This window comes from Rhincodon typus, chromosome 21 (genome assembly GCF_021869965.1).
Source record: "Rhincodon typus isolate 14 chromosome 21, sRhiTyp1.1, whole genome shotgun sequence".
NCBI lineage: Eukaryota > Metazoa > Chordata > Chondrichthyes > Orectolobiformes > Rhincodontidae > Rhincodon > Rhincodon typus.
In genome coordinates this window covers 11,269,082-11,328,070 of record NC_063352.1, presented here as the reverse complement: position 1 = coordinate 11,328,070, position 58,989 = coordinate 11,269,082, and the positions used below count along the sequence as shown (strand labels likewise).

Sequence of the window (58,989 nt, the reverse complement as noted above, 5' to 3'; positions counted from 1 at the left end):
TCACCTTTACTGGCTCCATCCCCGCCTCTTTGACCTGTCTGTTTCCTTTCCACCTATCTTCTCCTCTATCCATATTCTATCCACCTCCCCCTCTCTCCCTATTTATTTCAGAATCCCCTTCCCCTCCCCCATTTCTGATGAAGGGTCTAGGCCCGAAACGTCAGCCTTCCTGCTCCTCTGATGCTGCTTGGCCTGCTGTGTTCATCCAGCTCTGCACCTTGTTATCTCAGATTTTCCAGCATCTGCAGTTCCTACAATCTCTGAGATTTGATTACTGAGATTTGGTTGCTTTCCCAAGGCAGCAGGAAGTGTAGATATCTTTGTCCTAACAAGTTGACTCCTCATTTTAAAAGAGTGCTGACCGTAGTTCTGCATTGATCCACAAGAGGAAACATCCTTTCCACATCTGCCTCGACAAAACTGCTCAGGATTTCTTCATGAAAGACGTGTTGCGTCCATATCAAAGGAGACAGTTTGAAGCCACTGTGCATTCTAGACGATTGGATGTGAGGTTTACACAAGTCTCTTTTGTTTTTATTCAGAATGAGTTGGAAACCATTGCATGTTGCAATTGGCTTTTTAACCCCTGTTTGGTATCTTCCTGGACTGGTAACGCACAAATATGTCTTTTGACACATATGTGCAATATGGAAGATAACCCACAGGCCAATTTCTCCGGGTTAATTTCTTTTCTCACACCAGCTTTCAATTGTCATCTTCCATGCAGCATATTCTGAAGTGGAATATTTTAATGACTTGAAAAATCTCAAACATTGAAAAATCTCATGGCAACCTTTACTTTGGTGCAGACTCTTTCTTCAGTACTTAAATGGTTGAAGAATTAACTGCTGAAACTGTGTTTTAGATGCTTTATCCACATGAGAGCAAATTTATGATTCAAGGCAAGAAAGGAAATCGAGACAGGTTTTATAATTACTGTCTCCAGGTGTCCAGAAGATCCTTGAGAATTTCCATTCGAAGCATTAAGTAGACCTCTTCTTGTGATTTTAATAAATGATATGTTAGATCGAAATGAAATATAATTTGCATTCTCAAAGAATTAGATTATGAAGCAAGTAAAGCACTGAGGGAGCAGACCGTGAAAGTACATTTGATTTTTTTTCGCTATATAGAGAACAGAGCTCAGCTCAGGTTTTCCAATGCCCTTTCGTCAATTGTCAATCTCTTTCTCAGGCTCTGGCAAAGAAAATCATAATTTTATCATCGCTTTGCCTATTAAACTGGACAGGGCAGATTGTCCTGCTCCTGGACATGTTGGAACTTCTCGAGTGTTATACATGGAGGAAAATTGGAAGGAGTGAATTAATTATCCTTAGGGAAGTCAACCAATTGTTCATCCATTTAAAATGAACTGATTAAGCATTCTTCCTTAAGGGCTCCATCATTCTCTTCCCACTTACCCTCTGTGGATTACAGTAGATGGGAAAAAAGGAAAGTTGACCCTCCACTACATGCCACCTTGGAGATGTTTATTTGCAATGTCCCTCCATATCAATTGTCCCCTTTCCATCTTCTGAAGGTCATGGATTTGCATGGCTACAAAGCTTCACAGGTGACAATCTCCTGGTGTCTCTGTGCAAATTGTTTTTCTGCTGTAGGTCAAATATTACAAGAATTTGAACAGAATCACCAAGACTGTTAAGCATGAATGGTCACAGCAACATCTGGTCAGAGCCATATTTGAGACCCTTAAGGAAGGATCCTTAATCAGTCCATTTTAAGTGGATGGAAAATTGTTGAGTTCCGAAAGGGTAATTAATTCATCCCTTCCAATTTTCCTCCATGTATAGCACTCGATAGGTTCCAACATGTCCAGGAGCAGGACAATGAGATCCATACATCCAGCATAGCTTAGTGATCAATATACTCCTGATATCTCTCCTTCCCTAGCCTGGAGAAACACAGGACAACTTTTCAAGCTGAGGTGGCCTGAAGCAGCACAGCTCTATCCAGGAATTGAACTTTTAATCCTCTTGTTTTGGGAAGATACGCTGCACGGTGTGTTCAACCATTGAGCCGCAGAGGTGAGGGATTCCACACTCTAATGAAAACTCATTGTTTCTTGGAAAAAGAAAATGGTACTGAGAGAATTGATTTGTGTTTGCCTGTGCATTTTAACATCACCTTATAGTGGTGATGTTTCATTGTATTAAAACAGATGGCTGCTAGCATTCACAGCTCAGGGACTATACAACTATTCAGGAGATGGAACTCTTAAAATTCGACTGAGGATATCTGAGGTAACTTGCTCTGTATTTTCTGATAGCCCTTAAAGCACTTGAAGAGAAGGTTGTTTATTCAGTAAGCTGAAGATTAAAAGTAATTTACAAAGGAGAGGGCATGAGAGAGTCACCTGGTTGATGATATGCGGCTGAGAGTTCTCTCATTGTTGCTGACTCAGTATCAATTGAAGTATTGGTTTCTATAAAGTGTTCTGTAAGTGCAGTTGCAATCAGGATGAACACTAGAATGAATTTCAATCACCAAGTGACGTAACTTACATTACTTCAGGTTAATTAGTTGAGATTAAACAGTAAATCGGAGTTAGCCAATCCACGACAACTTTAAGCCAAATGCAATTTATATTCTACATTTTCCAGTCTTGCATAGAGTTTTCAATATAAATGCTAAAAAGCAGTACGATAAATCAATAAGGCAGCTTATTTCTTTGATGTTTTTCAGTTCATAAATTTTGCTACAATTTTCTTGGAAAACTTTCAACAACAGAGACATGCAAATCAGATTAGTAAAGGTTGACAAAATTCTCAAGTTTACTGTGAAAGTATCCCTTATAGCTTTCAAGATAATTATACCATTGCAAGTAAATACAATCCAACATGTATATCTTATATTAAAACAAGTTCTTGACAAAGAATGCAAGTCAATTGTTCTCAAGGTTGAATGCGTGAGGCTAATAATTTATTGAGGGCTAAATTCCTCCATGTGTAAATGTTCAGTAACTTTGAGTTTAGTCTAGATTTTGTGTTGTGGTAAAACGAGCTGCCAACTTTCTATCACTTTTTGTACACTTTTGCACAGATTCAAGATCTAATTCTCTGTGTGTTAGCATTAGGAGAGGTCACTAATATTTACTAGCATTCCTAAAGGGCTCTGTGGAGTAAGACAGATTCAACATACTATTGCAAAGTGCTGCTGTTAAGATTATTTTCTATGTGGTGCTTACTATGCAGTTGTTGACCAGCAGTTAATGGAAAATCTGTTTAGGAATTACTTAATTCCTATGACGGATTAACTTTCCACAACAAATGCTGACACCAAATCACGAGAAAGAAACGCCAGTGTTTGACCAGTAAGCAGAGCAGAAAGCACTTGGGCATTTTTCAGTCAACTCAGCAGCTTGGTTGCTAGGCTGACTGGAGCAGGACCTGCAGTGACAGGATATGAGCCACAAGGACTAATGCTTACTTAACAAAGCATAAACACCCCCGTGTGCCAGCTACTCAGACTATGAGTGACTATGAGTGTTTACAGAGGCTGTGCCATGGCAGTAACACACTCCACTGCAGTACTGTGGGACTACTACACTGTCAGAGGTGCCATATTTTAGATCAGACATTAACCTGAGACCCCCAACTGTCTCATTGGGTTTATATAAAAGATCCCTTTGCCACTATTTCTAAATAGAGCTGGGGAGTTAACCCTGGTGACCTGGCTGTTATTTACCATTCAATCAACATCGCAGATTACTTGTTCATCAATACATTGAGCTCGCTGTGCACAAATTAGCTATCACACATCCTACATTAGATGATGCTTCAAAACATACAGATGTTAAAACAGGAAGCTCAACCACTTTCACTTCCACTGTTTGCAGATCATGCTGACACAAATTAGAGTGTGACGGCATTCTCCCCACTTGCTGGGAAGGGTGCAGCTCCAATAACATTCAAGAACCTTGACATCATTCAGGAAAAAACAGCTCACTTGATTGGCACCACATTCAGAAACATTTACTCCCACCACCACCAACACACAGAAGCAGCAGTGCATACTATCTACAAGATACACTGCAGAAATTCTCCAAAGACACTTAAACAGCATTTTCCACACTCAGGACTATTACCATCTAGAAGGACAAGGGCAGCAGATACATGGAACACCACCACCTTCAAGTTCACCTCCAAGCCACTCACCATCCTGACTTGGAAATATATCACCATTCCTTCTCTGTCATTGGGTCAAAATCCTGGAATTCCCTCCCTAATGGCATTGTGGGGTCTACCTGCAGCACATGGACTGCAGTGGTTCAAGAAGGCATCTCACTACCACCTTCTCACCAACCAGCCAGTGATGCCCATGTCCCATGAGGGAAGTAAGAAAAGTAAATAATTGTGAGTATCCCATAATCAGGCAAGATCACTATTGCAGCAAACCTTTCAAAGGCAAGTCTCCAAAGTAGGATGGCACTCATCAAACACAGGCGACTACATTGGCTCGAGCACATTCACAGGCTGGTATGGTATAGACCCAAGAATGTCCTGCATGGTGAGCAGGCCAGAGCCAGAAGACCAGTTGGGTGCCCAAAGGCCCACTGCAAGGATGTGTTCATGAGGAGGCTATGGCCTAGTAGTATTATTGCTGTTAATCCAGAGACCAAGGTAATGTTCTGGGGACCCAAGTTTGAATCTCACCATGGCAGATGGTGGAATTTGAATTCAATAATTATCTGGAATTATGAGTCTAATGACGACCATGAATCCATTGTCAATTGCCAGGAAAAACCCATCTGTTTCTAAGGAAACTGCTGTCCTTACCTGGTCTGGTCTCCATGTGACTCCATGAGGAGATATTTGGTCATATGATCAAAAACATGGTCAAAGAAGTATATTTGAAGTATTTTGAAGGAGGGCAGTAAAGCAGAGAGGTAGAGATGGACTGGGATGGAATTCTGGACCTTGACGTTCTAGGCAACTCAAGGCACGACCACTAATGGTGAAGTGAATCTGATTAGGAATTCACAGAGGCAAGAACTAAAGGAGCACAGAGATCTCAGAAGGTTGTGGGGTTGGAAGAGATTGCAGAGATAGGGAAGACCAAGGATGAGAAGGAATTTGAACATTAAATGAGAATTTTAAAACCAAAAGCAAAAAAAATTGCTGGAGAGAGTCAGCAGGTCTGGCAGCATCTGTGGGAAGAAAGCAGAGTTGACGTTTCAAGTCCAGTGACTCAAAAATAAAATGACTTTTTTTCTCTCTCACTCTGAATGCTAGAATTCAGTCATGGTCGAAAGGAATTAAAACAACAGAATCTCAACCAACACTCAAAACTTAGAATATGGAAATCGACTGTTCAACTGTCAATGTCAACATCACTGGTAAACTCCACTGCAACAGCCATAATGTTCAACTTTTTGCTCTTCATGAAACTGAACCATTTATCTGTGTTTTTAACCTTTTTTAAATTCACCTCTTCTTTCTAATTTGTGTACACATGTGCTGTGTTACTAGTTCTTTTTGAGTTTAGAAATTAATGAACTCATGCTTTGTTAGCTCAAGAAAGCCAGCTTACATTGGGTCATTTTGAAATATAAATTTATTTGGTTCTGGGTGAAAGGTTTGTAAATTAAGCTTGTATCTGCCAACTGAGGGGGCAGGTGAATAAAGAAGGGCGGTCTTTGTTAGTCTTTATTGTTCCTCACTTGGGAGCTTAGCAGTTTGGGGTATCCCACTTTTAACCATAACGGATTGGGGATCTTGGTGTGACATTGTTAATCTATCTCTGATGTGTGACTGTGTTTGTTGCCTCTGATAAAAAAAAAAGTTCTCAAATTCCATTTGGATGTACTCTTAATTTCCTGATGATTGACTCAGGGCATCTTTGTCCTTTTATTGTTTTATACAATAATATTTGCACAACACACATGACAGGCAAGGATAATCTCCAACAAGGGAAAATCTTGCCACAGAACCTTGCTATTCAATGGCTTTACCACCGCTGAATTCCTGAGGATTACTATTGAGAAACTGAACTGCACCAGCTATATCAACATTGTGACTAGAACAGCAGATCAGAGGTTAGGAATCCTGCAGTGGGTCACATACTTCTTGACTTCCCAAAGTCTGTCCACTTCACTGTCTACAAGGCTCTAGAGTGTGATGGAATACTGTCTTCTTGCTCAGATATGTGCAGCTCCAATAACACTCAAGAAGCTTGACACCATTCAGGAAGAAAGCAGCTCACTAGCTTTGCACCCCATCCACTACCTTCAACATTCATTCCATCCATCATTGAAGCTCAGATGCGGCAGTGTGGCACCATCTACAAGATGCATTACAACAATTCACCAACGCTTCTTCCACAACACCTTCCAAACTTGTGACCTCAGTACCTAGAAGGACAAAGGGCAGCAGACACATGGCAATGTCACCACCTGCAAGTTCCCCTCCAGGTTTCTCACAATCTTACTTGGAACTGAAACACCATCCATTCACATTCACTGGATTAAAATCCTGGAACTCCCTCCCTAACAGCACTGTGGGTGTCCTGCAGCCAATGAAGAAGGCTTCACATCAGTTAGGGATGGGCAACAAATACTGGCATAGGAAGCGATGCCCACATCCAATGAACAAGTTAATAAAAAAGAGATAAGCTTGCCGTTATATCATGTAGGCATTCACCATTCATTTCTTCGTCCTTTGTTTCATGGTTGATAGATTCTTGAAAACGTTGGGATTTCTTTCCATAACTTGTGCTGAAAGCCATATTTTTCATGGTTTAGCTATGTGTACTGAACCTTGCAATTATTTTGTTATGCATTTACAGTTATCCTCTGTCAGGTTGAATGGTGTAAGCATATTATCTGCTTTATCATGCATGCAGTGAACCGGTGGTGTCAACTTTCACTGTCTTTGTCTGGTATTAATCAGGCTGCAATGGCCTCAGAAAAGGGGGTCAGAAGGTTTTATTTAACATTCAGAACACTGACTGGATCAGGTACAAATGCTGCTGTCACACCCTGCACAATCTTATTCTCACTGAAATCAGCAAAGACTAGAATAAAAGCATAGTACTGAGGAAATCTGAAATGAAAACACAAATTGCTGGAAATGCTCAGCAGGTCCAGAGCATCTATAGAAAGGAAAACAGTTAACATTTTGAGTCAATGTATATGACTCTTCATCAGAATGGTTCAAGAGTTGGAGCTGACTCAAAACATGAATTCTAGTTTCCCTTTCCACTGATGCTGACAGTCCTGGAGGATGATATGGAGGAGACATTATATTACAGGCATACAGTTCCCATTCCCCGCCATCAGGTATTGTTAAAAGATCTATATGTACCAGTACTTCTGCTGGCAGAAAGGGGCAAGCTATACCACAGCAAATCTAGCAGATCACAAACAGGTAAAGCTCATCAATTATGAGACTAGAATAACAAAGTGCGTAGAGGACAGGGGAGAATGGAGAGCAAGTGATAAGCAAAAGCTGGTGGAGAGCACGTGACAGAAGAACAGCAGAATCTGGCAGCAATACCACACCATGTTCCTCATTCAATAGCTGTGATCACGTGATCAAAAAAATTACATAAGCGACTCCCAGCTCCTTTTCTTCCCTTTAATCTTTGTCACTATGCCGAGTAGCTCCTTGTGCATTGTGCTTTTATTTAGGGCTAGGGGGTCGAGCGGCTCAGTTGGCTGGACATCTGGTCTATAATGCAAATTGAGGTGTTCAATTCCCACACCAACTAAGGTTACCATGAAGAAGCCTCCTCAATCCCTCCCCACTCAGAAGTATGGTGACCCTCAGGTTAAACCACCACAGGTTGTCTCTCTTATGACTATGGTGACTTTACTTGGCATTGTTTGTCTGTTTAAGACAGAGGGATTGTTCTTCACAGAGATGAGGAGGCCAGACTGAAGTCTTCAAAAATGATGAGGAGTTTGTTAGAGCAGATGGGGAGAAATTGTTTCCTCTGACAGGAGGGTCAGTAACAAAGTCCACACATCCAAGATAATTGACAAAAACCCAGAGGTGACAAGAGGAAAATTTTGTTTTACACCAGAAAGTTGTTGTGATTTGGGATGCACTAGCTGGTGGGGTTAGATGTGTTTTGATAAGTAAGGGTGTGAAATGCAGAAGTTCTAGTCAGAGGGGCAGAAACCAATGGTCATAAATTTGAAAATAATTGGCAAAAATATTGGAGAAGGAATCTGTAGAATGTTCTTCACAGATAGGCGCTTGACAATTGTGTAATTATAATGTAGCATATTTCACAGAAAAGCAAAATTTTTCTTTAAAAGGGCACAAGGAATCTAAAAATATGGTTCCCAAGACTCACATGACTGTTTGTTGTTAATTAATATCATTCAAAAAAGCGAACAGGCAATATCTCAGCATTACCCACAAAGGGAGACATTTAGAATTCTTCTAACCTACGCACAACATGATGTGTCTTCCTAAAGGTGTGACAATTCAAAGCTTCTGATACAAACTCACACAGAAGTCCAGAATTTAAAGATTTATCAAAATTTAAACAGCAGCCATAGTAAGTTTTGATACAAACATTCAATATACACATACAAACATTGATTTATACAAGGCATGATGAGATAACATTTTAAATAGAACTCCAAGATGTCCACAGTTAAGAGATTAGGAAGGGTCACTCAACGTGAAATGTTAACTCTGATTTCTCTCCACAGATGTTGCCAGACCTGCTGAGCTTTTCCAGCAATTTCTGTTTTTGTTCCACATCTAAGAGGTTGGGTTCAAGACAGACTGGGTGAGAAGAGAAGGTCAAGAACTATTTCAGCCTTAAGCTTCTTCATAATCTACATTTATTGCATGTTTATACTAAGTACATTGATACGGGGTAATCTGAGATATACCCGGATCTAATCATATTGTTTTAAAAATTGAAAGGCTTTTCTCTTTGAATCTAATCCAATCTCATTTATCAATTGATCTTCCATCTCATTAACTCCACCCATACTGTGCTATTTATGCCCAGTGGGGAGCAGCTCCATGACATCATCATATGCTCCAAGGTCTGAAAATCTTTCCACAACAAATTCTCTACACAGAGAGGGGAGTAAAGGCAAACCAGCTAAAGACTGCTGTACTAAAACAGGCTGCCAAGGTCCACAACTTGCAGTGCCATAACAGCAAAATAAAGGCGCCTTCACTTCTCCCTATGACTTCTTCTGCTGAGTGCAGCTGTTGGAGAAAACTCTGTTACTCGACCACAGAAGCCATTGCAGCTGTTGAATGCAGACTTCAAGTTTTAAACACCCCTTAGTCTGGAAAGAGAAACTTTGAACAATGAATAGGCATGCAACAAAGGCACGGTGGCTCAGTGATTAACACTGCTGCCTCACAGCACCAGGGACCTGGGTTTGATTCCACCCTTGACTGTCTATGTGGAATTTGCACATTCTCCCCATGTCTGCATCGGATTCCTCCAGGTGCTCTGGGTTCCTCCCACAGTCCAAAGATGTGGAGGTTAGGTGGACTGGATGATCTAAATTGCCCACAGTGTCCAAGAATGTGTGGGCTAGGTGGATTAGCCATGGGAAATACAGGGTTTGCATGGGTCTAGGTTAGATGCTCTTCGGAGTGCGAACTTGATGGGCTGAATGGTCTGCTTCCACATTGTAGCGATTCTTTATAAATATATTTTATCCATATCTACTTTTAATCTTTGTGGCTGTATTATATCTAATAACTGTATCACATTTTTAATGAGGGACTTTCAGCAAGAGTTGCATAATAAACTGAACTTCGATTTTATTTAAAATGAAAGCTTTGCTGGTTTTGTTTAAAATTAGAACACTCAAAAAACTATAAGAGGGTGAAATGAGGTATGTAAATTCACAGTTTATTTACACTCTGATAACATGCCTATGCTTATGGCAGGGATGTTAAGATCTGGAGTGTGTCACATATCTTATGTACCTCAGGTAAAGGTAGAGGTGACTCTAGTTTCTAAATGTGCCACAGGTTTATTTTCAAGAATTTTAAAATATCCCTGCAGTCACAAAATGTCTACACTCCTGCTCACAGACCAGCTTCTAACAGCTTCAGTTTATTTTGCTCTGAGTCCACCTCTAGGCTTAACCAATCAAGCACAGTGAGCATAGATTAATTACCAGAAACACATAAAAAGGGGAAATGAAATGTAGGGGTTAGATGTTTTTGCTACAGTGGTACAGGAAGAGACCACATCCTGAGTACTGTGCAATTTTGGTCTCCTTACTTAAGAAAGGATATGAATACATTGGAAATGGTTCGGGGAAGTTACAATTGACTGGTTCCTGAGATAAAGGACTTTTCTAATGAGAAAAGATTGGAGAGGTTTGGCCTAAACACATGGGAGTTTAAAAGAATGACCTCAGTGAAACATATAAGATCCTGAGGGAAGTTGACAGGCTGGATGCTGAAAGGATGGTTCTCCTTATACGAATGTCTAAAACAAGGGAACACAGTTTAAAAATAAGAGGTCTCCTATTAAAGAGGAGGATGAGGAGAATACGTTTATTTCTCTCAAAAAGTATTTAAGTCTGTGGAATTATTTATCCCCCAGATAGCAGTGTGGAGGCTGGGTCGTTGATAGCTATTAAGGCTGACTTATTAAGACACTGATTTACAAAAGGATCAAAGGGTATGGGGGACAGTCAGAAAAGTGGTTTTGAGACCACAATCAGATGAGTCACAATCTTAGCAAATGGTGGAGCAGACTGGAGGAGCTGAGTGGCCGACTATTGCTCATAAGTTGAATATATTCATATGAGTATCAAGCACAGAACCGTCGTATGTTAGAGAATGCACTACATGAAAGGCTGGAATCAGATCTCATTGGAACATTTTCAAAAAAAGTAATTGGGCGTGTATTTTACAAGGATTATTTTGCACGGTTATGAAGAAAAGTCTGTGGATTTCAACTAAATGGGACAACGTATATATATTGGCCCATGTGGTCTTGTTGTGTACTGTAGAGATATGTAGATATTTTATTATCAACCTGTTCAGTGATACTATTACACATTTCTGGAGCAGGTAGAAGTTGAACCTAACTCTCCCAGCCCAAAGGTAGGAACACTACCACTGCACGACACCAGTCTGAATAAAAACCATTCAAACATCCTTCAGGAGATATTGTGCTCTATTACCCAATAGGCCAGACAAGGATATCTTTGTAAGGCTTATTAGCACCACCAACAGGAAGGTGATGATAGTACAACCCTCATTATATTTTTCTGGGATTATGTCTGCAAATTCACTTCTATTCTCAATCGGAAAAACGTTAGCTCAAATATGGAAAAAGGAACTTTCTTGCAAGAATACTTACTAGAGGAAGGAGAAAAGGAGTCAGGAGCTAAGGTCAAAGCTATTTACAATTTCTTTATCTCATATTTCATTTGTATCCTTTTTCTTTCCCTAATAGCAATTGTTTTATTCATACAGCTAGTGTAACTGAATGCCAAGAACTGTAACACAATGATTGCAGATTAGTAAAGGAATCATTAAAAGAGATTACTTGCAAAACCATTACAGATTAGTTACAAATATGTCCAGTATGTTATTTCACAGAGACTCGCAGATGTCTTAGGTGGATTACAAAACATTAAGCGGATCAAAGCGGTTCAAATATCATCAGCCACGACCACAATATTCAGAAGATTATATACTAGGTATCTGAAATCGTCTTGAAATACTCAAAGGATGAATGTTTGTGAGTGGTATCCAAGTGTGATCTCATTTGCTTATTAAGTTTATTTTTGCCAGAATCTAATGTTATGATGGGTGTCAAAGTACTTGATATTCTTAATGTCTCATATTCTCCACACTCAAGGATTATCATTATTAGATAACCACTTCAAATCTACCAAGGGATATTAAACAAATGATGGTCGGAAAATAACTGAGCTGCTATTTGTTAGAACTGGCACAAAAATAACAAGTGTTTATTTGTGCTGAATGATGGAGAAACCATTTTAAAAGTTAGCATTTAACAAATTCAAACAAAGTCCGGTTGTGAGATTTTGCTCACTTTGAAATATTATTCATCCGTAACCCTTAGCAATGAGTTTGTTATTTTTGGACTTGACTATTCTAATGCAATTCTGGCAGGTCTCTGACACTCTATACTCCATTAACTTAAGGTAACCTACAATACTGTCAGCTATGTGCTTACTTGCACAAAGTCCCGTTCACGCACCATCCCTGTCCTTGCTGACCGCCATTGGCTCCCAGTTAAGCAACGCCTCAATTCTAAATATTCTGATCCTTGTTTTCAAATTCCTCCAACTGTCCCTCCCGAACTTGTAAGCTCTTCCAGCTCTACAAATCTCCAAGATACAAAACAAAATCAGACCACAAGAGAAAGGAACTGGAGAAGGCCATTCAGCCCCTCAAGCTTTCTCTGCCATTCAATAGGATCATGGCTGATCTGACATTCCTAACATTCACTCTCCTGCCTTTTCCCTGTAACCCTTGATTCCCCTACTCATCAAATATACTTTAAATATATGCAAGGACTCTGCCCCCACAGCTCTCTGTGGCAAGGAGTTCCAAAGACTCACAACCCTCTGCGGGAAGAAATTCCTCCTCATCTCATTATTAAATTGGCACCTCTTTATCCTGAGACTATGCACTCTGGCCCTCGATTCTTCTATGAGGGGACACATCGTCTCAGCATTTCCCCGTGAAGTCCCTTGAGAATCCGATATGTTTCAATGAGATCATGTCTCGTTCTTTTAAAGTCCGATAAATAAAGTCCCAACCCGTTTAACCTTTGCTCATAAGACAATCCTTCTATGCTCATTCTGGCCTTTTGAGCAACCTGAATTTTAATTGCTGCACCATTGAAGATTATGACTTCAGCTCCTTGGGCACTCTAAGTTCCCTCCTAACGCCCACCACTTCTCTCCCCTTTTTTAAGAGATCTGAACTGATTCATTTTGGTAGAAATAATGCAGAGATACAAGATAACGCAACAAATGAAGTTCTAAAGAGGGAGTGGGAGCAGAGGAATCTGTAAAATAAATGAGCATAAATTATTAGTCAGAGAGTCATACAACATGGAAACAGACCCTTCAGCCCAACTTGTCCATGCCGACCAGGTTTCCTAAACTGAATTAATCCCACTTGCCTGCACTTGGCCCATTTCCCTCTAAACCTTTCCTATCCATGTACCTGTCCAAAGGTCTGTTAAATGTTGTTATTGTATTTGCCTCTACGACTTCCTCTGACAGCTCGTTCCATGTATGCACAACATATATGTGTGAAAAAGTTTCCCCTCAGATCCCTTTTAAATCTTTTCCCTCTCACCTTAAACCTATACCCTCTAGATTTGGACACCCTTACCCCAGGAAAAAGACCTTGGCTATTATCGATGCCCCTCATGGTTTTATAGACCTCCATAAGGTCACCCCACAGCCAGGGAAAAAAGTCCCAGACTATCAAGCCTCTCCTTATAAATCAAACACCCCAGTTTTGGTAACATCTTTGTAAATCTTTTTTGCACCCTTTCCACTTTAATAACATCCTTCCTGTAGCAGATGATGAGAATTGTACACAGTATTCCAAATGTGGCCTTACCAATGTCTTGTACAGCCATAACATCACATCCCAACTCCTGTACTCAATGTTGTGACAGATGAAGGCAAGAACGTCAAATGCCTCCTTCACCATCCTGTCTACCTGTGACCCCACTTTCAAGGAACGATACACCTGCACCTCTAGGTCTGTCTGTTCGACAACACTCCGCAGGGCCCTGCCATTAACTATGTAAGTCCTACCCTGGTTCACCTTACCAAAATGGAATACCTCACATTTATCTAAATTAATCTCCAACTGCCATTCCTCAGCCCACTGACCCAGATGGTCAAGATCCCGTTGTACTCTTAGATAACCTTCTTCACTCTACCACCAATTTTGGTGTCATCTGCAAACTTACTATCCATGTCTTTTATATTCTCATCCAAATCGTTTATATAAATGACCAAAATAACAGTGGAGCCAGCATCACTCCTTGCAGCACACTGCTGGTCACAGGCCTCCCATCTGAACAACAACCCTCTACCACCATCCTCTGTCTCCTACCATCAAGCCAACTTTGTATCCAATTGGCTAGGTCTCCCTGAATCCCATGTGATCTAATCTTACTAACTGCTCTACCATGTGGAACTTTGTCGAAGGCCTTGCTAAAGCCCATGTAGACAACATCTACTACTCTACCTTCATCTGCCTTCTTTAACACCTCTTCAAAAAACTCAATCAAATTTGTGAGACATGATATTCCCCGCATAAAGCCATGCTGACTCTCCCTAATGAGTCCTTTCCAAATGCATGTAAATCCTGTCTCTCATATTTCCCCTCCATCATCTTACCCATCACTGATGTCAGGCTCACTGGTCTGTAGTTGCCTGGATTTTCCTTGCAGCATTTCCGAAATAATGGCACAACATTAGCCACCCACCAGTCTTCCAAGACCTCAGCTGTGACTATCGATGATACAAATATCTCCTCAAGAGGCCTTGCAATTTCTTCCCCTTACTTCCCACAATGTCCTGGGATACACCTGATCAGGTCCCAGGGATTTATCTATCTTTATGCATTTTAAGACCTCTTCTGTAATGTGGACTCTTTTCAAGACATCACTATTTATTTCCTTGAGTTCCCTAGATTCTATGTCTTCCTTCACACTAAATACTGATGCAAAATATTTATTTAGGATCTCACCCATATCCAGTGCCTCCACACATAGATGGCCTCATTGATCTTTTAGGGGCCCTATTCTCTCCCTAATTACTCTTCTGTCCTTAATATACGTGTACAATCTCTTTAGATTCTCCTTACCCTTATCTACCAAGCTATCTCATATCCCCTTTTTGCCCTCCTGATTTCCCTCTTAAGTACTTCTATACTCCCCAAGGGATTCTCTCGATCCCAGCTGTCTATACCTGTCATATGCCTCCTTCTTTTTCTTGACCAGAACCTCAATATCTCTAGTCATTCAGTGTTCCCTGCTCTCGCCAGCATTACTCTTCACACTATCCTTAGAATCCCTTACAGTGTGGAAACAGGCCATTCAGCCCAACAAGTCCACACCAACGTTCTGAAGAGCATCACAACCACGCCATCCCCTTATCCTATTCCTGCTTTCCCCATGGCTAATGCACCTAACATACATATCCCTGCACACTTTGGGCAATTTAAGGATAGCGAATCCAGCTAATTTGCACACCTTTGGACTGTGGGAGGAAACCGGAGCATCCAGCAGAAACCCACGCAGACACAGGGAGAATGTGCAAACTCCACACAGACAGTCACCTGGGGTTGGAATCAAACCTGGGTCCCTGGTGCTGTGAGTCAGCAGTGCTAACCATTGAGCCACCAGACCGCTTCTAGTAAGAACATGCTGTCCGTGAACTCTTGTTATCTCACTTTTGAAAGCCTCCCACATGCCTGACGTCACTTTACCTGTGAACAGCCTCCCCTAATCAACTTCCTACTCACCTATCCGCTCCATCCTTCCCACTGGCCAGCTGCAAATAACCTCCTACCTGCGTCCACCTACCTCTATCCCACCTTCTCTCCCCACACCCCTCCCTCTATTTATTTCTGCTCTCCCCTCCCCGTCCCCAGTCCTGATGAAGGGTTTTGGCCTGAAACATTGACTTCCCTGCTCCTTGGATGCTGCCTGACCTGTTGTGCTTTTCCAGCTCCACATCTATTGGCTCTAGCTTCCAGCATCTGCAGTTCTTACTGCCTCCAGGATGGTATGTTGCCTCCCTGCTGCGAGGGTCAAGGATGTTTCTAGCTCTACATTTATTGACACCATCCTGGAGTCTCACTGGTGGCCGCGGAAATGTCTGTCTGTGCCCCTGACTCGAGAATTCCCCATCACAATCAGTTGTTTGGACTTTGCTGAATCGTGCTTTACATCAGAGCCAATCATAGTGCCAAAGACCTGGCTGCTGCTGCTAGTTTCCGCTGACAGTCTATTCCCCACCAATATCCAAAACAGTGTACTTGATTGAGAGGGGGGAGACTCCTGCACTACCTGCCTACCTCTCCTGGTGGTCACACATCTACCTGACTGTACCTGCAATGTGACCACCTCTCTGAAGCTACTACCTATCACACTCTGTGCCCCTTGTATGCTCCTCAGTGCATCCAACTTCCGCTCCAACCAATTGATATGGTCTGAGAGGAGCTGCACCCAGACACATTTCCTGCTAACACAGTCACCAGGGACACTCACCTCCTCCCTGATCTCCAACATCTGACAGGAGGAGCACACCACTCCAGTGACTGCCATCTCTGCCCCTTTAACAACTGTTGGACTTAGGAAAAGAAAAGATCTTATCCCTACCTTGTTGCTGCTCGGCCTCCTCAACAAAGCCTAGTACTCCCCTGGGCCTGCTCTTAGATCCAACCAGCAGCACTTCGACCACAAAGCAGCCTCTTGCAAAAATGCCCAAAACAAGCCACAGCAACGCCTCCCTCCCCCACTTGCCTAATCTCCCAAACTTGGCTCAACTCCCCACGAATGGACACTCTTGCTGGTTGCACTCTTCGCCAGATAAAGACCTGAGTCTCCTAATGCGGAGCCTGGAGGGTCTTATTCAGAGTTTACAGCCTAGACAAGGTGTGTACAAAATCTCTCTGCTTCTCTCTGTCCCAACCACACTCTGATAAACCGGCTCCACTCCCTGCCTTTGTCCTGTTGATTGTAGCTGCTGGAGAAAGCGGCTCCAAGTTTCTCACAGCCCTGATCAAAATCAACATGGCAGCGTCAAGCAAGGTGTAGGGCACACAGCGAGTTGAAAGTCAGCAGAAGATCTGGTCTGGGTCCCTGTCCAAGTACCGGTGTGGTCCGGGTGTAATGACGGTGTCTGTTACGGTCCTGTCTCTCGTAGTAAGTTTTCCTCCTGTGCACCAGTTACCACAATGTTCAGACCAGACAGCACAAAATGATCAATTGTAAGGGGAATAGATAGACATTTCTATGGCCACAATAAGACTCCAGGATAATATGTTGCTAAGGTCAAGGTTGCACTACAGGTTGAGACAGTCTGGACTTCTTAAAAAGGGATACAGGATACAAGAGCAAGAAAATGATGTTAAATCCATATGAAACACTGGTTCAGTTTCAAATGGGGTACTGCGGTCAGTTCCAGGTATTCATTAGGAAAGATATAAAGGCAATAATATTAATCCAGAAATGATTCAGGACAATGGTTGCAAGGATGAGGAACTTCATGGAAAGGAGAGAAATTGGGACTGTTTTCCTTGAGAAGAGAATGTTGAGAGGAGATTTAATAGAGTTAATCAAAATTATGAGGTGTCTGGACAGAGTAGATAGAGAGAAACCGTTTCCATTCGTGGAAGGATTGAGAACGAGAAGAGATAACACAATGTGGAGCTGGAGGAACACAGCAGGCCAGGCAGCATCAGAGGAGCAGGAAAGTTGACATTTTGGGTCGGAACCCTTCTTCAGAAATGGGGGAGGGGGAAGGGACCTCAGAATTAAATAGAGAGGAGGGGTGGGCCTGGCGAAGGTAGGTGGGATGGTGACAGGTGAGTGCAGGTAGGGGGTAGTGGGGACTGGTCAGTGAGGTGGGAGGAGCAGATAGGTAGGAGAGAAGATGGAGAGGTTGTGTCAGGTCAAGGAGGCGGGGATGAGAGGGAGGGTTGATCATGGGATGAGGCTGGGGTTGGGAAGATTTTGAAACTGGTAAATTCCACATTTAGGCCATTGGGTTGTAGGCTCCCAAGGCAGAATATTAGGTGCTGCTCCTCCAGTTTCCGGGTGGCATCATTGTGACACTGGAGGAGGCCCAGGATGGACATGTCGTCCAGGGAGTGGGAGGGAACAGAGTGCAGGTGCTCTACAAAGCAGTCTCCAAGCCTCTGCCTGGTCTCACTGATGTGGAGGAGGTCACATCGGGAGCAGCGGATGCAATAGACCACATTGACGGATGTGCAGGTGAACATCTGTCTGATTTGAAAAGTTTGTTTGGTGCCTGGGATGGAGGTGAGGGGGGAGGTGTAAGGGCAGGTGTAGTACTTCCTGCAGTTGCATGTGCAAGAAGATACAGATTTAATGTAAGTGGCAAAAGAAGCGGTGGTGACATGAGGAAAAACGTTTTCATCTTGTGAGTGATTAGAATCTGGAATTCACTGTGTGCGTCGGTGGCAAAGGTAGAGTTCATTGACACTCTTAAGAAACTCTTCTATTTCATTTTGGTTCTCTACACTAGTATCTCCTTATGAGGTTCAGTGTCAAATTTTGGTTTAGAGCACTCTGGTGAAACAAGTATTCGCAGGCAGGCTGCAACAGTTCAAAAAGGCAGCTCACCACCATCTTCTCTAGGGCAACTAGGGATGGGCAACAAATGCTGGGCCCAGCCAGTGATGCCCACTTCCTACGAATGAATAAAAGACAAGGCAAGTGGTTAATATGGTCAGTATTAGCTGGTCAGTAAAGCTTAGTGTTATAACGAAAAATGCCATTAGACATTAGGCCATCACTGAAGTTATTACCATTTCATAAAATAACAAGAATCACTCGACCCGAAATATTAACTCTGATTTCTCTCCACAGATGATGTCAGACCTACTGAGTTTTTCCAGCAATTTCTGTTTTTGTTTCTGATTTACAGCATTCACAGTTCCTTCGCTTTTTATTTAATAACTATAGCATATTTCTGTAATATCCATTAGCTCACACAATAAAAAGCTGAGCTACATGTTAAATTTTTATATTACATATCATAGATATATTTGATATGGTTACATATAGGAATGAGACAAAGAACTTCTAACACTACAATACTGACGCAGTCACCTGCTGTGTTGTCTCAATGTACAACATAAGAAAAGATATAAGCCAAATTTGTACACAGCAAGCTCTCACAAACATTGATGACATGTCGACCAGGTTTTTGTGCCGTTGGTTAAGGGTTAAGAATTGACATTGTAAAGAACTCCCCTACTCATCTTCATAATCAGGTTGTGGGATTCCACCCACAAAGGCAAATGTACATCAACGTGACATCTCACCCAAAAGGTGGCACCTGTGACATTGCAACCTTTCCCTCAGTACAACACTGAAGCACTTAAGGCAAAGAGATGAGGTATAATCCAAGTCTTGAAGGCACTGAAAGCTTTGGAAAATATTGATATAACCTGTTTAATTTAAACTAATAATGGCAGAGAACAAATTGTGAAATTCCTTCCAGTTCTATAATACCTTAAAATTCCCCTCTAATCGCAGAAACGAATACAGGGAGGAACAATTTTACTTGTGATTTTTTTTTGTTTTCTTCTCCTTCTTGAATTGAGTTTTGTTCTTCCACACAATGTTAGAATTATTAATATGAAGGCAATGCTTCCTTCCTTGTAGGGAAGTCACCAAACCCATCTCACTCTTGAATCCATGAACAGAAAATGCTGGAGAAATTTAGTAGGTCTGGCAGCATCTGTATAGAGAAAAACAGAGGTAACATGTCAAGTCTGGTATGACACTTCTTCAGAACTCCAGTATTTCTCCAGAGTTCTCTCCAGCACTTTCTTTTTTTAGTTCAGATTTCCAGCATCCATAATATTTTGCTTTATTTGGGTGCCATCTTTGATTGTTTCACACTTCAGGCTGTTATAAGCTGACAACCACAACATGAAATGAAGGCAAAATTATGTGGCTTCCAGAAATTTAGCATGGTTGCTCAGTGGTTAGCACTGGTGCCAGGGACCCAGGTTCAATTTTACCCTCAGCTGACTGTACGGAGTTTACATGATCTCCCTGTGTCTGCATGGGTTTCCTACCACAGTCCAAACCTGTGTAGATTGAGAACTGCAGATGCTGTAAATCAGGAACAAAAACAGAATTTGCTGGAAAAGCTCAGCAGGTCTGGCAGCATCTGTGAAGGGAAAAAATCAGAGTTAACGTTTCGGGTCTGGTGACCCTTCCTCAGAACTGAAACATTAATTCTGATTTTTTTTCTTTACAGATGCTGTCAGACCTGCTTTGCTTTTCCAGCAAATTCTGTTTTTGTTCCTGATTTACAGCATCTGCAGTTCTCAATCTACACAGGTTTGGACTGTGGTAGGAAACCCATGCAGACACAGGGAGATCATGTAAAATCAGAGTTGATGTTTCAGTTCTGAGGAAGGGTCACCGGACCCGAAATGTTAACTCTGATTTTTTCCCTTCACAGATGCTGCCAGGCCTGCTGAGCTTTTCCAGCAACTTCTGTTTTAGTTCCAAACCTGTGTAGGTTAGGTGGATTGGCTGTGGCAAATGTAGGGTTACTGGAGTGGGGTGGGTTTGGGTGGTATGCCCTTCAGAGTGTTGATGCTGACTCAATGGGCTGAATGGCCTGATACCACACCCAAGGGGTTCTATGAAAACACAGAGGAAAACTGGATGGTCCAACTCAGCATGCCTGGCAGCATCAGTGGAGAGAGAAACAGAGTTAACATTTTGGGTCTGGAATGAATCCTCTTCACGTCTGAAGAAGAGCCAGACTGGATTTGAAATGTTAACTTTGTTTTACTCTTCACAGATGCTGTGGATCTGCTGAGTTTCTCCAGCGTTCTCTGTTTGAACTACTAACTGTAGCTTCTCTCTCTGCAGTTTTTCTCCTTTCTGAATTCTGCCAGATGTCTGACCTGTACTGAATGGTTGTCACACAAGAACACAGCTGAGGGAGGGGACCCAGCAAACAAGGGAAATAGGCATGAACCATTGCTGATTATTCCTCAGCAATACGTGCTCATTTCCCTAGGGCGACTCTCATTCCAAGGACTAACTGTAGGACTGCAAAGGGACAATGAAAAGGATGATATAGAGAAGGTTAAAAAAAAAATCAATTCTGTTAAGTCCAACCTATTTTATTTAAACTCATAAATGTTTGGCCTTTATAGCAGGTCTGTTCCAGATATAGCATTCAAATATGACGCAATTCACGCTCCCTTGACATCAGGCCTGAATGAAATATGAAAAAAAATCACCATCTTGCTCTCCCAAACAGCAATGCTTTGTATCATGAGCAATAAGAGAAATATGAGCCACCATTTAATTTTATTTCAAGTCAGCACTGAAGATGTTTAGACCTTGCGCTCAGCATTTACAATTTTATGGTTGTGATGCAGCAATATTTCTGATTTTATTCTCCTGCTTCTGCTGCCAATGCAGAGATTCAGACTGTGGTATGGCCCTATAAAAATCAGGCACCCTCTGTAAGTTGCCCGAATGTCTATTGTCCTGGTGTGAATCAAAGCAGTGAGTTTGGGTGGGCTATTTGACTGTGAGAAGCATTGCCATAATCGGATGTGTTATCTTTGCTCCACCTACACATGGGAATATTCAAGCAAAAATGGTCGAAAGCAAGGACAAGAGCCTTATCTTACTTTTTCCTGCTCACTACACAAACTGAAAGCAATTACCAAAAATGCTTCCTTTCCTTGTTGAACTGACAGGTCTGTTTTTCCCTAAATTTGTATACTGAATGCCAGTACAGTTTTACTGCCTTACTGCATAGTTTCTATTTCCCATCCATAACTGCCCTCAGAAAGATGGTGGTGAGTTGCTTTCCAGAACAGCTATTGTCCATGTTGTGTAGGTATCCCCACAGTGCTGTCAGGGAGTGAGACACATAACAGTATAGTGGTATATTTCCAAGTGATGATGTCAAATTCAAATCAAACAAACAAACATGAAATGAGCATTCAGTGAAGGTCAGGAAGGAAATGTGTATGTCCAATCTGCCTTTCCTCCCAGATACAAATGTAATGAATAAACCTAATGAATCTTTACATTGATGAGGGTGGAATTCATAAGTGAGCCAGTGATGTGTCAGTTGTATGAAGTTTTGCTCAAATTCCATTGTGAGCCTCCAAATGTTATGATCCCAGCTAACGTTATTCCTTTAAGTTAAATCCCAGATTGATATCTGGCTTGATTGATAATATTTTGATTTTATTTGGATTTAACAAGGTAATCTCTCACAGAAACATGAGAACGCAATATTGCAGATTTGGTTTTAATAATAAAACTGAAGTTTATTTCACAAAAGAAATGAAAATAGAATAAACCAAACTTTTTACACACAGCACACATGTAAAGATTTTGAAACATGCAGCAAAAACATACTCCCATTAATCCCAAAAACACTCCTCTACAAGTACCAAAAACAGCTTTGCAGTACTCACACCAGAGAGAATCTTCTTTTCTATCACCTCTATAGGCTTAATTTAACTCTGACCTACCACTCCCAGTCTGAAGAATCTGATAGATTGCTCCTTCTGGAATATTCATACAGCTGGGTTTAAACTTTCTTAGCATCAAATAACCCTCAGTGTTTACCTAAGCAGTCCTGGTCTGGTACTAAACTCTTGCTCTGAGTTTTTTTTTAACAAATCTAAACAATTTTCTTCCTTTATCAGGAGAAACTGCTTCACACATTCGTCTTCAGACAAAACAGAATTCCCAAAGCGAAACCAAAACCTTTCTTCCAAGCCTGAGTACTCCCTCCAAACTTAAAAACATACATAATAGAACCTGCTAACTGAAACCTGTTTTATTTGTCCAGTCGTAAAAACTCTCCAAGATAAAATGAAAACCCGTTAGTTCTTGAGGCTATATCTCTCAAACTGTTTTAAAAGGAATCACCATGGTTACAGAAATACTTAGAAGTTAATCATTATTAACACCCCTCCATACACAGAAACCCCAAATGCCAGTAAGTTCAATATTCAATAATAATGAAATATCTATAAATCACACACACTACAAGACAGGTACTGCACTCTGTTTAGGGCACCGAGAAAGGATCTGTTGGCCAAAGAAAGGTTACATGATGACTCATCAGGATGAGATTGGGACTTAAAGGCATAAGTAATAATGAGATTACACAAACTTAGTTTGTATTCTCTTGAGAGCAGAAGGTCTCACATCTAATAGAAACATAGAAAGTAGCTGCAGAAGTAGGCCATTCGGCTCTTTGAGCCTGCAACACCATTCAATATGATCATGGCCGATCATACAATTTCAGTATCCCACTCCCGCTTTCTCTCTATACTCCTTGATCCCTTTAGCCACAAGGGCCACGTCCAGCTTCCTCTTCAATAAATCTAAAAAACTGGCCCCAACAGCTTCCTGTGGGAGAGAATTCCACAGGTTCACAACTCTCTGAGCAAAGAAATTCTTCCTCATCTCAGTCCTGAATGATCTACCGCTTATTCTTAGACTGTGATGGAGATGTATCAAATGATTGAGAGACTCGAGAAATTATTTCCTCTGATACAAGTATCCAAATCAACAGGACATAATCCTAAAATTAAAACAACACGAAATTAAGAAATATTTTTCACACGAAAAGGGAGCAAAGATCTGAAACTAAAATAAACTTTGATCGCTTAATGTTATTTAATCTGGAACCAAAGAATGTCAACAGTGCAACCAATAAAACTTTCAATATTGAGATCAATCAACTTTGTTAAGTATTTATATCAAAGGTGGATCAAAGGTGGGATAAGTAGATTTGAAGTACAGATCAACCTCGATCTGATTGAATGGCAGAACAAGGTCATAGAGTCAGAGTCCTACGGCATGGAAACAGACCCTTCAGTCCTTGACGAATATAATCCCAAGCTAAACCACTCCCACCTGCCTTCTCCTGGCATATATCCTTCCAAACCTTTCCTATTCATCTACTTATCTAAGTGTTTTTTAAATGTTGTAACTATGCCCACATCTAGCACTTCCTCAGGAAGTCCAAGGGCTGAATTGCCTACTCGTTTTCCAATGATCCTATAGTTGTTCAGCTGTCTCCCCCATTGTGTTTACGAACTTCAGGTTTAATTTCTTCTTACATGAATAAGGCAAAACATAATTATTAAAATTACCAGAATGTATTGTACCTTTACAATCTGTATCATAAACAAAATCCTGTCATGGTTTATGTAATTATGTTGTAAATTGCTTTCCAACATTTTGCTTACATGGTTTGTTTTCAATCTCACTGGAAATCAGCATTTCTCTATTTCATTTTTATTGACAATGAAATATAAATTTTACATAAAAAAATGACTTGCATTCTTGGAGCATTTTGCAAGACCATCGGATATTTTAAAGCAATTTAGAGCCAGTGAAATACATTTTTTAAGTACATTTCCCCATCCATCACCAACACACAGTGAAAGCAGTATGTACCAGCGACAAGATGCCCTGCAGTGATGCACTAAGGCTCCTACAAAAGCACTTTCCAAAACAAGAACCCCACCACCTGCAAATTTCCCTCCAAGCCACACACCATCCTGACTTGGAACTTCTGTATCACCACTCCCTCACTGTCAATGGGTCAAAATCCTGTTTGTTTCCTAACTATATCTACATCACATGAACTGCAGCAGCTCATCAGAAAAGGGTGAAGGGGGCAGAGCTGAAATATCACTGGACTAGTCATCCAGAAGTCAGGATAGTGCACTGGAGACACGGGTTCAAAACTCACCACGGTACTCACTTATATCTTGCAAATCTTGCTTAGAAAGGCAGTCACTGGAAAACATCATTGATTTTGTTGCTTTAAAAATTCATGTGGTTCACTAAACCCTACAGGGAGGGAAAACTGCCATCCTTACCTGGTCTGGCCTACGTGTAACTCCTGAATGACAGCAATGTGGCTGACTCTTAACTACTGGGAAATGGCCTAGAAAGTCACTCAATTCAACAGCGAATAGGGATGGGAGATAAACGTTGGCCTTGCCATTGACGCCACCCACTCCCTGTGAAAAATAAAGGAAACAAGTCCCAGTGACATGCACAGCCTGTGAAAGATTGAAAAAAGTCACTGTTTGTAATGTAGAAAACACAGCAGTAAATCTTCACTCAGCAAAACAGCAATGTGATAACGACCACGTAACCTGTGTTTTTGCAATGCTGATTGAGATTAAACAGAACACCAGAAATAATTCTCACGGAAGTGGTGCCATGGATCTTTAATATCCATACACGGGTACATGGGCCTCAGGACCACCTCATATGAGAGACAAAACATTCTAACGGTGCATTAGTCGCTTCCTCAGCTCTTATTGTCAGCCTTGATTTCTAAACTCAAGTGCTGTGGTGATACTTCAATCCAGAATCTTAAACAACTCATACAGTCGACACTGCAAATGTCGTGAAAATGAAACAGTGACACAAGTGTCTCGTTAGCGTGAGGTTATAGAATAACTGGTTAAAAAAACCCCACAATATAACACAGGGTTTCGCAAAGTAGGGGTAGGATGTGCAAGTAGGGTCAGGAGTTGACATTTTGGTGTTGTGATGTCTAAGGCAGTAACTGCTATCATTAAGCTCCGACTGGGTTATATCAGCTGATTTTCCTCTTCAACAGGCCCACTTGGTCACAGCAGTCTCCACCTCACTCTCACAGAGGGGTCAGAACAATTTTCAAGCTTCGAAATGGTATCACAGCCAGAGAATGTTTGGGAAGTAATGACCTAACTAAAATGAAATATAAAGTTTTCAAGAAGATTTGAAGCTCGGATTGTGGATGAGGTTGTAGACATGCTCACCGAGCTGGTGAGTTTGGATGCAAATGTTTCGTCACCCTGCTAGGTAACATCATCAGTGCACCTCCGGTAAAGCGTCGGCGTTCTGTCCTGCTTGTTATTTATATGCTTCGGTTTGCTATGCAGGATCTAATTCAATGTGTTTGTTGTTGGAGTTCCGGTTGGAATACCAGGCCTCCAGGAATGCCCTGGTGTGTCTCTGTTTGGTTCGTGCAATTATCGATGTGTTCTCCCAGTTGAATTCCTGTCCCTTGTTGTCTGTGTGTAGTGAGACAAGTGAGAATTGGTCGTGTCTCTTGGTGGCTATTTGGCGTTCATGCATCCATATTGTTAACTCCATCAAAAAACATATTGAATTAGACCCTGTGTACAAACCACTGAGAAACAGAACCGGAAGTAATGCCAACAACCCCAGCAAACCGAGGGATATAAATAACAAGCGGGACAGAACACCAACGCTTCACAGGAGGTGCACTGACGATGTTACCTAGCAGGGTGACGAAATGTTTGCAACCAAACCCAGTGGCTCGGCGAGCATGTCTACAACCTAAAATGAAATATGATTTATCGTTCAGGAGATAAGTTGTATATTGTAAGTATCTTAGGGGAACCGTTACCAAAACAAAAGTGCTGATACATGGGGCTGAACCCTGCAACACTGTAGGTGTTTAGCTGCAGACTGTTACAGTACAGCAATAAAGCTGTGCTTTAAGTCCCGCACTATAGGCATGAGCACATGCAATACTCAGGGAGTGCTACAGTGTCAGAAATCTGCCCTGGTTTCAGGTCTCTGTAAACAACTCCATGGCACACCATGTATAAGAGCAGCAGGGTTCGTCCTGGTGTGCAGGCCAATATCTATCCAATGCAATATATATTGGCATTCTGAAGAAGGATCACTGGAGCCGAAACGTTAACTCTGCTTTCTCTCCACAGATGCTGCCTGACCTGCAGAGTTTCTCCAGTAATTTCTGGCTTTGTTCCTGACTCCTAACATCCACAGTTCATTTGTTTTTTGGCATTACGTTCAACTAAACACCACACGTTACCTGGTCAATCTGTTTGCCTGACTGGGACCTTGTTGTGAATAAATGGGCTGTTGGTTACAAGGAGCTAGAGTCACTTCAGGAGCAGTAGAGGCTGAGGTTATTGAAGGTGCTATATAAATGCAGAATCTTTCCTGTGGGATTATAAAGGCAGATACACCTCTGTGTGGCTCAGTGAGATACTCCAGTTGAAGGGGGGGGGGGGGTCACCGTTTTACAACAAACTGTCCCCATGGTTTTTCTGTCCAATTCTACAAACTCCAGACCTGATCCATCCACCAACAACAACAACAACAATCCGACAGGGAGGGCGACTGACCGCCACTTTCATTCGTTATTCTTGTTTCAATTCCAAGTGAGGACGGGGAGGGGTGAACGATCACACTGGGGCCTCGGGCGGACTGATCGATCAGTAACACCGGGGGGAAGCCGCGCCCCTCACCGGCCCCGTGCCCCGAACCTTCTGGAAAAGGGTGGAACTACACAAGCGAGGCTCGGGGCGGAGGGGCCGGGGGGGACCGGTTTGGCTGCGACACTTCTTTTTCCGTTCCGGTACTGGGTGGAGGGAAGGGAGAGAGTAGCACAAGATGGAGGAAGAAACGGCCTGAGTTTGGAGATGGGCCTGGAGAAGGTTCTGGAAATGAGACGTCGGGATCGGTGAAAGTGAGCGGGAAGGTGCTCATCGAAAGCCTGGAGCTCCCACGGGCTCTCCGCGGCCAACTTTCTTTTTAATTTCTAACGAGTCTGTTTTGGCCCTACAGCTGCAGTCAGTATATGGTCTACCCCCCCACATTGAGAAACAGAGAGCCCTTACCCAGGGGGTAAATGAGGGGCAGGTTCACCTGGCCCAGGTGGGACTTGTACCTGGATCTCCTTTACCTGGGTTGCAAAACCGTGGATCTGAGCTAAGATAACAAGGTGTAGAGCTGGATGAACACAGCAGACCAAGCAGCATCAGAGGAGCAGGAAGGCTGACCTTTCCTGAAGAAGGGTCCAGACCCGAAACGTCAGCTTTCCTGCTCCTCGGCCTGCTGTGTTCATCCAGCTCTACATCTTGTTATCTCAGTTTCTCCAGCATCTGCAGTTCCTACTATCTCATGGCTCTGAACTTCTTATTTCTCCAACGCTGGACATTTTATATCACCATTTTCTAAGATTTTGTAGCTAAAGAAGCTGTACCTAGGTACCTTGCACCTAAGATGGTGCTGTAAGTGGTGACATATAAACTTTTTGCTGTACTCCATGAGTATATGTGACAATAAAGGCTAATTCTAATTCTCAGGGGTAACATGGCCAAACAGGTTGACTTTAAACAGGGATAACACAGTGTGGAGCTGGAGGAACACAGGCCAGGCAGCATCAGAGGAGCCGGAAAGTTGATGTTTCAGGTCAGGAACCTTCTCCAGAATTTCTGACCCGAAACGTCAGCTTTCCTGCTCCTCTGATGCCGCCTGGCCTGCTGTGTTCCTCCAGCTCCACACTGTTATCTCTGACTTCAGCATCTGCAGTTCTTACTATCTCTCATTTTAAACAGGGTTTGTTATAGTGTGGAGGTGCTAATGCCATTGGACAATTCACCCACAGTGTAGGCTCACAGTCTGGCGACCTGGTGTTGCACCCCACTATGGAAGATGGTCACTTTTGGAAAATAAAGAAGGGTTTTGTGCTACAGGGATAGTGTCACTGCTTCTGGACCCTAAGGTCTGAGTTCATGTCCCACCTGCCCCATGTCTGAACAGGTTGATTTAAACAGGATTTAATGTGGTGGAAATATAACTAGAGGTGTTTGTGGTGTGGTGGTAGTGTCCCTACCTCTAGGCCAGAAGATCTGGTTCAAGTCCCACCTGTCCCAGAGCTGTGTCATTGGCAGATTGGAACAGATTGTTTAAAATTCTAGTGTCCCTACTGTTGAACCAGAGGCACCTAGTTCAAGCACCTTGCTCCAGAACACGTCTGAATATGCTGATTAAAGTATCCAGCACGGAGGTGGTGGTATAATGATAATGTCACTGCCCTGGTTATCCACAACCCTAGACTCATATTCTGGGAATAATAGATGGTGAAGTTTGAAAAATAGAGGGTTTTGTGTTACAAGGATAGTGTCCCTGCCTCTGGGTCAAAAGGTCTGGGTTCAAGTCCCATCTTCCATAAGGTGTGTCTTAACTGGTTGTTCTAATTTTTTTTCCTCTGTCACCTGTTAAGGGTGCAGATTTTATTCTCCTGCAGTGAGTGTCAGACTTAATTGACTTTCGTATACTTTAAGCGATGCTCCCTTATTTTGACAGCGTCCCTTAATAGCTGCCTTCAGTCGCTTGTCTCCAGAATTGAACCTGCAAGTCTTAATCGAGTGTTTTGTGTCGGTCTGCGAGTCACCCAGCAGTGAGATGATAAAGTTAGCCCATAAGTTGTGAAATTTGCACCCATACCCTGCCATTGCTCTCACCAACAACCCTCCTCCCCTTTCTCCTCTTCTCCAGTAGAAATATGCCTTCCTATCATAAGAATTGGTCACCCTGCAGGGAGTTTTGTCTGATTCAAAACATTTTCATGGTTAACTTCAGTTTGGAATGTTCGCTTTTATGTCTTCTATCCCCATTTGTGCAAGTTCCTGATTTTGCTATTGTGTACTAACTGGAATGTTTACAACCAGTAACTTTGATGCTTTGAGAGTAAATTTGACATATAGAGACTTAAAGTATGTATTCTCCTTCCAATGTTGACGTAAGATTTTTAAAAGAGAAAAAAAGACACCTGCATTTGTATGGCATAATTTACAACTTCAGGATATCCCATTGCACTTCGCAGCAAATAAAGTACCTTTGAAATATACTCACTGTGATAGTCAATATATAAATCATTACAGACATTTGCACACTGCATACTCTGTCAAACAAAAATGTGGTAATGGCCAAACAACTGCTTTTTATGATGTTTGTTGAGAGTATTGGCTGATATTTGATCCTTAGATTTCCTGTTTGAAGAGTATTTCAGCATGTACATGCAAATATATTCTTAGTTATTTTGTGTTTTTTAGGAATGGACCAGGATGACAGTGAAGGCGAAGCTGAGCTCAGGAAGCAGTCAGTTGGTGGTTGGGGTTTACTGCAGATTGCCGGCTGCACAGGATTAACTGCATATGTAGTATGGGCAGGAATACTGATGCCTGGTTTCAGGAGGGTCCCTCTAAGATTACAGGTATGGAAATAACAACTTTCTACAAAGTGCTTTAGATGTACACTGCAGATCAGACAGCCTGACTTAAGGTAAGCATATAAAAATGAACGTGTAGTGAATTTCTCTGGTTAACCAGCAGCTAGTACTGTCAGCTTGATGATAATGTTCATATCAAGTGCCACATCATCTGTACTCCTCACACCTGTACTTCTAAGTTCCATTCATTATTTTGAATGCAAGATCAGTGTCGTCAGGAAAAAGGATCTAAACATAGCAGCACCACTTTTTCAATAGGTCCACAGCAAATCATAAAACTATTATTAGATTTTTTTTCAGATAAAGGACTTTAGGTCAGATCTCAGCTCCAATTACAGGATCAGAAGCAACGGGGTTTCAGGAAGATTAGGGTCAGAGATGGCAATGAGAGATCATGGAACTCACTAAAGAAGCCCTGCAATGTGGAAACAGGCTATTCGGCCCATTGAGTCCACACTGTATCCCACCCAGACCCAACCCCTAACCTATCCCTGTAACCCTGCATTTCCCATGGCTGATCCACCTAGCCTGCACATCCCTGGACAATATGGGCAATTTAGCATGGCTAATCTGCCTAACCCAGCACATCTTTAGACTGTAGGAGGAAACCAGAGCACCTGAAGGAAACACATGGAGACACAGGGACAACATGTAAACTCCACACAGACAGTCGCCCGGGATCGAACCTAGGCTGTGAGGCAGCAGTGCTAACCACAGAGTCACAAATAGGTTAATTTATCTCTTCTACATAATAAGTCACTAGGGTTTGGAATACCCTGCTGGGTGTGGTAGTGGGAACAAGAACATGAGTGTAGTTCCAACTTGATTGTTCTTTGAAAGAGAGAGCACAGGCTTGGTGGGACAAATGGCCTGCATCTGTGATGTATTATTCAATTACTCTCTCAGTTTCTCTCAAAAATCATGAACTGAGAATGTTGTCTATGATAACACAGTGTGGAGCTGGAGGAGCACAGCAGGCCAGGCAGCAACAGGAAAGTTGACTTTTCAGATCGGGAGCCTTCTTCAGAAATGGGGGAGGGTGAAGGGAGCTCTGAAATAAATAGAGGGAGGAGGGGCGGGGCTGGGGAAGGCAGATGGGACGGTGATGGGTGAGTGCAGGTAAGGAGTGGTGGGGATTGATCAGTAAGATGGGAAGGGCGGATAGGTGGGAGTGAAGATGGACAGGTTGTGTCTGGTCAAAGAGATGGGGATGAGAGGGAGGGTTGGTCATGGGATGAGGCCAGAGGTGGGAAGATTTGAAACTGGTAAAGTCCACATTGAGACCATTGGGTCGTAGGCTCCCAAGGTGTTCTTACCATCTCTGAGGATGTTGTCTGTAAGTCTGACATAATTTATATTGATATTTATATTGATTTATATATAATGAAGGACATTTCTGATGTTGCTGAAAGGAAAAAACATGCTGTTGAAGCTTTTCTTGCACTGTTCAGGACAGAATCACAGGAATATCAAATCTCAAAGGGAGCAGCAATTCATTCTGCATGAGAAGAGCTTTGTTTTGGCAAGTGTCCTTTGACACTTAGACCTGTTGCCATGGTAAATGCACCATGGAGCACTTAACAGCCAAACCTTTAAATTCAAACCGGGCAAGTTAACTCTGATTGGTCAGGGAATTGCCATGAGGGGTGCAGCAGAGAATGAATTCACCGAAGCTTTGTTTTGTTGAAATATCACAATGTTTGGCATGTTTTGCAAAAGACCGGCCCTGTGTGTGAATATACGTAGTCCCTAGAATGCACAGATGAGCCACACTGCAAGACCAAATTTATAATCTCAAATTGGTTGTTACTGTAATTTTTTGCACAGACATGATTGCTCAGCAAGTGTTATCCAATCACCGAATCATATTTAATGTTGGACACTGCATTCTGAGTTTTGTGGCCACACACTGGTTGAGTACAGTCTGCACCCAGTCTCATGAAGCTCTATTTGATGTGATCTACCAATTGTTGGGACATTAATGAAGGAGAATTCAAATCGCTCCTGATTGGACGGCAACAATGATCTGGAATCATTATTAGCTCGAAAAATGGAGGTTATTGCACTCATTACACTGCTGAATTTGTAACAACAACTGTAACAGGAAAATAATGTTCTATCAGGTCTTTAGAATTAGTTTGGGTAAGTGAATTGTGAATTCTATGTTTCTCTTTTTTGAGGAAAGTCAGCTGTACACAATAAAGAGGTGAATGTCTTTTACCAGGTACCCTACATACCTGCAAGCCGCAAGCAGGTGCAAAATGTGATGACTTTACTGGAAGGCCGGTCTGGCAAAGTGGTGGACTTGGGATCAGGTGACGGCAGAATTGTACGTAAATAGTTGGACTGAAAGGCAATGTATTCTGCAAACAGAAATGTGAACAACTGCTAAAATTTAACTTGGTTCTCAGTGCTTACTTAAGCCCAATGTTATAAAAAATATTGATTAAAAACCCTAATAATTGTTCTCGTTTAGTGGAAGCTGCTTAACTATCTCCAGTTGTCTGAAGAGCTAGTTTGCCTCCAGAGCAATGCCAACAGCGTGGGTTCAATTCCTGCACCAGCTGATGTTGCCACGAAGGTCCCTCCTTCTCAACCTCTTCCGTCACCAAAAACATGGTGACCCTCAGGTTAAACCACCACCAGCCATACCTCTGTAATGAAGGCATAGCCCTATGGTCCTCTGGGACAATGGAAGTTTTACTTTACCTTCATCTTCTCCTTCCTCACTTAGAAGACAAACCTATCAACTGCTTTCCCATTGCGATGATATGATAGTTAATAGTATTTGTAGGGAGAAGGCATAAGTGAAGTACAAACACTGGCATAGTCCAGTTGGGCTGAATGATCTGTTTCTATGTTGACAATTCAATGTAAGGTACAAAGTAAAATAGTTGCAGTTGTGCAGATTTGGACTGAAAGAAGTACTTCTTTCTCACTGTTGCATTACCACCATTCATTTGTCGTTTTCAAAGTCGTACAAACCAGGCTCCTCTTCATGATATTAAGGAGCAGAGTTCCTGTTGCTTTGCAGGTGTTAGAAGCCAGTAGACATGGCTTCCATCCAGCAGTTGGCTATGAATTAAATCCATGGCTCATCAGGCTGTCAAAGTTCTACGCTTGGAGAGCTGGTTGTTATGGCCAGGTTTCTTACATGAAACAAGATTTGTGGAAGGTAGGAAAACCTTAGTTTTGAGTTAATGTATAAAGTCAGGGTAAAAGCTTCATCATTAGATATTAATGGGTGTTACTCATAAGCTTTCTCAATCTCAAATGTTCCTTTTGAAAAATTATGTCCATTAAAAATCACATCTAAATGCTAATTCTTTTTGGCAGCCAGATTCCAACAAAATATAGACTTCTACAAGCATGTACATGATTCGTACAAACCGATAATTAATCACTATTTTCCGGCCTTAGGAATGCAAATAAAGCTTTATGTGGTTAGTCTCTATTTCAGTTCTCCTTAGCTAATGTCACAGTGGTTCAGAAATGATTTCATGCATCAAAGGGTTATGTTCTTCATTTAAAAAGAACAACTAACGATAAGCAGACCCCTCGTGAGAGGAAGTAATAACATAGTGCAAATGTTTTTGCAAGAAATAATGTTGTAACTTTATCCTGGGAAAATTTCTGGTCTGAAACTATGTAAAAATTGTATAGATCAAGTTAAGATTGTCAATTGAAAGTTATTGTCCAGAATTTGAACAAAGTTGGCCCATTAAAGGTAAAAGCAAAGAGCAGTTCAGTTGCATGATAGACCAATATTTTAGTGCAGAGTCTGACATAGATTTCCATTCACACTTCCTGCACAGCAAGCTATCAAGCTCAGATAAGCGGTGAAGAGAATGTGTTATATAAAACATGACATAACAACATGGGGCAGGCTATTCGGCTCTTCGAGCCTATTCCACCATTCAATATGATCATGGCTGAACATCTGACTCAGTACCCTGTTTCCACTTTCTCTCCATATTCTTTGATCCCTTTAGTCCTAAGAACTATATCTAACTCATTGAAAACATTCAATGTTTTGGCCTCAACCATTTTTGGTGGCAGAGAATTCCACAGGCTCTCCACTCTTCTGAGTGAAGAAATTTCTCCACATCTCAGTCCTAAATGGCCTACCCCATATCCTTAGACTGTGACCCCTAGTTCTAGGTGTGTTACGACAACAAATTGCATTATGAAACAACTTTGTCATAATGAAGCATCCCAGAGTGATTCATGGGAGCAGCCAGGAAATAAGGACAGGGGTTAGCCATTCAGTCTTTTGAGCCCAAAGCCAGTCTTTTACACATTCTGGTCGTTGAGCAAAATTGTCAAGGGCCTGGAACAGAACTTGTTCATCTTGTTAATTGTAGAATGTTGCTGAGGGGACTTTGGGAGATTGGAAAATTACAGGCAAAGAACAGACTATCAGAAACCAAAACCTCATGAAGAGAATTGTTGCATAAGTTCTTATACAATGATGTAAAATCTGTGCATGGTGTCTATGTCGATTAGGAGCTGCACAAATGTGATTCTCTGAAATGGACTGGTGAAATATTCATGAAATAAATTTGTTTTTTGTTATTTTAGGTTGATTTGTCAGACTGTTCAAATGTCACGGTTTTCTTAGCTCCTAGTGTGGTAAGTAGTAGGTGATTCTTTTCACTCTCTTTATCCCTCATATCTCTCTCTTATTAATTCATACGCCTGGCTTATCAGTGTATTCTCGGTAATTTTACACTTATTGTTCTCTGTTTGCTTGCAAACTCCAAATAATATTGTGTTATATTGTTTGATTTCATATGCTAAGTACTTCTTTGTGTTCACTTGGGTCATGCCCGAAGCAGACCCATTGTCTCAAATGATCCAGTGTACAACTTTATTTGGCTAATATAAAGGTAAATAACCAAGGTTTGAACAGAAAACACTTTTCACTGCTCTCTGGATTTTCACTCGGACTTTCACGTCTGGAATTGGTGTGGTTTCATTTTTCACCAGTACCTGGGAGAATAGCAACCTTCATAAAAATGAAGCGAGATTAAGAAATAATGAGATGTTGATACATGCAAGTAAGCCCCTTGCTGCTCTCTAGCTAGATCCTCATCTAAACCATTAAAACATTAAGGAGAAAATCTGACATTTTTCCTGACATCCAATTTCTCAATTTTTCATTCTCATTGTAAGTGTTCAATTTTCTCACCATTACCCATATTGTTCAGACACTGGAAAGATTTTGCCTCTTGTCTTTGATAGACAGAAGAATAACACCTCATCGGATCCTATGAAGCATTAAGACAACTTTATTCAACATCAAAAGTAAAATAAAGAACTGTGATGCTGGTAATCTGAAGCAGATGCTGGTAATCTGAAAATCTCAGCAGGTCTGGCAGCATCTGTGGAGAGAAAACAGAGGCAGCATTTTTGGGTCCTGTGACCCTTCATAGAACAAAGATGTTGCCAAACCTGCTGAGTTTCTCCAGCAATTTCTGTGTTTATTGAACATAGTATTGGCTAACAAACTGTTTCGAGCAGTGTACGTTTTATAGCAAATGCAGTCTATACTAGACCCCTTGGAATCAAAAGGGGAAAACCATTTCCAAAGCGTGTTCAAAATAAAACTGGCCTTTGCCACACTTGGATAAATTTTACCAGAAATCAGCTGTAACATTTTGTCAGGTTTCATGGAGGATTTCTCTCACAAGGTCGAGTTTTCTCACACAATCATCCAAAACCCCCTCTCATCTGATTTTCTGAATGTTAGTTTAATTTTTTGAAGTGAGTGGTTGTGTAAAGAGGGAGATGATGTAATTCAGGCTATGGAATGTCATTGTAATAATTCTCACCATACATTGCTCATCCCTATGGTTGGGCATACACTGTGGACACTAGAAATACCATAACACTAAGTTATTTGATCCTCCAATGAATTAGTCAATCAAAGACATTAAAACACACTTCTTTCTATGCAGCTTTCTTTACTAGAAGTCAAGTTGTTAAATGAACTTCCGGAAGATGCCTGGATTGTTGCTGGTCGATTCCCTTTCCCAAATTGGAAACCTTGCTGCACTATTGGGGATGGGGTGGACAAAGCCTGGCGTTATAGTATCAAGCAACTACGAAAAGAAAATGTTTCCCAGAACACGCATGAAGGAACAGCAGTAGAACATCCATTGACAAATCAATAGTTGCAAAAAGGCAACTTTCAAGAGGAGACAGTTCAATTTTTTTTATTTTAAGCTGCAATCCATGGATTTTTTGAAAATAACTTACAAGAGATCTTTATTTGAAAGCCAAAGGATCCTTTATAATAAATTAAGCAATCATCTATGATTATTTTTCAATCAATGTTGCAACTTGAGAATGTGCATCTTTTAATAATGGGAACTTGTTGCTTTACTAATTAAGAGAGGGGTAAGCAATCTGCTCTTGATTAGAAGAGGAATTTCACACCTTAATAAAACATGGGAAATTTTAGAATGAGGTTTTCAGGCAGATCACACTTTCAAAAATGCTCCCACTGTCATAATGTGTCACTGCTATGCTAAGCAGTGGAGTGCAAGGTTGTCCCTCTTCACAACTTCCAACATAAATCAAATTATACAGTTAGTTTGAGAGAAGCAGCGAGCCACTCCTCATGCTGGCATCTATTTAGAGCATAACTTTTTGGGGCTTATGAACATGTGTCTGGCTGTCCTCCGGCTGGTGATTGTTTTGAGCTCATTTGAGACCATTATCCTTTAAAAATATGTGAATTTTCCACCGACCAATGCAAGTGATTTCATAAAATGATGTAACATTTTAAACTTTTTACTGCAACAAGCAAATTAAATTCACCATTGACTAAACATTATTTTGTAGGCATCTAATGCACTAACGTATAGAAAAGATGTTCCCTATTAGGTTCCTAACAACCTAAAAACTCAGGCCTGTGTTATCCCACACTCTGAGCAGAAATGAAGTCTCTGAGTTCCTCCAGGCTTTAACAGGAACTCTTCTCCCTGCTCCACCAAGGTGAATCCTATTAGATCCAATAAGAGTCACAGAGATGTACAGCTTGGTCCAACTCGTCCATGCTGATTAGGTATCTTAAACCAGTTCCGTTTGCTAGAAAACAAGGTGCAGAGCTGGACAAACACAGCAGGCCAAGCAGCGTCATAGGAGCAGAAAGGCTGACGTTTCGGGCCTAGACCCTTCATCAGAAAAAATCCGTTTGCTAGCATTTGGCCCATTTCCCTCTAAACCCTTCCTATACATGTACTCACCCAGATGCCTTTTAAGTGTTGTAATTGTACTAGCCTCCACCACTTCCTCTGGCAGCTCATTTCATACACACACCACTCTCTGTGTGAAAAAGTTGCCCTGTAGGTCCCTTTTATATCTTTCCCCTCTCACCTTAAACCTATGCCCTCCAGTTTTGGACTCCACTACCCTGGGAAAAAAGCCTTGGCTATTCACCCTATCCAAGCCAGTCATGATTTTTTTAAACCTCTATAAAGTCACCCCTCAACCACCAACATGGCAAGGAAAATAGCCCCAGCCTATTCAGCCTCTGCCTATAGCTCAAACCCTCCAATCTGGCAACATCCTTGTAAATCTTTTCTGCACCCTTTCAGGTTTAACAACATCTTTCCTATAGCAGGGAAACCAGAATTGTATTCCAAAAGTGACCTAAGCAATGTCTTGTACAGCCACAACGTGACTTCTATACTCACTGACCAGTATAGGCAAGTGTACCAAACACCTTCTTCACTACCCTTTCTATCTGTGACTCTACCTTCAAGGAACTATGAACCTGCACCCCAAGATCTCTTTGTTTGGCAATACTCCCCAAGACCCTACCATTAAATGTATAGGTCCTTCCCTGATTTGCCTTAGCAAAATGCAACACCACATTTATCCACATTAAACTTCATTTGCCACTCCTTGGCCCATCTGATCAAAGTCCCGTTGTATTCTTGTGAGAGCCTTCTTCACTACATCACCAATTTTGACATCATCTGCAAACTTACTAACTATGCCTCCAAAATTCATAGCCAAATCAGTTTTATTAATGACAAAAAGCAGCGGACCCAGTACTGATCCTTGTTGCTCATCGCTGGCCACAGGCTTCCAGTCCAAGCACTTGCTATTTTTCAGTTACAATTTCAGTTTTTGCAGCTCAACAAGTGGGAGATGGAATTCTTCATCCCAGCCAGGTTATTTTGAAATAAATGTTTAATAAACCATCATGGAATGAAAGGCTATGCAATGAACAGAAACAAACTCGACAATGTGGAAAGCCGTGGGACAATTCACATAAATATGAAAAAAGTTTGTTCAAAAGTTTTTGTTCAATTTAACATTTATTACAGTCCTACTACAACAACTTCAAAAAAGCTTAACTACAGTTGTTGTATTTTATTGGTAAATAATTTATATTGTAATTTATTCCACAGACCCCAAAGTTCTTCATATTTGAAGAGCATTGCCAAGAGTTTCGTTGCTGGATTTCACCAGTCAATATATTCAACAATGTCTCTGGACCGATAGCCTAAATGGTTAAAAGTGATTGTTTATTCACGTTTCTCTGCCATTTGTGCCAAAGCAGGGGAATGGTGGCAAGTTTTAGTCGCAATAGATTTTGTTTTACAGAAAGGCTTATTTATAATGGCACATGAGCAGAAAGAATATGGGTTAACTATGCAGTACATATTTACAACATCTCTTCGGATACTCCAGGTTGGTGTAAGGATCCCTGGTGTTCCTGTAGACAACTGATCCTCCAGTCTGAACAGCATCAAATGACTTGAGTATTTAAACATAAAATTGTTATAAACTGTTCCTGTGGCTACGTAAATATAACTAAGATGTACTAGACAGAGAAATCAGGTTGAGATACAAGATGAGGCTTACGTCTGCAGAACTAGACAAAACCAGTTTGTACCATCTCTTCGAAAGTTGAGAATAGCACACTTCTATAGATACAGACATTTTCTAATCAACCTTTATTTAATGATGTTATTAAAGACCCTTGGAGTAGGTGGGAATTGAACCAAGCCTCCTGGCTCCGACATAGGAATACTACCACTGCACCACAAGATCCCTCCAACTATGGCTACATCCTGTGACCAAAAGTACCTGCGATATGGAATGGATATGAATATCAGTGGGATGCAGGCAGGATTGAAGACACAATAGGCTGCATTTTATGCTCCCCTGCTGGCAGATTTAAAGGCAGGAGGACATATTCCTCTGTCTACTATTTGTTCTCAACCTGTCTGCATTTTTACTGAAGCAGGGCAGGCTTCAGATAGCCCTTGGACTTTATTGGGCCTTAAACTTGCCCATCAACAGCCAAATAAGGGCCCCATTTTGTTCCTAATAGTATTTCACACAAAGAGAGAGTTGGCTTACTCACTGTCGAAGGCCCAGCATCTTTAGCTACACCGGCTAGCATCAGGAAAGAGATAGGACAGCCTCCTTTTCAGGTGCCTGGGCTGATAGGAGGGACCTAACAGAGGTTATCCCTGTTTAACCCTCTGATTGGTCTCTCAAACCCAGCACCCTCCCAACAAGAACACACGGACACACACACACCCTCCCCAATATCTGCTGGGATTACAAAGAGTCTGGTGGGATGACCTGTAATCCCAGCAGTGGCAACCACTCCTGGCTGGTGCTACTGAGACTATAGAGCTGCAGCCATCCAACTGGACAGCAACACTCTCAGGTAGGACTTCCTTCTGAGACCACGGAGGAGGTCTTAAAGCAATGACATTGCTCCCATTATTAAGTAGCATCTTAATTGTGGGCAGATTCCCCTAAATTTCAGCCGGGGAGGATTGGGAAGTGGGCAGGGATTCGCCAACTTCCGTGTAAGATTCAGGCATTTGGCTCAATCTCAGGATGTCCAAGGTTCCACCAGGCTGACTTCAGTCATGTAATGTAGATATACAGCATTTGCCTGTTCACTATAATTAAAGTATTAATGAGATAAAACATAAGCTCGTATTCCTAAGTATTGTAATTAGTGTGCTAGTCTGTCCGGTTTATTATAATTTTTAGAATGGCTGTAATCAGACAACCTATGTCAGTGCTATTACATTTCATTGGATGCGGGCACCCAGAATGACATATATATTTTAAAACCGAATTAATGTAGAATGAAGGGCAGCATGGTGGCACAGTGTTTAGCAGTGCTACCACCCAGTGCAAGGGACCTGGGTTCAAATCCAGCCTTGGGCAACTGTCTGTTTGGAGTTTACCCATTCTCCCCCTGTCTGTATGTGTTTCCTCCCACAGTCCTAAGATGTGCAGGTTAGGTGGATTGGCCATGATAAATTGTCCAGTGTCCAGGGATGTGCAGACTAGGAGGACTAGCTATGGGAAATGCAGGGTTACAGGGATAGAGTAGTGGGGTAGGCCTGGATGGGATGCTCTTTGGGGGATTGGTGTGGACTGAATGGGCCAAATGGCCTGCTTCTACACTATAGATATCCTGTGTAAGATACAAAAGTAAGGCATTCAGCCCATGTAGTCCACATAACAATTATGTCCCACTCAAACCTTTTCTTATCTACTGCACCAATTTTTCTCATTATTTTCACAATTAAGCAATGTCTTCACCAAACATTTTTGGGTTCTCAAAACAAGGAAGTAGGAAATATTTTTTAGAAAGAGAAAACATTCTTGCTTTAGTGTTACTGCAGTGACAAGTGGATAGCCGAGATCGATTAAAGGAGAAGGATGTTACATCAAATGGGAGCTCTGAGGGAGGGGACCGTAAATCATTGAATATCTCTGAGTAGAAGATTTACTGCAAGTCTGCTAAAATACATAATATTTTTGATGGTGGCAAGACAGGTGGAAAGGACAATGTACCATAAATCAACATTTCCTTGCCATTTCTAGTTGAGAGAGATAATGATTTAACCAGGGGAGTTAAAATGTATACGAAAAGTGCAAGGTTATTACATATTGCAAAGGTGGCAAGGGTACAAATGACAAATCTCCAGTTGGTCTTTCATTAAAAGGCCCGAGAATAGAAACAGCTCCCCTAGAACTCTTGTGGTGAAGTGAGAGTTGTCCTTCCTCTTGATCAAGATATGAATTTTCTAATCAACCTGTTCAGAAATGTTATGACACACTTCTGGAGCAGGTCGGACTTGAATCTTGGCCTTTTGGCTTAGAAGTAAGGATGGTACCAATATGTCACAAGAGCCTCCACAGCATGCCTAAACAGGTTGATTAAATGTGCCCAGAAGTAGTTTCACCATACAATTGGAAGGAATTCCTTGTTTAACCCTAGTCTGAGTTAAGGGGAGAGTTAATAGTTCTCCATTAAACAATTCGGCTGCATAATGACATAATTAACAAACCTCTATGATGCAGTGATAGCATCCCTACCTCTGGGCCAGGAGAGCTGTGTTCAACTTCCACCTGTTCCAAAGGTGTGCAATAATAGGTCACAAGAGGTTGACTAAAATTATCTCCATGAAATTCACTGATTGGAAAAGGAAACATACAAAGACAGCTGGAAGGCAGCATGAAAACATTCTAAATTGACCAATTAAACATGTTAAATTGTAAAATTTGGTATGAATTGTGCTACATAAACCAATTTTCCAAACGTCTACAATTTTCAGTGATTAAAATTTATCAGAGTTTCCTGTTCAATTGGCTAAGGAAATTTTCTGCACATTATAACATCCAAGTGTTTGAAAATAATCGTCTTGGGCCTGGGCAATTCATCTCGAAGTAGGGAACAAGGGATTAAATTTGGTTGGCTTTAATGTTTCTGCAGTTGGGAGAAAAACTCAGAATGACGTCTAATATAATTGCATTTACGCAATGAGAATCTGATCTGATAATGTGCTTCAGTCAGAAATGATTTAATGAGGAAATATATATATATACATACAAACACAGACAATAATAATAATGAATGTAGAAATTTGAGAAAGAATGCTGATTTTAATTTTAGAATAGTTTAGTTTCTAGATACCTGGGGTTGAATGCAGGTCTCCAATGAATCTGTTGAGTAGGATTCAAGTATACGGGGATAATTACAGAGAGCTAGCCTTTCACAGTTAATGTCAAATTCGTGGAAAGTGGGAATTTTCTCTCCAAAAAGATGCTGAAGCTGGAGATCAACTAGAAATTTCAAATCAGAGATTGGTAAGACATTTGTTAGGCAGGATATTAATGATTATGAAATCAAGGCAGGTATGCAGAAGTTCAGATCAGCTGGATATGAAGAGCTGAATTGCTTTCTCCTGTTCCCATGTATATGGTCTAGTTTGTGAACAAGCCTACTTGCACATGGTGGAACACAGTCTCATTCTGTGTGGCAGACCATAAATAATACGAGTACCTTTTATTGCTGTTGCACAGTGTCAGTAAAAATGCTATGTTATTTTACTAATCACAACATTCATTTCCCAATAACTGCTCAGAAAATTCTTGGTGACTTCAGGGGTGACTTCCACTTCAGGGTTGAGGATCCTGTGCAATTACCAAGGAAGTTACTGATGGATAACATCAGCACTGACTGCTCTTGGTACTTCAGTTCCAACCAATTTTCGGAGGCGTGTAATTTCCTGCTTGTACCTGCATTATTTAACAAAATGGTGATTAAATTTTGAAAACCCTGCATTTATATAGCACCTTTCACAAAGACTGGACGAGTGCAGATACCTTGATTAACCTTGGGGCCAGGGGGCCAAGTCAGAAGCTTATTCGAAGTTCTGTATGAGTTTGAACATCCAGACACCATAGGAAGAAGCACCTTGGCTTCCTGGGCAGAATTACAGACTGTAGGAGTCAGAGAGATTAAAGTATTTGGGGGATGAGGGAGGGAGTGGAGGAATTAGACCCACAACAGGTTCTGCTATATCAGCAGAAGAAAAGGATTGCTTTTGTGTTACCTAACAAGTGGAGGCCTGTTTAGAACAGAATCTACACTCAAGGAAACAAGGATTGTGAAAAGTTAGAGACCACAGAATCAAGACAGGGAATCTTACAATGCGGAGTCTATATTATTAAGCTCAAAGGGTTCAGTGAAGACGTGGTTGAGAAACACATAGGTAGACTCACCTTGGTGAGTTAATGCCTGCTAATGCCTGGAGGAGATGCACTTTAAGCTTAAGACTACATGACTACAGAGTGCAGAATAATGTCTAAGCATGGTATGGGGTTTCCATTGTGTTCAGAAGTTAAAGGAGGGCTATCTGTCTGTACTGTAGTTCTGTGTATTTGTCGCCTACAAAGTAATGTTTAATTGATGTTGACTTTAGGTGCTTAAAACTCAAAGTCTTAAAACTCAAAACTTTGTGTAATTCTTTGTGTAGGTCATTGGGAAATCAACATCTCTATTTAAAAGTTATTGGTCTCTACATACCAGTGTGAATGCAGCAAACCGCTGCTAATCCACCAATTTACAGCATTTATTGTGCAAAATTGACAATATATTTAATTCTTTAAGACGCTATTTTAAGAAAGTAAAGTGTGAATTTCCCTAACCAATAGTTTCTTGACCTCACCAATCTGTAATTCCCTGGTCTATCTCTACCACCCTTCTGAAACAGTGGAACTGCATTAGCTGTCCTCCAGTCCTCTGGCACCTCCACTATGACCAGAGAGGAATTTAAAAAATTGGGTCAGATGCCCTGTAATTTCCTCTCTTACCTCCCAAATTAGTACTTATATACATTTAATTGCCTAGGACAAATAAACTTTTCTACTGTGATCAGAGACTCACCAGTGGTTGATGAATGGACATTAAGAGTAGCTACATAGAAAAGTCTTTGTTGGTGACAAGTAAATTGGCATCAGTCAGAGGCTGGCTTTAAAACATAGATGAGAGATGTGCAGGCCCTAATTCAAATGAAAGTCTGAATTTTGTGCTGCCTGACCTCACCTGCCCAGGTGCTTATCCACATATTCCTGCAGTTCAGCCAATTGCTCCTCAGCAACTGTGACACGTGAGATCAACTGAGCACGTTCATGTTCCAACTCCTCCTGTGGGTAAAAGCCAGTATTAATAGATTAACAGCTCCCAATCTCTTGACTATCTACCTGGCACACATGAAGCCGTTCATTTTGTTACTTAGTGCCATTTAGAAGTTCAGGTGTGCTGTACTACAAGGCCTCCCAAAGTCGCTTCGGGAAAGGAGGTGCTGGTGAAGTGATAATGTTACTAGACTAGTAACTAAAAGTCTGGAAGGGCTCTTGTAGCACAGTGGCAATGTCCCTACCTCTGAGGCAGGAGACCTGGCTTCAAGTCCCACCTGCTCCAGAAGCGTGTGAAAACATCTGGACAAGTTGATTCAAAATATCGTGTCCATTCAGGAAGGGCCGCTGTGGCACAATATCCCTAAATCTGGGTCAGGAAGCCTGTGTTCAAGCCCTAACTGCTCTAGAAGTGTCTAACAACATCTCTGAACAGGTTGAAGAGAAAGTATATCTGAAGCTCAGAAGGGGCATTGACCAGTGTGAATGTTACTGAACTGGTCAATGATTGTGTTGATAGAAATCAAATAATCCATTCAGGAAGGCCTCTTGTGGCAGTGATAGTGTGCCTACCTCTGAGCCAGGAGGCCTAGATTCAAGTCTCAAATCAAGGTTGGCTAGGTAGAATCTTGTGAATGTATGTTAGCTTGGTTATCATGGTCAGGTATGCCTCAGGGTTTCTGTGTACAACTAATTGCATTATTTACAATGTATCGACTGATGGTTCTACAGTTGCCCATGTGTATACTACTTTCTTGTTTTGATAAATGCAATACACTTGCCCGTATGTTTTTACTTTCCAGCAACTGTGACTTCATGGTCATCAATGCCTCAGAAATTTCCTCCCTTGTCTTATTCATCATTGAGACAGATACAGTCTATTCATGATTTGTTTAAAGTCCTTTTAAGATGTCTCGGATTTCTATCTCCATTGATTTTATTTTATCTCTGTCTGAGAAGGACATGTTGTCTTCCATTATGGGTAGTAGTCATTTAGAAAATGAGTTCATCTTCCATTTTCACTTCATCTTTTTCATGGGATGTGGGTGTCACTGTCTAGTGTCAGCTTTGATCACCCATTCTGAACTGGCCAGAGGGCAGTGAGAGTCAGCCACATTGCTGTGGATCTGGAGTCACATGCAGGTTAGATCACGTAAGGCAGATTTGTTTGTCTGAAGGTTCACCATTAAAGTTATCTTTTTAATTCCAGATTGGTACTGAATTCAAATTTCTCTATATACAATGGTGGGATTTAAACCCCTGACCCCATAATATTAGTCAGGGATTCTTGTTAACTAGTCCAGTGACATTACAACTACACTACCACCTCACTATCTGTTGACCCTGCCCTATTAGAGTTCAGGAAAATGCTGTCATTTAGCCTTGTTGCTATTCTTCACGACCTCCTTCCCCCAAACTTCAGAACAGTTGGGACTTGAACCTGGGCTTTCTGGTCTAGAGGTAGGGACATTACCACTGCACTACAAAAGCCCCTGACCCCTTTAGTTTTATGATAGGCCTATAATCTAAACAACTTGGGTTCTCTCAGTTTCTCCCCATTGAAATAACTTTTCAATTCTCTCGTACTCTTCCCATCTCTTCATAGATACATTTGTTCCCCTTCTTACTCTAATCTCCATTTCTCCTGAACCTTTCTAGTATTTTGGCAGGTGTCCCAGGGTGTAAATGCCTACATTAAGTGCTTGCAGAGTTTGTCCCTTTCCACGGAATCAGCAGTTCACTTCCCCTCTATCCCATCAGGGAGCAGCTTGTGGAGCTGATGGTAGCAGTGGGTGGGAGGAGGAGTCGCAGCCTCTGATTGACTGGCAGCTCTTGGCAGGTGCGGCCTTTTGTCCATATTTGTTCAGGGCACCTGGGTCGGCATTTATTGCCCTGTCCTTAAATGTCCTCCAGCCATCCACTGCGTCTTGTACCACTCAGGCCCTGGACAAGCCAATGATGGGCCATCGCCAGGAGGCAAGGAACCTGGTGCCTGTGGAGAGCTGCCAGCTAATTAGAGGCTAACAGTGCCACTGGGGAGGGTTAGTGCCACTGCCAATACTACACCTGAGATCGAGGAGGGATTGGAGTTTAAAGGTAGGAAGGAGGTTGTAATGTGTGGGAGTCACCGGGATTGGTAACAAGGGAAGGGGCTTGTTCTCAGCAGACCAACCCTTCCCTGAAGCTGACTCAGGCTCTCTACTATTGAACAAGGGACTATCCCCACTGCAAGCCCATGACCCCATGCCCACAAGCTAATCTGTCGTGGTTAGCTTTGCAGGGATTCCTGCATTTCTGATCAGTCGTCCACACCATCCCAGCTCAATATCAGCAGCAGCAGGACGAGCAACTGAAATGAACATTAATCACCTTCCTAATACAGATTTGAGTGGGATGGAGGCCAGCAAGTGCTGGCTTCCCACCTTCCACATTCCCGCCTGATTAAATGCCCGCATGATCAAACTTACCACAGGGAAAAGCACAAGATTCCACTGCCACTTCAGTTATGTCTTTTTTGTACCCATGCAACTTAACATCGTACTTCCATCTTCAAGAGGCTTGAAGGTTGGTGCAAGTCTTGATTATGCTTGATCTTTTGAAATCTTTTCAGTACTTACATTATGGCTTTGCATGATATTAATCTTCAGATTAAATTACAATCTTCAAATTAAATTCAAATTAAATTTCCTTGGAACCATGTTGGATACACCCATATTCTTAGTGTCAAGTAGGATTAAAATGTGTAGATTGTGAGAGCAGATCATTTTAGATAGGCCCCACTATAGCACTTATAACAATTAGCAACAACAACGTTAGTCATAAGGACATACAAACAAGGTAAATCAGGGCTATTAAGTCCCTTGAAGCTGGTTTACCATCTAATAAGACTATGCTCTGATTGGGACCATAAATCCACAGTCTGACCTCCCCTGATAACTGACTCCCTTCTCAATCAAGAATCTGTCTGCTTGTCTAGTCTTGGCTGGAGAAGGTTAAAGGACAAACTGAGGCAAAGAGAATCAAATATCGACAAGAATTCATTTGAACTCCCATTTTACAAGGACCCTCTCTCCACCATTCTCTGAGTAAGAGAATTCCAAAGACTGAAGACCCTCTGTGAGAAAAGAAATTCTCCTCATATCCATCTTAAATGGAAGTCCCCTTATTTTTTAAACTATAACTGCAGTTCTAGTCCCTCCCACAAGAGGAAACATCCAGTATCCACTCAGTCAAGTCCCCTCAGGATTTTATTTATTTCAATAAGACCATCTCTCATACTTCTAAGCACAACCAGTTCAACCATTTCTTATAAGATGTCCCTAACAACCTTAAATCCCTTAAAACAGTTGAGTGAGCTTTCTCTGAACTGTTTGTAATGCACTTTTCTGTGGTAAGGGGTCAAGTCAACACAGACAATTGGTTAGTTGCATTTTCAATCTAGGAGGAGCCTGATTCAAATTGCAATATAACATGGGTTTGATCAAATTCTATAATCAGTAATATTACAGACCTGTGTAGTAAATGTGAACTCTTTTAGCTGTTTCCTTAGTTCACTCCAGTTTTCACTACTTGCTTTCTCACCAGTCTCCAGGCTGAAATAATTAAAAGCAGTAATTTAGGTCTCCTCATTTCAGCAATTTGGTGGTATAGAATTTAAGTATTTGACACCTTTTGTCAAAATCTTTTGTCTTGAGCTCATCAGGACATTTTGCTAGAATACAAATTCAAAAGAAAGATTAACATTTATACAAATGAGAGGAGGGTGCTCATTGGTTGGCATTTCTTAGAATAAAATACCTATAGGTGGAAACAGGCCATTCGGCCCAACACATCCACACCGACTCTCCAAAGAGCATCCTACATAGACCCAATTCCCTATCCTATCCCTGTAACCCTGCATTTCCCATGGCTAATGCACCTAACCTATGCATCCCTGGGTAATTTAGCATGGCTAATCCACCTAACCTGCGCATCTTTGGACTTTGACTAGTCAAGGTATTATCATGAAGAATTTAACCAGCAATTGTGTCACAGTTTTTGTGGAGTCAAACAGGTGCACTGTGTGTACACATTCTTTCTGTCAGCAAAGAACAGGCTCTCAACAAAATGGGTGACATCCATTGATAGTTAATTTCTCAAGGTTTTGCCCTGACCAATCAAGAGACAACCTGCCTGGTTTAAAATGTAATAAAGACATGTTAAAATGTCTGTTAACTGTCAATCGGCATTCTCCGTGGCAATCAGAATTGACATGCCAACCAATCAGCACCCTCCTCTCTTGCAGTTTTCACCTTGAATTGATATCCTTGCAAAATGTCCTGATGAGTGCAACATCAAAAACTTCAACAAAATATTGACAAGTTTTTCAGCAATACTCGAGCTTCTGATTTTATTATTCAGAATACAATCACAGAAAAGGGAGAAGTTTCTCAACTAGAAAAAATTCTAAATCCAATGGTACTATCCTGCCTTTATCCCACCACATTGGATCTTCCTCTGTTTTGAGTTTTGACCTACTCATCCTTTCAGTAATGCAATGATGTCTGCCTCAATTGCTCTCTGAGACTCGAAAACCCTCAAGAAAGAATGTACTGAACTCTGTCCTCACCTTCTGGTGACATTTTACATTGACAATGTTTGCTACTGATCCATTCGAGGGGAATTCGCCTTTTTGGCTATCCCCTTTTCCTAACCCTTCATCATTAAAAAAAAAGCTCTATTCATTTTCCCTCGACCTTCTCTGATCCGATTGAAACATTCCAGTGGGTCAAATTACTGCATTCTCTGTTTCATTTTGGCTCTAGTGTCCTTTCTCTGGTGGATGTCCAAAACTGTATATCGCACACTAACTGTGGTGAGCACAATAGTTAACGCACCGTACATATCAACACTAGGCATTTCGCCGGGCTTATTCTCTTGAAGTGAGGGAAAGGGAAAATAGAGTGGGAACGCACCATCCAGCAGATATGTGCAAAGTGGCATTAGCTAAGACTACTGCTGGTCACAGGAAACAAAGGAATACCATACATTAAACCAAAACAACGAACTGCGGATGCCGGAAATCAGAAACTAAAACAGAAATTGCTGGGAAAACTCAGCAAATGGAGAGAAAGCAGTTTTGGTTAGTACAATACCATCAATCAGACAAAGAATTAGAGCAATACTCACAGCGAGGAAGATATGACTGGTGCACTCCGAACCAGTCTTACCTGCAAAAGAAATGCAAATTAAGATGGTGCAATTACAATGAAGTATATTTTGAAGGGTTACATTGTAAGCTTGATATTCCAATAAGCAAAACAGAACTCAAATGTATAGATGATGCACCCCCTTGCATGTGTCCATCAATGAATTAACCATTTTGGATGTGATCCCATTTGTTACCACTCAAAATGGCTGCTGAATGCCACAGCGATGCCTTTGCAAGCACTTCCTATGATACTGACATTTCATTCAACCACCACTTCGTGTCTAACTATTTCAAAATTTGCAGCTGCTGATGGCTCACAGTAACGTTTTTTAAAAAAAAAATCTGAGCTGCCAACTGGAATACGGAACACCCTTTTCGTTCATATCACATAGAACCTCGAATCTTGGCATCATCACAGCCATTCAGCCTGTCACATTCATGCCAGCTCATTTGCAAGACCCACCCAGTTGGTCACAACCCCTTGCCCTTTCCCTGTAACCCCACTCATCAAAGAGTTCAGTGGAATGGTGAGACTTTATAGCTCTCGGCTTAAACAGATTCTCTCCACATCCCTCACCTTCTCCTGAAGGTCTTGGAGCTTTGCCTCCAGATGGGCTTTGTCCTCCCGAAGCCTGTTGAGCTCCTGGCTCTGCTTGGACAACAGTTCACTGTCAGTGATCACAAAGGTTACTTCAGAGGGGCCGGGGTCCATATCCTTGATGCCTGATGATAGAATCTGCTCCCGCTGCATTCTGTGCCAAGTAAAAACACGCACACTCTCACAGACATGTTACTCCTCAAATGTATCCCCCCACCCTGGCACCAGCATCATGGAATGGGATTCCTTCCATTGCTGAGTGTCTTCCCCACCCCTGGTTCACATGGAATAACCATCAATGCACGCACCACCCCATCATTTTCAGGAAGGAAGACAAGGGGAGACAATTAAGGGACAAACGAACCATCCTGCCAGTGAAAACAGACTGAAAGTATGCCCATGTGTCTAATAAACCTTGAAGACTTTGTACACTGATGGGACAATGAGGCAGGTGGATGGGGTGGTGAACAATGGAGTAACAAAGAGATTGAGAGTTTGTACGTCGTGCCTAAGTTTCTAATTGGAGAAGGCAGTGTTAGGAAGTCATTCTGTCAATTAGAAGGCTGAGCTATGAATTTAGTACACTGTGACTCTTGCAAAGACACTCATGATGCTGACACATTTAATTATCCTGACACTTATTTGAGGGTGACGCATGCCTCTTGCCCAAAGATAGAGGGAAAAAAGCTACTCAGCATCATCCTGAGGTCGAGGCTGGGCCACATCCACTCTTGAGAGCAGCACTTGCTGTGAAACATTAACAATCATTGCTCCCTGCTCAGAGTCCAGTGGGCTCCACTAAATTACACTCATTCTTTCAAAAAAGTCTTTGTAATATTGTGTGACATTGTTAAAAACAAAGTTAAAATTAAATTGACTCTTGGCTCACTCAATAACATTAAAGTGCTGCAGCATATACTTTAGCTTCCATTTGTGTCAGTTCCCAACACCTAGGAGAGATGTCATCTTTCTGAGTGTTATTGCTAACTTGCCTAGGCACTGTCCAATGTCCGTCTCATGAGAAGCAAAACCAAAAGCCCAAGCATTCCCAAAAGCAACAGTGAAAGATTTCCTCATCAGGTCATTCTGCACATCTCTATCATTATAAAGGCAAAGTACTGAGGATGCTGGAAATCTGAAATAAACACAGAACATGCTAGAGAAACTCAGCAGTTATTGCAGAATACATAGATAGACAAAGAGAGTTAACATTTTGAGTCTGGTATGACTCTTAGTGTCATAGAGTTGTACAGCACAGCAACAGACCCTTTGGTCCAACTCATCCATGCTGACCAGATACTCTAAATAAACCTAGTCAAATTTGTCAGCATTTAGCCCATATCCCTCTAAACCCTTCCTATTCATGTACCCATCCAGATGCCTTTTAAATGTTGTAATTGTACCCAGCTCCACCACTTCCTATGGCATCTCACTCCATACACGCATCACCCTCTGCGTGAAAAAGTTGCCCCTCAGGTCCCTTTTATATCCTTTCCCCTCCCACCTTAAACCTATGCTGTCTAGTTTTGGACTCCCCTAACCTATAGGTTATTTACCATATCCATGCCCCTAATGATTTTAGAAACCTCTATAAGGTCATCCCTCAGCCTCCAATGCTCCAGGAAAAATAGCTCCAGCCTATTCAGCTTCTCCCTACAGCTCAAACCCTCCAACCCTGGCAACATCCTCGTAAATCTTTTCTTCACCCTTTCAAGTTTAACAACATCTTTCTGATAGCAAGGAGACCAGAATTGAACACAGCATTCTTCTTCAGAACTGAAGAGTCAAATCAGACTTGAAACATCCACCCTGTTTCTTTCTCCACAGATGCTATCAGACCTACTGAGTTTCTCCAGCATTCTCTATGCTTTCTACCTTTATATATCCTAGCCGCATTCACATTTATGACAGTCACAATTCAATCACTTCTGAGCGATTTTGTTTTAACATGGTTCCAAGACTCGTTCAACAATCTGAGATGTAGAATTTCTCCATCACCTGGAATTAAGGTTACAATGGGGTCAGACTGTAGTCGTATTTGCTATTACTAACTTCCCATCCCTATTCATACAGTCAGTGGTGACATGATTTCTTTGCTGAATGCAATCAGAAAATAATCCCATCAGGGGCAATGACAGTGCAAACCTTTCTCCATTTATCCACTATTTTGAAGATTATTTCAAGACTAGGGTCCTCATTTTTAAGGTGAGAAGAGAGGGATTTAAAAAGGCATGAGAGGCAATTTTTGTTTTACACAGAGGGCGGTTTGCCTGTGAAATGAACTTCCTGAGGAAGTGGTGGGATGCGGGCATAGTTACAACGTTTAAAAGACACTTAGATAAGGAAAGGTTTGGAGGGACATTGCCCAGGAACAGGCAGGTGTAACTAGTTTAGTTGGGATTATGGTCGGCATGGACTGTCTAGACATAATGGTCTGTTTCCATACTGTATGCCAAAGAGCAAAAGGAATGAGGGCAAGATCAGGTTTACGTACAACAACTCAATAGCTTACTGAGCTGTGCACGGCAGAGAAGGTGTGGTGGATGGGCTATTAATGTGCCCACTATCATTGAGATGCGGTGTGACAGAAGAAGCTAGGTCAGCATTGCACATGAGAATGCCTGACAATAGTGCACACCCTCAAAAAGAATAAATTGAGCAACTGGTCATGGCACGTTATATCTCCAAATTTTTCTCATGTTCTCAAATGCTAGCCCAGACTCAAGGCTGAATTACTGTACAACCGTGATGAGAATACTCAGCTAGATTTTTCGTTTACCTGTACGCAATCAAAAGGTGTTCGTGCTTCTTGACTACATTCTGCATCCGTTTCTTGTAGTTTCTAGCTGCAGCCGCCAGTTGTTCTTCCCGTGATCTGTAGGCAGATCGAATATCCTTTAGCATGCTGTCCACAAATCTCTTCAAGTAAGGCTGGTCAGGAGAGGGCTGTGTGTGGTCACTGCCGGATTTCACTGTGTTATCCACATATTCCTTACACAGAACAACAACACCGTTACTGTATTTCTCAGCCACGTCAAGCATCTACTTGCACATTCGATTCACTGGAATGCTGAACATTAAAAGTTTGCGCTTAACCGGTAACTATTCACTCACAGTAACGTCTCCAATGTAACGGACAAGCCGCATGCGATATTCCTCGTTCAGTTCTTTCAGTTGGAGCTGTAACTGAGAGTTCTCAGTTTCAACCTCCTTCAGCTGACTCTGCGAACCGAGCAGCGCCTATTGGGGATTCCAAAATGGTACTAATGTAAGCACATGTGCCTGATTACAGAGATTATTTCATTCAACAATAATGGTTTTGCTTCACAGTGAGAAAGATTTGAGTTCATGTCTTTGGTAAGTGAGAACAAATTCCAGAACACATACATTTTACATATCCAATTGTGTGTATTCGTATGTAGAAGTACAGAATAAGAGAACAGTTTCTTATCAATTGATGAACAAAAGAAAGAAATGTTACCTAGCTATAATTTTGAAAGGTAGAGATAACACATCGTGGAGCTGGAGGAAGACAGCAGGCCAGGCAGCATCAGAGGAGCAGAAAACATTTTCTGAAGAAGGGTCCCCACCCAAAACATCAGCTTTCCTGCTCCTCTGATGCTGCCTGGCCTGCTGTGTTCCTCCAGCTCCACACTGTATTATCTCTGACTCCAGCATCTGCAGTTCTTACTATTTCATTTTAAAAAGGTAGTTGCTTCAATAAAAGGCTACTATTGAGAACTGGGTCTCAAAACTGCCATTTAAAGCCAGGCTTCATTTGAGTGAGACTTTTCACAGCAAGAGATTGGCTGTTTGTGAACATAAGGGATGCAATTACATAAACTTTTACAGTACAGTCTGAGACCCTTCAGCTCTGCAAGGTTATACCTTATCCTGCTTTCTTTCTCACATATACCCTCAACCAACCTCTATCTCAGTCAGCTAGAGGGCTAGTCTGAGGTGCAGAGTGATGCCAACAGCGTGGGTTCAATTCCTGCACTGGCTGAGGTCAACCTGAAGATTCCTTGCTCCTGATATTCCTCCTTGCCTCAGGCAGGGTAACCCTCAGAGAGAAAGAATTGCCTCTCTCCAATGAGAGAGTGGAACTATGGTGACTTATAATGCATCTGCACTGGCCACCTCTCAGCCTCTCTTGTGGTTCTGAGTTCCACATTCTAAGCACTCTCTGAGCAAAGAATTTGCTGCTCAATTTCTTGTTAGCTTTCCTAGCAATTACTTTGCTTTTAATGGCATTTGGTTTTGGAATATTCACAAGTGGAAACATATCTATGAATATTGTCTATTACAAGGGCAATTATGACCTCACCAGTAAACACATGTCCTGAGAACAAATAAAAACTTTTTAAGCTGTACAAGTATCTGTTGGAATGGTATTCATGTCAGTCTCATGGGTCTCAATGGACTACACAGTGACAGATAGCAATAATATAAACTAGGAATCGATGTTATTCATTCCAGTGAGAGTGCTTGATAACTCAAAATTGTAGTGATTGGAACCAGGGCTAGGTGGATCTCATTAACTATGAGACCCTTGATTGGGGTTATTAACCTGGGTCAATCAGGGAGCCCTGGCTGGCAGATATAAACAGGAGATTACATAGAATCCCTACAAGTGTGGAAACAGACCCTTTGGCCCAACAAGTCCACACTGACCCTCAGAGCATCCCACCCAGACCCATCCCCCTATTGCCCACCTAGTCTATGCATCCCTGAATGCTATGGGCAATTTAGCATGACCAATCCACCTAACCTGCACATCTTTGGACTGTGGGAGGAAACCAGAGCATCCGGAGGAAACCCACGCAGACACGGGGAGAATGTGCAAACTCCACACAGACAGTTGCTCAAAGGTGAAATCGAACCCGGGTCCCTGGCACTGTGAGGCAGCAGTGCTAACCACTGTGCCACCATGCCACCCCTAGATTCAGAGAGTCACCTTGATCTAGGAACTGGCTCTGAGCGGGCTGGTCAGAGCCTGTGTACTGTGCACATGTAAATAAAGGGTGACTTGGTGATGGGATATCGCCTCAGTGCTGTTACCTCAAGAATGCTACAGTTTCCTATATTCATCTGAGTCTGAGTGTATTTAATTTAGAATCCAAAAATGACCAGACATTTCCAAAACAAAATGTCACAGGGCATCTGATTGTTCCACCTTTCTCCATATTACACATGATCAGAAAAGACAAATTTCAGTACAGTTTTGAAGTGGGAACAATACAAGTATGTAGCAAGTGCTGAAAGGGTTAACAGTGAGTGGAAAAGGTACCAGACAGTTAGTAATAAGGGAAACAAGGGCAAATGGGCCTTCTGATGACTGCAGCAGGCACCAGTATGGAATACAGGTGCAGACAGAGTTCACAAAGAATAATGTGCTGTAACCTCGTGATAATAGATGTTACCTGCATAGTACAGATATCCTGTTACATGTATGCATGTACAAGCTGAATTGGTCAAGGCCCTTGCTTTGCCTTTTAAATTGGCAGATAAGTGAATGTGCACTCTAATGTAATGAATGGTGCACAACAGAAGGGGTAATAATATGAATAAAAAGGTATATAAAACATTCGTAGCTTTTATATCATTGGAAAAGTTTCCTCATGTTCCATTGAGAATGATTCCCCACTGGTGTTAAAAAAAACTGCTAGAAATATTAACCAGAATTTTGTGTGGAGTGTCTATTTAAAATATGCCACAACATGCTCTCCCATTAATCTTATTTCTTACCACTGTTTGCTCTGCGAGTTTGTGTTGGGTGTTTCGAATAGCTCTTTTGGCCTCTTGAAGTTCTTTACCCATTTTTGCTCTAAAACAGAGGTTTTAATAGTTTAAAGAAAAACTTATAGTTAATTAGTGGAAATATCATTTGCAAGTACTATACTAACAATATCTTATGTTCAGTGTCTCCAAGTGGAGTAATATCAAACTTAATAAATGTTGTAGAAATATGTTGTCATAGCAATTAGAAGAATTTTTTAATTGTTCAAACATGGAGCTATGTTAATCCAACCTTCCTCCAGTCTATACAGAGAGAGGAACTGACTGAGTGGCGTTGTCGCTGGACTATTACTCCAGGAATCCAGGTAGTATTATAGAGACCAAAGTTTGAATCCTGCCATGACACATGGTGGAATCTGATCTCAATAAGAGTCTGGAATTAATCGTGAAGCTGTTGGCAATTGTTGGGGAAAACCCTATCCAGTTCAGTAATGTCCTTTAGGGAAGGAACCTACTGTCCTTATCTGGTCTGGCCTACATGAAACCAGACAGATCGCCTGGCAGAAACAGCCCTGTCGACCTGCACAGCAACAGCAATCTACAAAATATACTGCAGAAATTCACCCAAGATTGTCAGACAGTACCTTTCAAACTCATAACCACTTCCATCTAGAAGGACAAGGGCAGTGGATACATGGGAACACCACCATCTGCAATGTTCCCCTCCAATCCACTCATCCATCCTGACTTGGAAAATATTGCTTTTCCTTCATTGGTGCTGGGCTGAAATCCTGGAATTCCCTCCCTAACAACATTGTGAATCAACCCACAGCAGGTGGACTGCAGTGGCCCAAGAAGGCAGCTCACCAATGAGAGAGCAGCCCTATGGTCCACCGGAACTATGGTGACTTATAATGCATCTGCACTGGCCACCTCTCAGCCTCTCTTATGGTTCTGAGTTCCATATTCTAAGCACTCTCTGAGCAAAGAAGTTGCTGCTCAATTTTTTGTTAGCTTTCCTAGCAATTACTTTGCTTTTAATGGTACCTGGGTTTGGAATACTCACAATAGGAAACATCTCTATGAATATTGTCTATTACAAGGGCAATTATGGCCTCACTGGTAAACCCATAGCATAGAATCATAGAATTCCTGCAGTGTGGAAACAGGCCCTTTGGCCCAACAAGTCCACACTGACCCTTGGAGCATCCTACCCAGACCCATACCCCTATAACCCACCTAATCTACACATCCCTGAACACTACAGGCAATTTAGCATGGCCAATCCACCTAACCTGCACATCTTTGGACTGTGGGAGGAAACTGGAGCACCTGGAGGGACCCACGCAGACATGGGGAGAATGTGCAAACTCCACACAGACAGTCACCCGAGGCCAGAATCGTACCCGAGTGCCTGGTGCTGTGAGGCAACATGCTAACCACTGAACCACTACAAATATAAAAAAAAAACTTTTAAGCCATACAAGGATCTGTTGAAATGGTATTCATGTCAGTCCCAGAGGTCTCAATGGACTGCACAGTAACAGATAGCAATAATATAAACTAGAATTGATGTTACTCATTCCAGTGAGAGTGCCTGATAAATCAAAATTGTAGTGATTGGAGCCAGGTCCAGGTGATCTCATTGCCTATGAGACCCTTGATTGGGGTTATTAACCTGGGTCAATCAGGGAGCCCTGGCTGACAGATATAAACAGGAGATTCAGAGAGTCACCTCAGTCCACGGACTGACTCTGAGCAGGCTGGTCAGAGCCCATGTACTGTGCACATGTAAATAAAGCGTTCCTTGGTGATGGGATATTACCTTCGGAAGGGCAATTAGGAATAGACAATAAATGCTGGCCTAGCCAGTGATGCCCACATCTCGTGAATGAATAAAAGAAATGCACTATCTAATGCAGGACTGCGCCAGATAAAACAGAACAGAAAGCTAATTGATTCAATCCTGACCTCTGCTTTGTTAGCTGACCTTCATCAGGATCCCAGTAGGGGAGCTACATAGTGACCTCTTAGGTTGAAGGGATGGGGAAAAAAATCAGGCAGAATTCCCATACTATTTTGTTCTTAAACGATCTGTGTGCACATGAAGGATCAAACAAGTAGCACCAAACCTTGTCACATCATGACCTGTGAGGAAAGATTGAATAGACTGAACAAGATCTCTGGAGTTTAGAAGAATTGGAGGTGACCTCATTCCAATAAACAAAATTGTTTGAGGGAGTGATGGGGGGGATACAGGAAGGATATCTCCCCTGATTAGGGGATCTAGAACAAGGGATCCCAGTCTCAAAATATGGGGTAGGCCATTTAGGACTGAGATGAAGAGGAATTTCTTCAATCAGAAGGTGGCAAATCTTTGGAATTCTCTACATCAGAGAAGGGTAGTTCAAAACATGGATCAATAGATTTCTTCATATTAAAGGCGTCAAGGGATAGTGGAGGAAAATGGTATTGTGGTGGAAGATCAGCCATGATGCTATTGAGTGGCATTGCAAACTCAAGGGACTGAATAGTCTACTCCTGCTCCTGTTACTTAAGTTCTTAAAATGTTGCATCAATCTCTTATAATGGTATAAATCAAATGCTGTTCAGAGAGATCATAGAATCCCTACAGTGTGGAAACAGGCCCTTTGGCCCAACAAGTCCACACTGATCCTCACAACATCCCACCCAGACCCATCCCCCATAACCCACCTAATCTACACATGGACAATTTAGCATGGCCTTTCCACCTAGCCTGTACATCTTTGGACTGTAGGAGGAAACCAGAGGACCTGGAAGAAACCTATGCAGACACGGGGAGAATGTGCAAACTCCACACAGACAGTCACCTGAGGGTGGAATTGAACCCAGGTCCCTGGTGCTGTGAGGCAGTAGTGCTAACCACTGAGCCACCTAAATTGTATTAACATATTGGTGAAAATGAGACCAGACTAATTGATTGATGTGCAATGTAAATGGACTGATCCAATCAAAGACAGAAATTGCTGGAGAAACTCAGCAGGTCTGGTAGCATCCATGAAGAGAAAACAGAGTTAACATTTTAAATCCAGTGACTGGATTGCTGCCTGAGCCACGTGCAAATTGGCATAGGGAGACGAGGATCAGGGAAGTAAACACGTGGCTAAAAGAGTGGTGTGGGAAACAGGGTTTCCTTTTCATGGGGCACTGGCATCAGCTCTGGGACAGGAGGGATCTATACCGCTGGGATGGACTCCACCTGAACAGGGCCAGGTCCAGGGTTCTGGCGAAAAGGGTAAATAGGTTGGTTAATAGGACTTTAAACTAGTAAGTAGGGGGGAAGGGAGAAGTGAGCGTAGAGGGAGAATAACAATTAATGTAAGGCAAAGCAGCAGGTTAGCAGGTGACGAGGAAGCTTCAACTCCATTGAAAATTAGGAAAAAAGTTAAAGGGAAGGAGAACTCAAGAGCTGTTAGTAATGGAGGTAATAGGACCCAAAAAGAAGGTGCAAAAACTGGCATAAGGGCACTTTATCTGAATGCTTGGAGCATTCGAAACAAGGTGGATGAGTTGACGGTGCAAATCATGGCAAATGGGTATGATTTAGTGGTCATTACAGAGACATGGTTATAGGATGGTCATAACTGGGAGTTAAATATCCAGGGGTATCAAACTGTT

General features: G+C 41.8%; 2 protein-coding genes across 6 annotated transcripts; one reads left to right on the top strand and one right to left on the bottom strand.

The window, feature by feature from the left end:
* The first annotated feature begins 27,017 nt into the window (after positions 1-27,017).
* Positions 27,018-36,157, top strand: antkmt (adenine nucleotide translocase lysine methyltransferase). 5 transcript variants are annotated; one of them, XM_048609633.1, is made up of 6 exons: positions 27,018-27,462; positions 29,646-29,806; positions 32,046-32,150; positions 32,856-32,996; positions 34,403-34,453; positions 35,782-36,157. In XM_048609633.1, the coding sequence occupies exons 2-6, from the start codon at positions 29,648-29,650 to the stop codon at positions 35,995-35,997; spliced, it is 672 nt and encodes a 223-aa protein (XP_048465590.1). In that variant the 5' UTR covers positions 27,018-27,462; positions 29,646-29,647; the 3' UTR covers positions 35,998-36,157. The 5 variants fall into 5 exon arrangements, with proteins under 5 accessions (XP_048465590.1, XP_048465592.1, XP_020372798.2 ...); XM_020517209.2 differs by having other exon boundaries at positions 27,039-27,274; XM_048609631.1 differs by having other exon boundaries at positions 27,044-27,286.
* A 4,063-nt stretch (positions 36,158-40,220) lies between these two features.
* On the bottom strand, positions 40,221-55,411 carry LOC125485632 (coiled-coil domain-containing protein 78-like). Its single transcript, XM_048609256.1, has 8 exons — positions 55,339-55,411; positions 52,705-52,830; positions 52,370-52,581; positions 49,570-49,744; positions 48,971-49,011; positions 47,313-47,394; positions 43,710-43,810; positions 40,221-42,400 (listed from the first exon to the last, which is right to left on the bottom strand). Exons 1-8 carry the CDS (start codon positions 55,408-55,410, stop codon positions 42,316-42,318), a joined length of 894 nt encoding a protein of 297 aa, XP_048465213.1. The 5' UTR covers position 55,411; the 3' UTR covers positions 40,221-42,315.
* Positions 55,412-58,989: the final 3,578 nt, after the last annotated feature.

What these genes read in the sequence shown, in the direction of transcription:
- LOC125485632 (XM_048609256.1), bottom strand. Translation starts at nt 55,410, where the DNA reads ATGGGTAAAGAACTTCAAGAGGCCAAAAGAGCTATTCGAAACACCCAA. An exon ending in AACTCGCAGAGCAAACAGTG is followed by an intron (nt 52,831 to 55,338) that starts GTAAGAAATAAG and finishes AATCCCCAATAG; the next exon opens with GCGCTGCTCGGTTCGCAGAG. An exon ending in CCAGTCATATCTTCCTCGCT is followed by an intron (nt 47,395 to 48,970) that starts GTGAGTATTGCT and finishes TAATTATTTCAG; the next exon opens with CCTGGAGACTGGTGAGAAAG.
- antkmt (XM_048609633.1), top strand. Translation starts at nt 29,648, where the DNA reads ATGGACCAGGATGACAGTGAAGGCGAAGCTGAGCTCAGGAAGCAGTCA. An exon ending in TGAAACAAGATTTGTGGAAG is followed by an intron (nt 32,997 to 34,402) that starts GTAGGAAAACCT and finishes TTGTTATTTTAG; the next exon opens with GTTGATTTGTCAGACTGTTC. An exon ending in TTTTCTTAGCTCCTAGTGTG is followed by an intron (nt 34,454 to 35,781) that starts GTAAGTAGTAGG and finishes CTTTCTATGCAG; the next exon opens with CTTTCTTTACTAGAAGTCAA.